The 72089-nt window shown below is 43.7% G+C and overlaps 1 protein-coding gene and 1 long non-coding RNA gene across 3 annotated transcripts; one reads left to right on the plus strand and one right to left on the minus strand.

The window, feature by feature from the left end:
• Positions 1-2594: 2594 nt before the first annotated feature.
• Positions 2595-41713, minus strand: LOC115089544. The gene is made up of 6 exons (XR_003856154.1): positions 41249-41713; positions 41009-41135; positions 39406-39434; positions 3942-4069; positions 3722-3784; positions 2595-3577 (listed from the first exon to the last, which is right to left on the minus strand). It is a non-coding gene; the product is annotated as an uncharacterized LOC115089544 (long non-coding RNA).
• A 214-nt stretch (positions 41714-41927) lies between these two features.
• Positions 41928-58217, plus strand: KBTBD8 (kelch repeat and BTB domain containing 8). 2 transcript variants are annotated; one of them, XM_029601052.1, is made up of 4 exons: positions 41928-42021; positions 48600-48807; positions 50158-51272; positions 53736-58217. In XM_029601052.1, exons 1-4 carry the CDS (start codon positions 42006-42008, stop codon positions 54197-54199), a joined length of 1803 nt encoding a protein of 600 aa, XP_029456912.1. In that variant the 5' UTR covers positions 41928-42005; the 3' UTR covers positions 54200-58217. The 2 variants fall into 2 exon arrangements, with proteins under 2 accessions (XP_029456912.1, XP_029456911.1); XM_029601051.1 differs by lacking the exon at positions 41928-42021 and adding an exon at positions 42059-42144.
• Positions 58218-72089: the final 13872 nt, after the last annotated feature.

The following is a 72089-nucleotide window of genomic DNA, read 5'->3' on the forward strand; positions in this document are numbered from 1 at the left end:
TTACATTGTAAGAGTATGCTCTGCCATATGTGGGTAGCTAGGAGAAAGGAAGCATGGCATCACTAGAAATAGCTGGCAGAGCCAAGTTGTGATGTTATGAGTACTAGGGATGTGAATCGGTACCAGACTCATTTCCGGTATTGGGTTCGGGTAAAAACCACGGGAAATCTTCGTTCCCGCGGTTTTTACCCATTTAAATCGGTTGTGTCGTACCGAAAAAAATAAAAACACCCCGACCGTTTAAATTTAATTCTTTCTAATCCCCCACCCTCCCGACCCCCCAAAAAACGTTTTTAAAGTAGCTGGTGGTCCAGCAGGGGTCCCAGGAGCGATCTCCCGCTCTCGGGCCGTTGGCTGCCACTAATCAAAATGGCGCCAATGGCCCTTTGCCCTTAGCATGTGACAAGGGTATCCGTGCCATTGGCCGGCCCCTGTCACATGATAGGAGTAATGGATGTCCGGCGCCATCTTTAAAGGGCCGTTGGCACCATTTTGATTAGTGGCAGCCGACGGCCTGAGAGTGGGAGATCGCTCCCGGGACCCCTGCTGGACCACCAGATACTTTAAAAAAGTTTGGGGGTGGGGTCGGGAGGGTGGCGGATTAGAAAGAATTAAATTTAAATGGTCGGGGTGGGTTTGGGGGTTATTTTTAAGTGCCCTTTCTTCCCGCTCCCCCCCCCCAAAATGATAAGAGAACCCCACAAAATTCGTGGGGTTTTCCTATCAGGTTCGGGGCCCCCCCCCCCCCCCGAATTCTGACGAGTTTGAAAATATCTTCCGATATTTTCAATCGTCCCTAATGAGTACTATGATAACAGTCAAACTTCTTGTTTTACTAAACTGCCTCTTCTGTGAATGGCTGATGCCCATGACATCTTGAATCAGATGTTTTTCATATAGAGTTGCCAGCTGGCTCCATTTTTGCAGCATAGTCTGATCCATTCCTGGTTTTACCCCTTTTCATGCATGGACTTATTTTGCTTTTCTTAAGAAAATCAACAGGGAAATCAGAAATAGGTATGCAGAAGGGTAAAATTAGGACTGGCTCAGTCTATCCTAAAAAACCCCCAAAATAAAACACCAAAGGAGCGAGTTGACAATCCTATTTTCATACTGAGAAATCACCAGAGTGCTTTGAAAGAAGAGCTGAAATGTCTGAATTGATTCCCCCCATTCCTGAGGTTCTGAAGCTGGCTAGATTTTATAGACCAAACAGTTCTTAACATATTGGCAAACAAGCAATCTTGCTTGTGTTCATTGCCACTGTGCGAAACTCCCTTAATCTTTGTTTTACAACAGAATTGCAGAGAAGTAGTAACTGATGAGATACATTAATAGTCAAATGCCTGCTTGTAAAGCTCCTGCTGCATCTTATTAAGAGAGAACATCAATTTACTTTTGTTTGGACTGTGAAATTATGTGTTGTAATCAATCAAAGAAGTAGAGCAAACCAGGTGCTATTTAGCTTTGGATTCCAATCCTTCCTTTTGCCTAAAATTTTATTACAAGAAGACAGACTTGAACAAGTTTCCACTTTTCTTTACATGTATAAACAATTGTTCAACCAATCTGATGATCTCCCTTCCCAAAGCTATAATAGGAGCTGCAGGTGTCTGATAAGGGATCTTCCAGAGATAATCCTACCTGGGCTGGAGCATATGAAATCAAATGTGCGTGGGTTCAGGGCAGTGAATAAAAATGGTGCAAGTGTGTGTGAGAATTCACCCCCCCCCCCCCCTGTAAGGCACGTCACCAGCAGAGCAGAGAAAATTAATGGAGAATCGATGTTGGCTCTGACTATGCGTCCAGAATTTCTTTTTTTTAGATTCATTCTGAATAATTTTTGGAACATCCTACAAAGCCATTGAATGAACTGTTTAATAACTGTAAAATTCAAATTTATTTTATTTATAGGGTACAAACATTTCCCCCAAAACTCATCCTTCAAAGCATGAGAAAACTGGAGGTGCACCAATCCCTCAGTGAATAGTATGCCTTTGGGACACAATAGAAAAATAGCTATTCTGGGGGTAAATTTTCGGTAAGGCGCACAATTGCAAAGTTATAGGTGTTCTTGAAAGCACACCACAGAACCAGGCAATTTTCAAACACAAAAATACATTGCCTCCTATCCCATGACATTTTAGTTTTCTTAGAAGCCTCTCATGAGGGATTTTGTCAAATGCCTTCTGAAAATCAAAATACACTAGCGGCATTTATCCACATGTTTATTAACCCGTTCAAAAAAAGTAACAGATTTGTGAGGCAAGACTTCCCTTGGGTAAATCCATGCTGGCTGTGTCCCATTGAGCCTTAGAATGCTTTCCACTTACATGCAAATGGTGTACCAGGGACAGTTTTTAAAGTTGGACTTTATGTTACTATGACATTAGATTTAATTATTATATTTGCTAATGACCATTTTGGTCACTTGTGCATTCCGGTCTTTAAAGCACCAAAGCTCTGAAATTTTCCTCTGAACAGAAAGCAGATTCGTGGCCATAGTCGTGCTACTGCAAATCTCATGGCTTATTACCATAAAACATATGCACATGAAAGCATGGGAAAGCATTTTCTGCTACATAATATGAATGAATGCCCAAAACAAGTTCAAGGACTTCTTTAGAAAAATCTCTGTTTCAGGCTTTAAGACGCTGCTGCTAGTATTCAAATTGTTAAAGTGAGCCTTCGTGAGACGATGAATGTCTCAGCCTGCTGAATCTGTGCTGTACGCATGTTAGAAAGAAAGATTATAGGAGAAAAGAAAGAAGGAACACCATCTCCTTATTTTATCAACATTTAATCTTCAGCAGTAGTGGAAAGGTGGATGAGAAATTTAAATAAAAAAATAAATTCTTATAACTAAAGATCCAAAGCCTTGTACTAACTTTTATATACATGATAAACATAGGGCCATTTTATTAGCTTTACTAGCAAAGTGGTTGTGACATGCAAGATTACAGCAATTAAGGAAAGCATTCCTAAAATATTCCAAAAACATTCAGCAGTGAAGAGAGACAGCTGTTAAAAATGAATTATATTACTGCCTTTATAGTGGCTGATATCAATAAGTAGCCATTTAGGAGGCAAATGTATTATTATTATTATTATTATTATTATTATTATTAATAATAATAATAATAATAATAATAATAATAAAATTGTTATACTATTTAACACAAGTACTTTGTTTTCGAATTTGATCGCATTGGGACAAAGTATGTGGGTCCTGCTTTTTGGGTGGAAACTTTTTTTCCCATAGTAAAGACCAAATACACTTTTTAGCTGCGGCTTTGCACCAATTTTCAAAGCAAAAGTACGTGTATACTTTTTCTTTGGACATTGTCTCGGGTGCTAAGTATACACTGTCATGTTGCACCTGCTTTTTCAGCGGGTAGAATTTTCCTGGAAAAGTATGTGTGATAATTTGAAAATGTCATCCATGTGCAAACCTTTCCTTCACTAACTGAAGTACAGCTCCAGGAATGTCTCCTCCCAATGCAGCTAAAATTATGCGCAGAGTGCAAGAATGCACAGACTTGTGGACACATTGAGGGAGGTCAGTTTTGGGATACACCTGTAAAAAAGAACATCCAAGATGTAATTATCTGACTGGGATTAAATAAAGTATTTTTCAAAGAAAATAATCCCCAAACAATCATTAAATAAATACATCAAAATAAATCAACACACAGCCACAACAAGAGATGCAAAAAAATACCAGCAAGAAGGAAGAAGAGCAATGTGCACCAGGAATGGAATTGGATGGGTTGCAGATGCAGAACTACAGATACAAGACGAGAAAGAAATAATAAGATATCATTAGGAACATTAGAAAATTCACATATTTACAATATAATCTCATTTCTGACATATTGTCAAAACTGAATGCTAGGCTCATGGGCAATTTGGATCTTGGTAAAGAAATGTATTAGTCTTACAGTCAGTTGAGGTGGCTTGATGCAATCAGTCTGTCAGTGGATCTCACTGGCAGCCACTACAATTTGGAGCTTTGACTTCCTGGGTGAGATGGAATCCACAAGTGTGTCCACAGTGGGGCAGTGTTGATCTGCAAAGAAAACCAAAACTGAGCACAGATTTTAGTACAGGGAAATTAGATAACACTGCAAATTAAGTTTCACTCTTGGAAAACACTGAAATTTGCCCATTTCAATCAGGCAATCCCAACCTTCAGTCTCCCTCAAAACAAAATCTGACTGCCACAGAGAGAAATCTTTTTTTAAACATAATGTTATAAAAAAAAAAAAAAAGACTGATGGATTTCCTCTGTACCACTGTTAAAACACTGGAGCCGATGCAGGTTAAGACTCTGTCACACGTGTGTTAAATAGGCGCTAATCCACCCCCTAATGCAATAGGGGGATTAGCGCCTAAATAACACACATCCGATGAGGAGTGAATGAATTAGTGCTCATCATATGTAAATGCATGTGAATGAGGCTATTACTCATTCACTCCAAATGCAAAAAAATAAATGTGCATCTCAGATGCACATTTATTGCTCAGCTATTCATGCCTGCCTGGAGCAGGCATGAATAGCTGAGCGCACTGAAAAAAAGTACAGAAAAGCAGAAAAAACTGCTTTTCTGTACTTTTTTTAAAGTTAAAAAAAAAGAAAAAAAACCCCTCCGCCGGCCGCTTGAAGACCGACGCCGATATGCTCGGTGTCGGTTTTCATAACTGGCTGACTGCAGTTATGAAAACCAATGCAGAGCTTATCAGCATCGGTGGTCATAACCGCCAGAAACCGCCGGTAACCGCGGGGTCGCATTAGCAAGGAGGCGCTAAGGTCACGCTAGCAACCCTAGCGCCTCCTTGCTAGCGCAACCCCCCTAATTTGTTTCTTGCATAGCGCCCCCCTTGCGGGCGCCATGCGTGCGCTAAGAAAGCGGGCACTGAAAAGTCAGCACCCGCTTTCCGCAAATTTTATTGCAAGCGGCCCCATAGTGAGGCTAATATTCAACAACCAGGAAAAAAGGATAACACATCTGGCTAAAATTAGCTGGATAAGTTATCCATGATATTCCATGGAATAAACATTCCATTGAATATCCCTAATTAAAGTTATCTATCTAATCATAGCTGGATAACTTTAAACATTTCTGGATATTTTTTTGAATATCGCCGTTTAGGTCTAAAATTATCTGGCTATGTTAGCAGGATAGCAGGATAACTTAAGCCTTAACCGACTATATTGAATAGAATATATTTGAGTAAGTGGTGAAGTGCTAGGTTTAAAGAAAAACCCCAAAAGATCGCCGGCCTACTGGCCCTAACACAATCCCTCTCCTCTCCCACCTGTGCTCCAAAGGTTCGGCCCAGTTGGGCCAAACCGGCATCCTCCTCCCTAAAATCTCCTCCATGCCTTTGTTTAAAAAATATAAGCGTTGTGGCCAAAGCCAATGCTGGTCTCTCTCCCTCCTCCCATTCCCCACTCCAGGATCCAATTTTGTAAAAATTAGTACTCTCCAAGGTCCCCTTCCTCCCCTTGCCCTGCCATCCTCCCGGTACCTTTATTTCAGTTTAAATCTTCAGCCCAGATCATGAAAGCAGCCTACTGTGATCTGGGCTCAGTGCTTCTACTGTGGTCTAAATGGTTTTGACTATGGACCTCTGTATATAAAAGCTAAAAGGACCACATTCAAAGGGGTTTGTCCAGCTAAGTTTGGGATTAACTGGATAAACCCCAAGTTTTGAATTTCCTGCCTTGCCAGACAGGTAAATTTTAGTCAGTAAAGTCATTATTCAGCTAAAATTTATCTGGATAAAAAAAGAGGCATTTTGGGGATGGGTTTAACTTTAGCCAGGTAACGCTGATATTCAGTTGAGTCAATTAAGCCTGGTAATGGTGCAGAATAACTTTAGTCAAGCTTGTTTGCCCCTGAATATCTCTGCCAAAGTTAGAAAGGTTAAGTTGGAAAAAAAAGTTGCGGGCTAGAGTGGCCGATCTCCTAAACCCATTTTTTTAAAAAATGTTGCTGCAGTAGTGGTCCAATTCCCCTTCCCATTCTTAAAAAAGTGGGGCACATGCCTTGTAAACACTCACAAACAACTGCCAACTAGCCGAACTACATAGTGGCTGAATATGGACCTCGAAGAGTTTGTGTGAGTTGGGGGCAGCTAGCTGGTTGCTGGATTAAAATGAGAAATGACTACTTACCTGACAATTTCCTTTTCTTTAGGACAGTCAGATGAATCCAGAACAAGTGGGTTATGCACCTCTAGCAACAGATGGAGACGGAGAAAACTGACATCACAGTACATATACCCCTGCAGTAACATCAGCCTGCCAGTATTTTCTTCAAAATCAAACTGTGGACAGACTAGCAAAAAGCTTGATTAAAAACAGATAACCATGTCAATACTCAGCCAAAAGGAAGCACTGAAGGAACGTATTAACACTAGTCTAGGGACTGTTGCACCGGAGGTGGTCCCTTGGGCCGAGGTGGGGTTGACGCTACCCATAGGAGGGATCCTACGGGTCCTCACCGTCGGCAGGCAGAGAGGGCTTATGGAAGGAGGCCGGCTGGCGCTTCACCAATATCAACCCTCGTTCCCTGCAGGTTGAGCCTTTGGGTGCCGGGGCCAGCTGGACTTAGGTGACCTCTGTCAGAGGTCGTCAATGGATGGATCGAGGTCAGCCCAGAGGCAGCAACCAGTATAGGTATCAGTCTATACTGGACGAGGCGGAGTCCTGGGGACCCGGGCACCAATAGGAACACAGTCTGACAGAGGGCGCCTAAGCAAGAGCAGGCCGAAGCCTGAAAGAACCATGTCCAGGACAAAGGCTGAAGAGGTGTCTGTAAGCAAGCTGAGTTCAGGGCTGGAGGCAGTCTGGAAGCAGTAGCAAGCAAGGCTGAGGTCTAAATGAGGAGAGTCAAGGATGGTCAGACGAAGCAGAAGTCCAAAGCTGGAGAGAAGCAACGGAGTAGTCAGGCGATGCAGAGGTCCAGAGTTGGAGAGAGGCAACGGAGTAGTCAGGCAATGCAGAGGTCCGGGCCTGGAGAGAGGCAACGAAGTAGTCAGGAGATGCAGAGGTCCGGGGCTGGAGAGAGGCAATGGAATAGTCAGGCAATGCAGAGGTCAAACCAGGTAAGCAATCCAATGGAGAGATGAGGGAACAGGAACACAGGAACAAGGAAGCAGGAACGAAGGCAATCAGGATTGGGAACCAGGAACTGAAGCGGCAACGAGTACTCGACTAGCGAGGGGACCTGTTGCAATGGCAATCTAAGAAAGTGGAGCCCGGGCTTATATACCGAGCTCTGCCGACATCATCATCTGGGGTGGCGGCCAGGTTCCTGCCGTGGGCTCTATGTAAGGCTAGTTGTGCACGCGTGCCTAGGGAGGGGCGCAGCACTGGTCAGAATGGTATCTCTCCGTGGGCCACTTGGAGCGGCCCAACGCGGAACATCAGGAACTGCAGCAGAGCAGGAGGCCCCAGCGGCGGCCTGAGGACGGAACCGGCGGCCTACAGCCGCCAGAGACGAGGGACCAGTTGCTGGATCACTTAGAAAGAGGTGAGGGGGCCGAGCCATGGGTCTGCTGCGGCCGGCTTGCGTAACAGCCTGACTTCAGTGCCAGGAAAAATAGTGGAAAGTGTTCTAAATATCAAAATCACAGAACATATGGAAAGACATGGGTTAATGGAACAAAGTCAGCATGGCTTTACACAAGGCAAGTCTTGCCTCACAACTCTGCTTCACTTTTTTGAAGGAGTTAATAAACATGTGGATAAAGGTGAAACGGTAGATGTAGTATATTTGGATTTTCAGAAGGCGTTTGACAAAGTTCCTCATCAGAGGCTTCCAGGAAAAGTAAAAAGTCATGGGATAGGTGGTGATGTCCTTTTGTGGATTACAAACTGGCTAAAAGACAGGAAACAGAGAGTAGGATTAAATGGACAATTTTCTCATTGGAAGGGAGTGGGCAGTCAAGTACCTCAAGGATCTCTATTGGGACCTGTACTTTTCAATATATTTATAAATGATCTGGAAAGAAATATGAGTGAGGTAATCAAATTTACAGATGATATAAAATTGTTCAGAGTAGTTAAATCACAAGCAGATTGTGATAAATTGCAGAAAGACCTTGTGAGACTGGAAAATTGGGCATCCAAATGGCAGATGAAATTTAATGTGGATAAGTGCAAGGTGATGCATATAGGGAAAAATAACCCATGCTATAGTTACACAATGTTAGGTTCCATATTAGGTGCTACAACCCAAGAAAAAGATCTAGGCGTCATAGTGGATAACACATTGAAATCGTCGGTTCAGTGTGCTGCGGCAGTCAAAAAAGCAAACAGAATGTTGGGAATTATTAGAAAGGGAATGGTGAATAAAACGGAAAATGTCATAATGCCTCTGTATCACTCCATGGTGAGACCGCACTTTGAATACTGTGTACAATTCTGGACGCCGCATCTCAAAAAAGATATAGTTGCGATGGAAAAGGTACAGAGAAGGGCGACCAAAATGATAAAGGGAATTTGACAGCTCCCCTATGAGGAAAGACTAAAGAGGTTAGGACTTTTCAGCTTGGAGAAGAGATGGCTGACGGGGGATTTGACAGAGATGTTTAAAATCATGAGAGGTCTTGAACGGGTAAATATGAATTGGTTATTTACTCTTTCGGATAATAGAAAGACTAGGGAGCACTTCATAAAGTTAGCATGTGGCACATTTAAACTAATCGGAAAAAGTTCTTTTTCACTCAACGCACAATTAAACTTTGGAATTTGTTGCCAGAGGATGTGGTTAGTGCAGTTAGTGTAGCTGTGTTTAAAAAGGATTGATAAGTTCTTGGAGGAGAAGTCCATTATCTGCTATTAATTAAGTTGGCTTGGCAAATGGCCACTGCTATTTCTGGCAACAGTAGCATGGAATAGACTTGGGGTAGATCTTCAAAGGCTACGCGCATAACCCGAGAAAACCTGCCCCTCCGCGCACTGAGCCTATTTTGCACAGGTTCGGTGGCATGAGCAAGCCCCAGGATGCGCGTATATCCGGGGCATTCGAAAATGGGTGGATCGGGGGCAGGGCCGGGAGAATGACGGCGGCCTGGGGCCGGGCCTGGGGCATGGCGGCGGTCTGGGGGTGGGGCCAGTTCCAAGTCCTCCGGCACAGCGGCCATGGCTGAGGTTCGCGCGCCAGCAGAGGCAGGCATAACTCCATCAAATAAGGTAGGGGGGATTTAGGTAGGGCCGGGGGTGAGTTGGAACGGCCTTGGAGGGAACGGGGAAAGCCATCGGGGCTCCCCTTGGGCTCGGCACTCGCAAGGTGCACAAGTGTGCACTAGGGGTGTGCATTCGTTTTGAACTTAAATGTAAAACGCAACTTTTTTTTTTTTTTAACTTAAAAAAGTGATGAGGCGAAAACGATCGGATTTCCAACTTATTCAACATAGCTATGTTGAATACGTTGGAAATCGCGATTGTTGATCCAAAATAAAAATTTAAACCCCTCACCCTCCTTAATCCCCCCCCCAAGACTTACCACAACTCCCTGGTGATCCAGCGGGGAGTCAGGATGCCATTCCTGAACTCCTTTGCGAGGAGCACGTGACGTCGGCGCCACGTCGGAGTGACGCGGCGTCACGTGAGTCCCCGCGGGTTCCCTCCGGGACCCTCGTTAGGCCCAAAAAGAACTTTTGGCCAGCTTGGGGGGGGGTCAGGAGGCCCCCCCAAGCTGGCCAAAAGTTCCTTTTGGCCAGCTTGGGGGGGCCAGCTTGGGGGCCAGCTTGGGCTGGCCCCCAAGCTGGCACGTCACGTCACGTCACGTCACGTGCTCCTCGCAAAGGAGTTCAGGAATGGCGTCCTGACTCCCCGCTGGATCACTAGGGAGTTGTGGTAAGTCTTGGGGGGGGGGGGGATTAAGGAGGGTGAGGGGTTTAAATTTTTATTTGCACGTATGGACATAGACTCAACTTATGGAATTCTCCATATGTCCATATTGACCGCAAATGGGACCCCCTTTCGACTTATGGACTTATGAACTTAAACTTTTGCTCTGCACATCCCTAGTGTGCACTCCCTTGTGCGCGCCAAGCCAGGATTTTATAACATGCGCACGGCTGCGTGCGCATGTTATAAAATTGGGCATAGATTTGTGCACACCATGTTGCGCGCATAAATCTACACCCGCGCATAAGTTTTAAAATCTGGCCCTTAGTTTTTGGGTACTTGCCAGGTTCTTATGGCCTGGATTGGCCACTGTTGGAGGTGGAATGCTGGGCTTGATGGACCCTTGGTCTGACCCAGTATTGCATTTTCTTATGTTCTTAGTATTGCCGGGAAGGACAAACAGATGATCCATTTTCCGTAAAGGCTCAGTAACCTCCAGATACTGGATGATATGTCTCTTGACATCCAAGGGTTGTAACAGATGATACTCCCCTACGTCGCTCTCTCTCTCTCTCTCTCTCTCTCTCTCTCTCTGTCCAGAATGAATCTGAAGTATCGCAGAACTTTCACACTGCGAGAAGTTGACAGCAGGTCTAGGAACGGGAGACCCCAGCGATCCAGAATCAGCTGAAATGCCACATCTTAGAAGGCCCATTCTCCTGGGTCCAGACTCTCCCTGCTGAGAAAGTCTGCTCTTACATTGTCTTTTCCTGCTATGTGTGAGGCTGAGATCATCTCGAGATGCCCTTCTGCCCATACCATAAGCTGATCTATTTCCTGCGACACTTGCTGGCTCTTGGTTCCTCCCTGCCAATTGTTGTAAGCCACAGTCGTTGCATTGTCCAACATTATCTGGACTGATTGAACCTGCAGCCTGTTGCTGAACTGCAAACATGCCAACCAGACTATTCTGATTTCCAATCAATTGATCTTCCAGAGAGACTCTTTTGCATTCCAGCACCCTTGCACTGTCAGCTCAAGACAGTGAGCTCCCAAACCAAGGAGGCTCACATCTACTGTCAGTGCTAGCCAGTCCAGTGGTGCCAGGGAAACTCCATTCCTTAGATGATCCGCCTGCAGCCACCACTGCAGTTGGGAGGAGCCAAGTCAAATAGTCCTGAGACTACGGGTTCCACCTTGACAGCAGGGAGTGCTGAAGAGGACGCATATGTGCCCTCACCCACAGTACCACTTCCAGGGTCGCCGCCATTAAGCCAAGTACTAGCAGGTAGGACCATACAGTCAGGCGCAGTGTGTTCAATAACAGACAAAGCTGAGTCATCATCTTCTGAATGTGTGCTTCCAGTAGGAAAGCTTTGCCCTGCTTCATGTCGAACCAAACCCTGATGAATTCCAATGACAGGGTGAAGACTACTCTTGGCCAGCTTCACCACCCAGCCGAGCTTCTGCAACAGAGAGATCAGCTTGTGGGTCACTCTGCCACTCTCTTCCAGTGACTTGGCTCAAATCAGTCAGTTGTCAAAATATGTGTGTACGGGATTCCCATCTTTTCTCAATTCTGCCGCCACCACCACCATTACCTTGGAAAAAGACCTTGAGACGGTGGCCAGACCAAAGGACAGGGCTCAAAACTGATAATGGCATCCCAGAACTGCGAACCGCAGAAAGCATTGATGTGTTAGTCGAATAGGAATATGAAGATATGCCTCGGACAGATCCAAAGAGGTCAGAAATTCAGCCATTATTACCGAGCACAATGTTTCCATGCAAAAATGCATCACCGCAGATGATAGTTGACATCTTTGAGACCCAGGATGGGACGAAAGGAGCCCTCCTTCTTGGGCACAATGAAATAAATGGAATATCAATTGTATTTTCATGAAATGTGGGTACTGGAACCACAGCCTTCAGACTAAGGAGCCTTGCCAATATAGTTTCCACTGCCTGCTTCTTCTGTGGTAAGTGGCAGGGAGATACCATGAACACATCCGGAGGAACACTGCAAAACTCCAGTGCATATCCTTCTCATATCACCTCCAGGACTGATTGATCCGATGTGATCTCGACCCACTTCTCACAGAAAAGAGAGGTGCCCCCCTATCTCCTGTTTCTGGGGGAGGGGAGGGGTAGGTCGGCAAACCTTCATTGGGAGGGTCGGGAGGTTCCACTACCCAAACCCGCACTCCTTCTTGGCTGTCAGGGACGAAAGGACTGAGACTTGCCAAAAAGTCAAGTTCTCTGAATGGTCGTTCCTCTATAAAGATGAAAATGCCTGTATCCTCTAGTACGACCTCTCATGTTAAAAGAGCATGGTGTCTGCTTCTTATCCTCTGCAAATGAGGAACTGGAGATTTGCCCCACTTACTGGCCAGTTTTTCCAACTCGCTCCCAAATAACAGTGAGCCTTTAAAGGGCAATTTAGTAAGGTTAGACTTGGAGGTCACATCAGCTGACAAATTTCTCAGCCACAACTGACACCTGGCTGCTACTATGGAAGTCACTCCTCTGGCTGAAGAGCGGACCAAATCACAGCCCGCATCTGCCAAAAAATCAGCAGCTGGTTCCATAACTGCCCTGGAGTTCATCCCCGTCATCAACCTCATGGGAGAGAAGGAAATAAGATCGAACCACCACAGAACAACAAGAAGTGATCTACAAGCTCATTGCCATTGCATCAAACGCTTGCTTAACGATAGTCTCAATCCTTCTATCATGATCATCCTTCAAAGCTGCTCCTCCATCCACGGGAATAGTGGTACGCTTGGAGACTGCACACACAAGTGCATCTACCTTCAGAAAACATAAATGCTCTCTTGCCACTGGATCCGAGGTTATAGGCCTTCCAAAACCTGACCCCCTTTGAAATTAGCCTCTGGGCACCCCACTCAAAATCAATTAATTCTTGAATGGCTTCCATCACAGAGAAAAAGCAAAGTAAAGAAATCAAAATGGGATTTTTTCTTCGGCTCAGTCACAGGGTCTGCCCCAGGAACTTTGAGAATTTTCAAGGTCTGGGAAATCAGAGCTGGCAGTTCATCTTTATGAAAAGACCATAGCATAGTTCCATATGGTTCTAATCCTGGTGGAATTTCAGCATCCTCAAGGAAGTCAGGATTGATGTCATCATCCGGACCTCCATCAGGAAGTCCTGCTGCCGCTCTAGCAGTACTCCGGCACTTAACAGTAGGTCCCAGCAAGGTTCCTACCTGCGACTCTTCACTGGGAGTATTAGAGAGGGCCGAAGATTGTGCCTGGAGAAAGGATTGAAATCCCTGGAAAAAATCTACCCACAAAAAGGTAAAAATATCCAATGCAAGAGGTACTTGAGGCATACTCATTGAGCTACCATCACCTATTGAGAAACCAGTTAGGGGAGTTCCAAAATCATGTGCCCCACCTGAGCCATCTGCACTCAGGCCTATATCTGGCTAGGAAGAGCCAGGTTTAGTGAAATCAGAGGAAGGCAATTCTCCCTGAGCCTCCAAACAGTGCTGACACAAGTTAGCGGGCATACCTGGCTGAGATGCCCAAATATGTCAAGCAGTGCAAAGAGAAAGGCACTTCGGTTTCTTAGGAATAGGCGCCATTATGGCCGACAGTGCGCTTGAGCGACGGCTGGAGGCATGCTTCTAGCTTTTCTTTTTTATGTCCAAAAATATTAGGTGTCCAAAAATTAGGCGTCCAACACTTATGCGTCTCACACCTGGGCGTCCCAATGCCTAGGCATCCAAAACTTAGGTGTCCCAAAAATAAGCGCCATAAAACAATTTAAGTGCACAATAAAATTTATGAGCACAGGTAGGCGTGCGGCCACTAAAGGCACCACTTAACATAGATGCACAGAATACAAGGCCCAACTAAGCATCTAAAAACTGGATGCACAACCTGGATGCACATTTAAACGCATATGCTGAACCAACAATCTTGTAGAGGGCAGTCTTAGAAGGCGTGCAAAATGCCGTTGCAGCTTACTACGCAGCATGCAGCGAAAAAGTCTCAGAGCAGGACCTAGCCTACTGAAGCTGCTCAATACACCAGGCTGCCCACATCCCTCAACCTCCCATGGAGCTGGACAAATGTTGGAACAGCTTGCCGAGCACGGAGACCGGGAAAAAGGAGACAGCCCTATGCACAAAAGCCTCCTTTTATGTCTCTGTAAATATTTATATATATATATATATATATATATATATATATATATTTTAAAACTTATCTGAGCTCAGTCTTACCTGTCTTAGTACAGAGATGGCCTCCGGCTGCAGTGGAAGAGGGCATTTGCCATCACTGCTCTCTGCTTCCTGCACCTACTGCCTTTCAGCCGCTTAAGCAGCTAAGTCCACACCTGCTGAAAAACCAGCTACCAGACCAAGGCACCCATCTGAGGGAGCATGCAAATCACCTCAGGAATTCTCAACTGTGGGAGGGACCTTTTGGAATCACCACAGGAGAGCAGGGTGAATGTAATATCCTTAATTCTCCTTTTTCAAAATGAAACAGCCCCCAGTAGGGAGATTCACGTCCACCATCTGCTGGAGCCAAAGAATACTGGCAGGCTGATGTCACTGCAGGGGTATATGTACTGTGACATCAGCTTTGCTCCATCTCCATCTGCTGGTAGAGGTGCATAACCCACTTTTTCTGGATTCATCTGACTGGATGCTAAGAAAATGAGATTTTGTGTGAACAGTAATACAAGATCATAGAGAACCCCTAAAGACAAAAACTGACTTGGATAAGGGGTTATATCTACAAAGGACAAGCTTCAATGGCTGGATGCTGGGATGCATCTTTGCAGTGCAGATAGGAATAACTGGGCAAACTGGATGAGCCAACTGGTCTTTTTCTACTGTCATCTACTATGTTAGTAAAGAACATTTGGTATTTGTCTACAAGATGAATGCTTGTCACATCCCAAAAAATATACCATATCACAGATTCATGAATGTATATGGTAGTTTATGTTGAAAATATGTACAATAGTGTGGCAAGGTCTCTAAATTGGATCTTAACTGCTCTAAAAGCTAGAAGGTAATGTTGCCTGGAGCTCTTTTTCTTTTAATGATTTATACTATTAGTGGGAGGAGTCAGAAAGACCCAGTGAATTAGTATTCTGATTTTTGAAGGGAATAAGTGAGTTCTTGTTGAAGAGCCATTCAGGGAGTCAGACCCAAAAAGAGTACTGCTGCTTAACAGGTGTAAGAGTGAAGTTAGTCCTTAGGAGAGTCCTACTGTGCTACAATTGTTAGAAGCTACTGTCAGTTCTTGTTGGAGATTTGCCACAGGGTGAATTGTGGCATGATCCCAAACTGTTGCTGGAATCAATTAGCTGGCAAAGGGAGATTATTTCTGTACTCTTGATAAGGTTAACTTTTTCTAGCCATCTTCTGGGATGAAACAAGCCTGGAAGTTGTTTCTCCTTGTTTTTACCATCTATTTATCAGCTGGGACTGAATATGATCAGACTCATCTGGAATGAAAAGAGAACCCTAGAATCCTGCAGGAGTTGGACATAGCTATAACCTAATGTTAATTGAGTGAATTAAGAGACTGCTGGAGAATGCGTATTCAACGCTGGGTCTGATATTCCTATAATGTGGAGAAGACATCAATGTAATTTTGGAAGTTTAATGCTGCTGCCTTCTTAAACAGAATGGGACTCAGCCATTTGCATTTTGTTTGTACTATCTGGAATCTGCAATTGCAAACTTGACTATAGTAATCCTGATACTATAGAGACTGCAGTGTGTTTGAAATGATTCCTACCTTGACTACTACCTCAAAAATAAAGTAAGCCTCATAGGAGGCAGCCAGCTATATTGTGTGAACATTCAATTCATCTTCAGTTGAAACTACCTGATGTCCTTCACAGGGGAAGGGGGCGGAGGGGGATGTCACAAGATTAAAATTAGTGGGGGTAATTTTTGAAAGGATTTAATGAGTATAAGTAGCATATATCATAGCAATTTTCAAAAGTCCATTTATGAGCATAAACCCGGTTTTAAGCACATAAATCCTTTTTGAAAATTATCCCATATGGGGTGAATTTTAAGAGTTGCTTGCGTTAAAAGGCCCATATATAAGAGTATCTGGGCCAAGCATCAACAACCCACATTTTAAAACAGTCCAATTTCATGCATGTGTATGCGAGCAACCCAACATGAGGAAAAAAGGGGGTGGAGTTAGAACATATCAGGGGCATTCCGGGGCAAGGCCAATATTATGTGCAAAGATAAGAATTTTAAATCCCACGCCTGCAGCACATTTCGGTCTGTTTCCATGCTTATTTACTTCTACTCTTGATGAGGTGTAAGTCTGAAGAAAACTCTTTTTAGACCTAAAATGCCTGGGTGAGGAGTCTGGTCACACTGGGGGAGTGCAGACTGAAGAACCAGAGGGGTCTGGATGACCTAGAGACAGGCTGGACAAACTGGTAGGCTAAGTGGTCAAACTATTTTTTTCACGCACGCATGTTTTAAAATCTGCTTATCTGGGTGGGTTAAAGTTGACAAGAAGATAAGTGAATAATGTTTGCTCGTGTAACCACTTAAAAATAGGAACACACATACATGCACTAGGTGTATTTTACATAGTACACACGCACTTGCGCGGAAGATGTAAAATTCCTGCGTTTGTGCGCTCGCATGCTCTTAAGTGTGTATGTGGGTGCACGTGTGCTCGTTTCAAAGTTACCACCCTTGTGTTGAAGTAAACTGTATGTACCCCTTGTAAGTTTTGAATATGGCCTAGGAAAAGCAGGACTACATTTGTTACAAAATAATTGCTTGCTCTGTGCCATAAATACACTACCATAACATGGACTATACAGTTAAAAACAATCTAGTAGATAAAATCAGTTTTCATGCTTTTGCTCTTGAGATTGGATTAATAAAGCAGGGTTTGCTTAAGGTCTGAGAAGGAATTAAGTATATTTTTTTAACTATCTTAATAAAGGTTTAGGTACTTTTATTTCTGTCTGAAACAACATAGGCTTTCAGCACAGCTGTTCCTGCTGCAAAAGAGGCATCACAATGTCCTACGAGCAGAGCCTTGGCCCTTCAGGATTCTCGTTTCAACTGGCTTGACACAGCAGGACCAAATCCACCATACAGCATGAAGTAATCATAAAATGCACACCAGTATCTGCCCCATTAATTGCCCCCCTGCTAGGAATTGCTCTATTCTAGTGTAATGCTCACTGTGCTCAATATGATTAAATTAATCTGCTTTCAAGGGCAGCATCCCAATGAACTTGCATCCTCAGTGTAACATACAATAAAATATACATATTTTTTTATTCCTTGAGCAGTGCAGGTTAATTCTTTACTAATGCTATGTGAATGTAATGAGCTAAATAAATCCCTCTATCAAATATGTTAAATGATTGCAGTGCAGCTAAGTGAATATATTTCCTTTGTGGAACAAAATATACCTTCTTAATAAGAAGTAGAGCCTACAGTCCTTCTAAACATTCTTTAAGATGAATTATATTTTATAAAAATGTGATTCTTTAAAGGACTGATACTTTTTGTTTGGGTTTCTTAGAGCAAATAGCTTGCTTTCTTGATTAATCAATGTTTTTTTACATTAACAAATAAAACTATACAGAGTGTACATGTAGCTAATTCTTTGACCTGAAATTGTACCAGGATAATATTGATGCCTCAACTTTATTTTTTTTTTTTCCTTGGCAGCTAACTCCTGCTCCTTTTGGTTTTCAGCTCAATTGGAATTATTCCCTACATGCATTAGAGTGCTATCAGTTTTCATCCAGGTACCCTGTATTTTGAACCAATTTTTCTCTCCCATTTGCAGGCCGATGCAATACATATGCGCAGAAAATGGGCACTGAAGAGTCAGCGCCCGCTTTCTTAACGTGCTCCCCTGGTGGCACCATGCAATATTTAAATTAGGAGATCCCGATTGCCGTCGGCCACCCGTCAGTTAGGAAAATCGATGCTGAGTTTATTGGCATCGGTTTTCCTAAACGCCATACAGCCAGGGGGTTCAGGAAATGGACACTTGTCAGCTGAGCATCCATTTCCTGCACCAGACAGCAGGCTGTTTTTTTTAAACTTTATTTAGTTTTGTTTTTCCTCCTACTTAATATTGCAACAATATTAAATAGAAGGCAGTAGAGAAAAGGAGTTTTTTCTGCTTTTCTGTACTAGTTTTAAGAGCACTCAGCTATTAACATCTGCTCCACGCAGGTATTAATTTCTGATCACTAAATGTGCATCCTAGATGTACATTTTTTTTTTTTTGCATCGGGAGTGAATACCTAATAGCCTCATTCACATGCATCTGCATGTGATGAGCGCTAATAGATTCAGTCCGTGTTGGACGTGCGTTGTAGAGGGGATTAGTTAGTGCCTATACAACCCGAGCCCAACTGCGAGTTATACCGTGAGCTCGGCTGAGCACACTGTATTGCACTGGCCCCCTAGTGTACTCACTGCAGTCAAAATCTTTTACTAGGGACCAATAGACTGCTGCTCCCTCTAGGACATACATCCCAAACTGGGCAGATGCTATCCCTGTTGCAGGACAGCTGAGACTTTTACTTGAGCACTGAGAACATTGCCGCTGCAGCTAGGCTCATCACTGGGTCAACCAACAATCCAGGCGGTCCCAGAGTGGTCCCTTCCAAAGTTCTGGGTGGCCATGAGGAAAGACTTTCTTAGATGACATGGCTGCAAACTAGTGGCCAAGTGAGAGCTCAGAAGAGTTCCTGCCACTTCTGTAACAGCAGTGGTTGCATGGAGAACTCGCATCATGCACCCTAAGAATGTGTTGGTGCCCTAGGTAGTCACCTGTCTTGCCCATCCCTTCTGACAGCCCTGACTGCAGTATTCCCAAGTCCTGCAGGCCTGAGAAACAGGAGCTTGACTTAGGAACTGAACCCTGGTCTCCTCCAGTGCAGAGCCCTGATATTTTGCACTGGCCAAACTTGATAATTCTTTGTCCAGTTCGTTGTGTTGCCAAGCCAGATATCTGTCTGCTCTTATGGCTAAACACAAAACTGCATGTCCTCTGAAAACTCAGTAAACAATATATATTGAATCAGAGATCCTTAGGCAATTATAGATTATTTTCAACAATCTGTTTACACCAATATTTTACACAAATGCTCTATTACATGGACCACTCCCCTATATCACCTGTACTAATTACATCCTATTACTAAAAATATTGTCTCATATCACCCAGTCTTGCTTTACCCTTCAATCACTTCAGTCATACCATACATATATCCCTCACATCCATTCACTCATCCTTCACATAAAACCATCTATAAATTGCCTAAGGACCTCTGATTCAATATATATTGTTTACTGAGTTTTCAGAGGACATGCAGTTTTGTGTTTACCTTATGAGGTTATCCCATTTGTGCATGAGGTAGATATACATATTGGGCCAGATATTCACACCTACCCGTGGGCGGATTTGTGCACACAACCCGGTGCGCACAAATCTACGCCCGATTTTATAACATGCGCACGCAACCACACGCATGTTATAAAATCTGGGGTCGGCATGCGCAAGGGGGTGCACACTTGTGCTCCTTGTGCACGCCGAGCCCTTAGGGAGCCCCGATGGCTTTCCCTGTTCATTCCGAGGGAACTTTCCTTCCGCTCCCCCCCCACCTTCCCCGTCCTTCCCCTATCTAACCCACCCCCCAGCCCTACCTAAATCCCCCCTACCTTTGTTTCCGAATTTACACCTGCCTCTGGGCAGGTGTAACTTGCGCGCACCGGCCAGCTGCCGGCGCGCAAACCTCCGGCACGGCCGCTGTGCCGGAGGCCTTGGTCCCACCCCCGGACCAGCACCCAACCCATGCCCACGCCCCCTTCCCGCCCCCAGACCGGCGCTCCGCCTATGATCCTGCCCCCTTCCTTACCCTTTTTCAAAGCCCTGGGACACACGCGCGTCCCGGGGCTTGCACACGCCGCCAAGCCTATGCAAAATAGGCTCGGCACGTGCAGGGGCAGGTTTTTGGGGTTTCGCGCTTAACCCTTTGAAAGTCTACCCCATTATATATATTAATGAAAAGTATAGAGTGATTGTTAATGGAATAAGGTAATGATTAGTGAATATTAGTAGCTGTAATTATGTTTATTGTATTGTAGATATTGAAATGATAATAACACAATACGGCGGACGTGTTAGGCTCTATAACTAAGGCAACAAATTAAGATATGTATGGAAATTTAAAAGGGTGATGTCCCTGAAGAAGCCCTAAGTATCAGGGTGAAACAAGGCTCTTGTTGGACAAAGACAACAGGAATATATGAGGCAGTACAATACAATTATAGGAGTATATGAAAATAATGGAATATAATGACACTAGCTTGAATTATAATTTTTGCCTGAGAGCATGAAGAAATTTTCTGTAAAAACATTATTACAGTTTGAAGAAATATATAGTGTGTCATAAGTATATTGAGATAACCATTACTGTACATGTGCAAAGTAAGTTTTAGTAATAACATGTGAAAGATGACTGAATGGATGTGAGGATGGTATGACTGAAGTGAATGGAGGATAAAGCAAGACTGGGTGATATGAGACAATATTTTTAGTAATAGGATGTAATTAGTACAGGTGATATAGGGGAGTGGTCCATGTATGTAAATAGATCATTTGTGTAAAATATTGGTGTAAACAGATTGTTGAAAATAAAAAGATAGTGTGGCATCTATAATTGCCTAAGGACCTCTGATTCAATATATATTGCTCTTATGGCTAGTCACATTTGGGAGTCCTGCGGAAGTTATGCTATAACTTTTCTCAGGCATTTATGGTGGAGAGAGAGACAGGTTTCACTCAGGACAATTTCTCCAAATGTTTTGCATATAGTATGACAGGAATAAACCTCATTATAAAGACAAGGTATTTCAGGCTTTCAAAACTACTGCCAATGCTCTATTTAATTACTACATTGTAGGGGTATTCATAGAAAATTAATTTTGTTAAGGCATTTTTTTGTTTAATTTATTTTGTTCTAGAGCATACTAAAATAATTTGGTGAATGCTTGCCATTAAGTTCGATTGTACCTGTGCTTTCCCAACAAAAAGGGTGGAGGAGAATTGGATGACATCGTGGAGTTGCCACTCTGCACTGGTCTCAGGTGATCATGGCCACCATTCAAAGCCTCCAAGTCCTGGCCTCTGCAGCATCTGGTCAACCTGGAGAGCCAAAGACCTGAGCCAGAAAGCAAATCCAGATTCCTCTACATGGCAATGCACAGCCCGGCCAAGGAACTTTTGAAAATTACCTTAATGAATCAAAGTCATTTTAAATAGTGCAGGTGCCAAGTTCATTCTCCTCCTTCCAAGTTTGGATCTGATGAATTTTCACAGAAGTTATTGAGGCTCTGAATGGACAGACTGAATCAATCCCAAAGAGCTTTTAAAAAAAAAAAAAATGTATATGTGTTGAAAAATAATACATTAATGTAAATTAATATTAGTAGAACAAATTGAGCATAGGCAAGCCAGTTACAGGTACTGGGGATTTTGTGGTTAGTGAGACCAAAAGCCCGGTGTACTGATGAACAAGATACCAATTGTCAGCACAATTAAGACATTATTGCATATGGATTTTTTAATTTAAAAAAAAATAAATATTTTTTTAATTAAATTTTTTTTTTTTTAATTAAAAAAAAAAATCTGCAAGCATCTCTCCCTCTCCATCTATCTTTTCTCCACATGCAATAATATTGTATGCTTGGATGCTTCTTGGGTTTGCTCTGTGGTGATCCACCCCAATTTACATGGTTTTTTTCCCCATATGATAGTCTTTCAGCTCCTCACAATAATCAAGCGCAATATCCACTTCAGAGTTCATGAGCGTGATTACCATTTAGCACTGATGTCACAATATGCTGTGACATCAGCAGTGAACTGGAACAAATCCGTACTCTGCATTTTCAGGGAAGTTACAGCCATGCAGCAACTGAAATAAATGTTTAGAATTGTTTCAGGGTGGGAAAGCAAAGCTGCTTGCTGAGATTCCAGATTTTCAAGATGGTCTTCAATGGAAAGAATATAAGTATTTGGAAATTAAGGGGTAGATTTTAATACATGTGTGTGCGCGTCCATGTGCGTACTCTTCCCGGCGCGCACATGGAGGTGCCGATTTTATAACATGTGCACACCGGCGTGCGCATGTTATAAAATCAGTGGGCAGCGTGCACATGTGTGCTGGATTTTATAATCCATGTGTGCAGCGCGCACAAGGAGGGGTTGAAATATACAATTTTCGAGCAGTGACACATCATGGCCTTCCCCAGTTCCCTCCCAGTTCACTGCAATTAAGGAGCGGACTGGGAGGGATCTTTCCTTCTCCCTACCCTAACCTCCCTTCCCCTCTCCTCCCCCTATCCCTATCCTATGTACCCGTTTTTGGGGTTTTTTTTAAACTTTTGCTCAACCCCACCCTTCCCCACCCACCAGACCGCCCCTTTTCTTAGTCCGGCACTTCTGCATGTAACGGGCCCCTTCTAAAATGTGCGCGGCACGTGCAAGGCCCAGCTGTGCGCTTTATCCCCGGATTTTACGCATGCGACGGATTAAAAATTTGCCCTTAAGGGAGCAATTTTCAAAACTGGACCCAATGAAGCAAAGTCCATGAGTACCTTCACCCGTAGGGACTGCACCAGTTCTCAAAGGGAAAATATGAGTATACATTTCCGTTGAAACTCCCCCTCTCCCCTGGAAAAAGTACTTGCAATGATTTGCACCTGCTTTTTCTGCAGCCACCTTTTGCCTTGAAAATAACATACATAGATTTATTTATTTTGATTTAAAAATATATCCTACATATGTTATTTCCCTTTCTTCTCCCCAATCTAAACACGTCCTGTGCCCACCTACTTTTTACCTGACTGAAAGTACATGCATTGTGGATCCCTGCATGTACTTTTATCCAGGTAAGTACTGGACCATTTTTCAAACAGCCAATTTACCTGGTAAATCTGTATTTACCCCGATAAATGGCCCACTAAACTGTGAATGCATCACATGCTAGCATGCATTTGGAACCACGTTCGTGGATTATCTGTGGCTGGTACTTTTGACAGCTTTCTCTATATGATCCTGTCACATTCCCGTTACGTCATGGTAGATCTGTATTAAAAACCCCATTGGCTGCATTATTCCATTTTGTACACTAATCTGACCACTCAAATGGGCTTCAGCGGGCAAAATGACACATTGAGATGGATGAGACAGCTAGGATCTGCAGTCTTTGAAGGATAAATATATGAAGGTGTCATTTACTAAAAGGCTGGGAGCCCTGGTTATTCTCCCTCCACTTTCATTTTATATAACTTTGGTCAATTTCACAGCTCATACCAGCACTGAATGGGGAAATTGGAAAACTGCAGAATCGATTTACAGAAGCGAAGTTCTATTTTCTTTTACACCTCTTTCATCAGAGTTCCTATCACTCCTGTGTTGTGCAGTATTATTATCGACAGAGGCCTGGGCACTGCTCATAATTGCTAACGGAGGCAAAAGTCATTCCCTTAACGTGGAAGCAAAAAGGACTGATACAGACAGGTGATATGCTCAACTTCCAATTATGCTTCTTCTAGGACTCCAATAATGTGTCCTAAAAGTTTCAATACGGTGAAGATCTGAAGATAAAGCCTTTGTTTTCGAAAATCTAATTCCAGTTCATTTGATTTGTTTCCACCTCCCTCTGTTTTAGCAGAAATAAAATTAAAACGCTTTCAGATGAAACTTCTGATCTGACATGGCCTGACCTGACCCTACCCTCCTGTATAGGGAAGAGAAAACAAAAATCCCAGTGGATGACTTCCTCTCTCATGGTTTAGTACTGAACAGCATGTTCATTGGCTCCAGCTCGAACTGCTGTGCTGGGATACAAAAGTGACACACACCACACCTGCTTGGTGATGCAGACCAAGGCAAGTTATCCTGAAAGCAGTCCACATTTTGCCGGTCTTAGCTGCGGCCAATGGAAGCAAAGCAATCATTTGTCTATTAAATTAGACTTTGTTGCCTCTGTACCTGCTCTTAACTGAAAATCCAAATCACAATACGATTGTGATTCTTCATGGAATATAAACTGACATCCCACGTGCACTGAGAAATTAGCCCAGCAGCACAGATTTCCCTCCTTGTCCGTTCCAATTTTTTTTTTTTAAATATAGTATTCCAAATGCGAATCTTATCTGCTTTATTATTTATTTATTTCCAGTTTCTGCACACTTCCTGCCCTCCCCAGCTACACTTCGGTCTGGATCACCACTTTGAAGGATAAAAAAAAAGTAATGCAGTTGTGAAACTTTGCTCAACCAGTTCTTCTAACATTCATTTTTAAATCAAAGGAGTACACTTTCCTTTTTTCTTTTATTTTAAGGGGGCAGTAGGGGTGGTATGGCTCATCTTCCCCCACACCCAAGGTTCCAGCTTGGTCCTGCCTCAGCCTCACCAGTCGCTGCTATTAAATATGAGGAAGAACATGCAGGTCTGAAGCTGAGGCACCACAGGCACCCTGATTGGGCCTCGCCCTCCTCTCACTGTCACCCAGCTATCACAGAAACAGTTGTCAACAGGAAGCCACTGACCAGACAAAACATTCAGAACCGGGTACATAAAGTGTACATGTTGGAACTTTGAAAAGAAAGTGCATATTCCAATTTTTTTAAATCGTAAACGCATATACTATGCACCAAGCCAATAACAGGGATTTTAGCCGTGGCTCTTCTGGCCTCATAAAAAATTAGCTTTGACAAGAATGCATAGCATCAGAATGTACTGCAGCACCACGTATGCCTGCAAGCAAAAAGTACGTGTTTAATTTATACTTATCATTGTAAATGCCTTAATCCCTAGCTTCTGGCTAGTTACTACGTCCATTTTACAAAAAAGAAAAAAAAACCTCAACTTTAGTTCTCAGCAACTGAGTTCTCTCCATGAATAAGATCATTTTTAAACTCAAGTACTTAAGGTCTCTACAGTACTTATACTGAATTTTGCTAGCAGCAGAACTTATATCAATAGATCTGGGGATTGATACTCAGCAGTGGCAGGGTGCGCAAGTTAACCAGTTTATTTTGTCCACACTTAAGCAGTTAACTGTGTGGTTTAATATCTGGCTATATCTAACCAAAGCTGGAGATAGGGGACGGGGGAGAGAATGCCTGGTATGTGTGTGTGTGTGTGGGTGGGTGGGTGGGAGGGGCGAGTACATGAGTGAGCACAAGAACAGAGAGCTGGGGAAAGTGCCTGGAAGGTGGGAGACCAATGAAAAGGGAAAAAGGAATACAAAATAGACCTATGGAAACCCCCCCTCCCCCCCCCTTGGGATGTGAAAGCATGCTGGTTGAACTTGGTAATCATAATAAGAGGAAAACAACACTCTATAAACTACTTTGGGGTTTTAACATGGGGAGAAAACAGGAGATTTCTGGAGCCCTCTGTTCCATATAAACCAGGAAGGATGATATACATTGGCCCCAGTGTCCCCATTCCTTTAGTCAGTAGTCAATAAACCCACAAATTCACAGCTCAAGTCAAAACTTTACTCCAAGAGGTATACAGAGGAGACCTTCAAGGACATGAGCAGTTCCATTTCCAGTCTGCCGGTGCCTGTGCTGCTTTGGAGCATTAAGGTCACCTAGATTAAGGCCATCTAGAAGATTAAGGTCACCTTGGAATGGCAGGAAGTAATCCTGTAGTTAGGCCTTACCTTCCAGGTGATGCTTTATCTACAAGCACCAAGGATGTGTCTCCAGGGGTGTATGCCCAGGAGAGGAGGGCTAGGCCTTCCATTACAGATGATGTTTCAATCATTAGGAATGTAGATAGTGGGGTGGCTGGTGGGTGTGAGGATCACTTGGAAACTTGCCTGTCTAGTGTGAAGATAGCAGACCTCCTGTGTTACCCAGAAAGGATTTTAGAGAGCGCTGGAGAGGAGCCAGATGTCATGATACATGTGGGTACCAATGATATAGGAAGGTGCAAGAGGAAAGTTCTGGAAGCCAAATGTATGCTTTTAGGTAGGAAACTGAAATCCAGAACCTCCAGGGTTGTACACCCAGCAATTCTCCCCATTTCATGTGCAGAACCCCAGAGGCAGGCTGAGTTCTGGAGTCTCAATGTGTGGATGAGATGATTGTGCAGAGAAGAGGGTTCTAGATTTGTCAGGAACTAGGCAACATTTTAGGGAAGAGGGAGCTTATTCTGATGGGATGAGCTCCATCTTAACCAGTGTGGAACCCAGCTGCTGGCTACTACAAGGAGAAAGAACAGCTTTTAAACTAGATCATGGGAGAAAGTCGATAGTCAGGAGCACAAAGTTAGAATGATCTTCAAAGGTTACTGAAGTAACCCAGGTGGAATTTAATAAAGAGCAGACAAATATGAAGGATTCCAAATTACCTATCTCAACTGCTGATAAGCAGGTTGTGAACACAAATACAGATAAAGGTACAAGTAAAAGGCATTCTCTAAATTGTATGTGAACATCAGAAGTCTAAAAAATAAGATCAGAAAATTAGAATGTATGGCATTAAAATAAGATATAGACATAATAGGTATCTCAGAGACCTGGCTGAAAAAGCACAATATATGGGACACGTTGATACCAAGCTATAAATGTTATCGCTATGATAGGGAAGATCAAACAAGTGGAGGGGAAGGCACTATATGTTAAGGCAGGAATAGAGTCAAGCAGGATAAAAGTCATGTAGGAATCAAAATGCACTGTGGAATCTTTTTTGGATAGAAATTATATGGGTGACAGGGAAGACTATACGGCAGTGGGTGCAGTATTACACATAATACTGTCCACCTGGCCAAGGTGCAGAATCAGAGAATGAAATTCTTACAGAAACTTGGGAGATTTCAGTTTACCCCAGTATTAATTGGGCAAATGGATACGCTATGGAGATAAGCTCTATAAGATACCTAAAATGATTGTTTCATGGAGCAACTGGTCCTGGATGATGAGACAAGAAGCTTTTTAAGATCTAGTCCTCAGTGAAATGCAGGACCTGGTGCAAAAGGTAACAATGGTGGGGTTGCTTAGCAACAGTGCGTACACAGGCAGTGGCATATCCAACAGGGAAAAGGAGGGATAATACCTCTGTATGAATCACTGGTGACATCCCGTCTGGAGGCTGTATCTCTGACAGATAGCACAGAAATAGTCATGAGACAGGAAAAGAGGGTCCTTAGTACCAGGAAAATCATCCCTAAACATAGATTACTAATTATGGTGAATTCAGTGAAAAAAGTGAATTTTGAAGATTTTTTGCTTGTTTCATCAAAATATTCTCATTGCTTTCTAAAGTGGGAAAATTCATAGACACAGACAAGTCTTGCAGAATTGTTGGCAAAGGCAAAATATCTATTTAGATATTTTTGCCTTCACTGCAAATATTTTTGGCAGATCTCTACTGCCTAGACACAGGGTCCCTGGTTTCCTGTGTCTTCATGACCATGGAAAGGGATACAAATCGCAACCCTTTGCAGAATTGCCCAGTCTCTTGTAATCATGGGAAACCAGAGATGGGTAGCTGAATAGAAGTGCAGGGGCCCTACCTCCCTCCTTCGTCTGCCAATCCTTGCCACTCTGCTGATCCCCTGCCCCCCTGAGTTGGCAAGAAAGAGACAGAGAGAGAGAGAGAGAGATAGCACCTCAGGCTATGTCTTCCTCTTCTGCTGCCCAGAGCCAAAGTCATGGTTTCAATCATGCGGCACTGAGATGTTCCTCGAGGTTCAAACTGCGAGTCTGGTCCCAGGTGACAGAGGAGAATGCGGCCTGAGATGCTGCTGCTCTCCTCTACTTGCCATCCGGGGAATTGTTGGAGAAATTGATCTGGGGGAACTGACTGGGAATGGAAGAACTGGCTGGGGTAAAGGGTGAGAGGGGTCTGCAGAGAAAAGAGATATTATTATTATTATTTATTATATTTGGTATAAGAACATAAGAACATAAGAAATTGCCATGCTGGGTCAGACCAAGGGTCCATCAAGCCCAGCATCCTGTTTCCAACAGAGGCCAATCCAGGCCACAAGAACCTGGCAATTACCCAAACACTAAGAAGATTCCATGCTACTGATGCAATTAATAGCAGTTGGTATTCCCTAACAGGCCGATTCAGTAAAGTCCGCTAGAGAGTAGGGATGTGAATCGTTTTCCATATCGTCTTAACGATAGAAATCGTGTGGCAGGGCAAGAAAATCGTCTTAGGCACGATTTTTTAGTTAAAAAATCGTTAAAAATCGTTTTTTCCGATTAGTGCGCACTAACTCGAGTTAGTGCGCACTAACGGGAGTTAGTGCGCACTAACTGAAAATGATACAATTTGACACTTTTCAGGTCAGTTAAGGTCAGTTTAGGAATGAATATGTATTCCTATTGGCTGCCCTCTTATTTATTCATGTTACCAAGTTTCCTACTGACAGTATATGGGGGATGGGAAATGGAAACAGTTGGTAGCTTGACAAAACAAGTAATGTGATCAGTCAATGTGACTAGAACTTGTGCCCTAACCCTGATACCAGGGGTATTGTGATCTTCCTGCACACAGTGCCCTATCCCTATTAATACCAGGAGTGTTGTGATCTTCCTGCACACAGTGCCCTATCCCTAATACCAGGGGTGTTGTGATCTTCCTGCACACAGTGCCCTATTCCTGATACTGGGGGTGTTGTGATCTTCCTGCACACAGTGCCCTATTCCTGATACCGGGGGTGTTGTGATCTTCTTGCACACATCCCGGTATCAGGGATAGGGCACTGCATGCAGGAAGATCACAACACTCCTGGTATTAATAGGGATAGGGCACTGCATGCAGGAAGATCACAACACTCCTGGTATTAATAAGGATAGGGCACTGCATGCAGGAAGATCACAACACCCCTGGTATCAGGGATAGGGCACTGTGTGCAGGAAGATCACAATACCCCGGAGGAGTGAGGGTCAGGCAGCTCCCCCCTGTCTGTGAAGCCAGCCTCTCACTAGTAATGCAGGGAGGGAGCTGTCTCAGACTTCACCATCCACCCCCCCCCCCCCCCCCCTTACCCACACACCATTCACTAGCTGGGACATGGGGGAAGTCAGGAGTGAGGGTCAGGCAGCTCCCCCCTGTCTGTGAAGCCAGCCTCTCACTAGTAATGCAGGGAGGGAGCTGTCTCAGACTTCACCATCCACCCCCCCCCCCTCACCCACACACCATTCACTAGCTGGGACATGGGGGAAGTCAGGAGTGAGGGACAGGCAGCTCCCCCCTGTCTGTGAAGCCAGCCTCTCACTAGTAATGCAGGGAGGGAGCTGTCTCAGACTTCACCATCCTCCCCCCCCCCTCACCCACACACCATTCACTAGCTGGGACATGGGGGAAGTCAGGAGTGAGGGTCAGGCAGCTCCCCCCTGTCTGTGAAGCCAGCCTCTCACTAGTAATGCAGGGAGGGAGCTGTCTCAGACTTCACCATCCTCCCCCCCCCCCCCTCACCCACACACCATTCACTAGCTGGGACATGGGGGAAGTCAGGAGTGAGGGTCAGGCAGCTCCCCCCTGTCTGCGAAGCCAGCCTCTCACTAGTAATGCAGGGAGGGAGCTGTCTCAGACTTCACCATCCTCCCCCCCCCCTCACCCACACACCATTCACTAGCTGGGACATGGGGGAAGTCAGGAGTGAGGGTCAGGCAGCTCCCCCCTGTCTGTGAAGCCAGCCTCTCACTAGTAATGCAGGGAGGGAGCTGTCTCAGACTTCACCATCCTCCCCCCCCCCCTCACCCACACACCATTCACTAGCTGGGACATGGGGGAAGTCAGGAGTGAGGGTCAGGCAGCTCCCCCCTGTCTGTGAAGCCAGCCTCTCACTAGTAATGCAGGGAGGGAGCTGTCTCAGACTTCACCATCCTCCCCCCCCCCTCACCCACACACCATTCACTAGCTGGGACATGGGGGAAGTCAGGAGTGAGGGTCAGGCAGCTCCCCCCTGTCTGTGAAGCCAGCCTCTCACTAGTAATGCAGGGAGGGAGCTGTCTCAGACTTCACCATCCTCCCCCCCCCCCCTCACCCACACACCATTCACTAGCTGGGACATGGGGGAAGTCAGGAGTGAGGGTCAGGCAGCTCCCCCCTGTCTGTGAAGCCAGCCTCTCACTAGTAATGCAGGGAGGGAGCTGTCTCAGACTTCACCATCCTCCCCCCCCCCCTCACCCACACACCATTCACTAGCTGGGACATGGGGGAAGTCAGGAGTGAGGGTCAGGCAGCTCCCCCCTGTCTGTGAAGCCAGCCTCTCACTAGTAATGCAGGGAGGGAGCTGTCTCAGACTTCACCATCCTCCCCCCCCCTCACCCACACACCATTCACTAGCTGGGACATGGGGGAAGTCAGGAGTGAGGGTCAGGCAGCTCCCCCCTGTCTGTGAAGCCAGCCTCTCACTAGTAATGCAGGGAGGGAGCTGTCTCAGACTTCACCATCCTCCCCCCCCCCCCCCTCCCCCACACACCATTCACTAGCTGGGACATGGGGGAAGTCAGGAGTGAGGGTCAGGCAGCTCCCCCCTGTCTGCGAAGCCAGCCTCTCACTAGTAATGCAGGGAGGGAGCTGTCTCAGACTTCACCATCCTCCCCCCCCCCCCTCACCCACACACCATTCACTAGCTGGGACATGGGGGAAGTCAGGAGTGAGGGTCAGGCAGCTCCCCCCTGTCTGTGAAGCCAGCCTCTCACTAGTAATGCAGGGAGGGCGCTGTCTCAGACTTCACCATCCTCCCCCCCCCCCTCACCCACACACCATTCACTAGCTGGGACATGGGGGAAGTCAGGAGTGAGGGTCAGGCAGCTCCCCCCTGTCTGCGAAGCCAGCCTCTCACTAGTAATGCAGGGAGGGAGCTGTCTCAGACTTCACCATCCTCCCCCCCCCTCACCCACACACCATTCACTAGCTGGGACATGGGGGAAGTCAGGAGTGAGGGTCAGGCAGCTCCCCCCTGTCTGTGAAGCCAGCCTCTCACTAGTAATGCAGGGAGGGAGCTGTCTCAGACTTCACCATCCTCCCCCCCCCCCTCACCCACACACCATTCACTAGCTGGGACATGGGGGAAGTCAGGAGTGAGGGTCAGGCAGCTCGTCCCTGTCTGTGAAGCCAGCCGCTCACTAGTAATGCAGGGAGGGAGCTGTCTCAGACTTCACCATCCTCCCCCCCCCCCCTCACCCACACACCATTCACTAGCTGGGACATGGGGGAAGTCAGGAGTGAAGGTCAGGCAGCTCCCCCCTGTCTGTGAAGCCAGCCTCTCACTAGTAATGCAGGGAGGGAGCTGTCTCAGACTGGTATCAGGGTTAGGGCACTGTGTGCAGGAAGATCACAACACTCCTGGTATTAATAGGGATAGGGCACTGTAAGAGATGACTGTAGTAGATTGAATAAAGATCTGATGTTTCTGCTCTCCTCACACCAAACAAAAACAACACACAAGCAGAGAAGCCCTTCTTACAAAGCTGAGCTAGTGAGTTAAGTAGGAGGAAAAGTAAACATACTGGTGCCAGTGTGGCTACTTAAAAAATACACTTACCAACAATCAATTACATATATTTGAACTGTGTACAGTTCCAGCCAGGACCACCTTTCTAAAATGCACAGTGATTGGCAAATTCAACATGCACTAGCATTTCAGGTGCCTGCTAACAAAAATAATAAACAAACAAGTTCTAGTCAGGTGAGTGCTGATCATTACATTACTTTTTTTGTCAAGCTTCCAACTGTTTCCATTTCACATCCCCCCAACCATATTGGTAACATCAATAGATAAGAGCACAGCCAGCCAATAGGAATACATACATACATATTCATTCCTAAGTGACCTTTACTGACCTGGGAAGTGTGAACACTTTGTTTCATTTTCTGTTGGTGTTCGTTAGTTTCCAGTTCCATTTCCCATCCCCCCAACCATCACCTCAGTGGTAACATCAATAGATAAGAGGGCAGCCAGCCAATAGGAACACATATTCATTCCTAACTGACCTTCAGTGACCTGGAAAGTGTTTATTTGTATCATTTTCAGTTAGTGCGCACTAAATCGAGTTAGTGCGCACTAACGGGGAGTTAGTGCGCACTAACTCGAGTTAGTGCGCACTAACACGATTTAACGATTTTTAACGATAAATCGTTAGAATTTCTATTGTATTGTGTTCTATAACGATTTAAGACGATATAAACATTATCGGACGATAATTTTAATCGTTGAAAAACGATTCACATCCCTACTAGAGAGCTTTTTACTGCTTTTCTGTGCACTTGTAGAAACTTGTAGAAAGCACTTGTAGAAACTTGTAGAAAGCTTCATCCAGGTGTTTTACATTACATAATTAAAATGCAAAACTTTGCAATCTAAACATGATGTGACAGATTGATGCAAAGACCAATTTAACATCTAGACTATTTAAACAAAAAACGTAATGAATTAATACCAAATATTCAACCATAAAACACACAGTCCGATTAAACAGATCAACAGAGGAAGTATACTAACAAAAATTCCTCCTTGAACAATGTACTACTTGAATCAAGATCCTAATTCAGCATCATAAAAACAAAGAGACCCAAGTATTTATCTTTAACCCAAGTGACCAAGGAGTGCTGATAGCTCCTATTAGTTAATGTCTGGTTAAAAAGCCATGCCTTTATCAACTTTCTGAATATAAGATAGTTCAGTTCTAAGCGAATAACAAGTGGTAAGGCATTTGATACAAAACAGGCATGGTAATTAAAAGAAGTATGATGGGGTTAACACCATCCCAATGGGTGAAAGTAGAGGAATCACCAACAGTTCTTGTTGAGAGGCGCACAAGACTCTCCCAGGACAGTAAGGGCCGGATTTTTAAAAGGTTACGCATGCCGGGCCTATTTTAAAAAGGCCCGGCAACGCACGTAAAGCCCCGGGATGTGTGTAAGTCCCGGGGCTTTACTAAAGGGGCGGTCCGGGGTCAGAGGCCTCCGACCACAGCGGCCATTGCCGCTGTGTCGGAGGATCACGTGCTGGCAGGCTGCCAGGCACGCAATTTGCGCCTGCCCAGAGGCAGACGCAAAAGGTAAGACAAAGGTTGGGGGAGTTAGAGTAGGGCTGGGGGGGGGAAAGGTTAGGGATAGGGGTGGGAAGGTCAGGCTGGGGGAAGGGAACGGGGGAAGGCAGCGCGGCTTGGCGCAAGCAAGGTGCACAATTGTGCACCCCTTTGCGCGCGCCGACCCCATATTTTATAACATTTGCGCGCATGTTATAAAATCGGGCGTACATGTGTGCGCGCCGGGTAGCTCACACACATGTACGCCTGTGTGCAACCTTTTAAAATCTACCCCTAAGAAACTACAAAGGTTGGCCAGAGAACTCAGGGGACCCCACACAGAGCTTGAAAAGTCAAAGAACTTTTAGCTTGCTTCTCCAAAGGATAGGGAAGCCAAAAGAACTCCTGCAGCGCAGCAGATACATGGTCAAATATTCTTAGCTGTAAATCAGCCTTGCTGCAGTATTCTGCCTAAGTTTCATTTGGTCTGAATAACTGAAAGGTCCTCATATAATGAGTTACAGTGGTGTAGTCAAGATAAGATTTGAAAATGAATTAATGTCTGCAAATCCCTTTTCTCTAAAAAGGGTAATAAATGTTGAATGTAAATTTAAAAAAAGGAAATTTGAACTAGGAAAGAAATCTGTGGAACCACATCGAGTTTAGAATCAAGTTTAATTCTCAGGGCTGGAACTACCTCCCTGAAAGGAATCTGGGTGTTCACCACAGTCAATGTCCTTGAAGGAGAACGAATGTTTGCTCACCTGGACAGTTTTCAACTTAGCAGGATTAACCTTCAATCTAGGAACGGACAACCAACTGGCAACACTATCCATGCAGCTACTGAACCTCAACATCTCTTCAGGACTGTGGGAATGGGCAGTGATTCCCACAGGCCTAGAGACAAACTAAACTGACTCCAGCACAGCCATAGACTGTCTTCTCCTCAGACAGTGTACACTCTTTACTTACAGTATGTTGCTTCATCTCAGCTCAAGGTTTGGACAATGTTATGCACAGGAGCTGCCTTCCTCCCAGAGACCTGGCCTAGTCTTGGAGGAGAAGTCCATTACCTGCTATTAATTAAGTTGACTTAGAAAACAGCCACTGCTATTACTAGCAACAGTAACATGGGATAGACTTGGTTTTTTGGGAACTTGCCAGGTTCTTATGGCCCGGATTGGAGACAGGATGCTGGGCTTGATGTATCCTTGGTCTGACCCAGTATGGCATGTTCTTATGTTCTTATCCCCCACCTGGATCCCAGCTCTTATTCCCCAGTCTCTGGCTACGTCCTCTGAGCCTGCTCATAGGGGCGGATTTTAAAAGGAGCGCGAATAGGCCTACTTTTGTTTGCGCTCAGGCGCAAACAAAAGTACGCTGGATTTTAGTAGATACGCGCGGAGCCGCGCGTATCTACTAAAAAACCTGGATCGGCGCGCGCAAGGCTATGGATTTTGTATAGCCGGCGTGCGCCGAGCCGCGCAGCCTACCCCCGTTCCCTCCGAGGCCGCTCCGAAATCAGAGCGGCCTCGGAGGGAATCCTCTAACACCCTCCCCTCACCTTCCCCTCCCTTCCTCTACCTAACCCACCCGCCCGGCCCTGTCTATACCCCCCCTTACCTTTGTTGGGGGATTTACGCCTCCTGGAGGGAGGCGTAAATCCCCGCGCGCCAGCGGGCCTCCTGCGCGCCGGGCCGCGACCTGGGGGCGGGTACGGAGGGCGCGGCCACGCCCCCGGACCGCAGCCACGCCCCCGTACCCGCCCCCAAAACGCTGCCGACACGCCCCGAAAACGCCGCGACGACCGGGACCGCCCCCGACACGCCCCCTCCGAAAACCCCGGGACTTACGCGAGTCCCGGGGCTCTGCGCGCGCCGGTAGGCCTATGTAAAATAGGCTTACCGGCGAGCAGGGCTCTGAAAATCCGCCCCATAGAGCATACTCTTCTTAAGGCATTTAAGGTGGACCAAGCGTCTAGCCTAATTCTGCACACATAAATAGGGGAACACAAAGGGTACTGCCTTACATACTCCTCCCCTCAGCTTGGACTCATAGGAGCAAGCATCCCTACTCTCACATTGATTCCATCCAGGAGAGTCCAAGACCTCCGAATCCCCTTAAGAACATAAGAACATAAATTGCCATGCTGGGTCAGACCAAGGGTCCATCAAGCCCAGCATCCTGTTTCCAACAGAGGCTAAAACCAGGCTACAAGAACCTGGCAATTACCCAAACACTAAGAAGATCCCATGCTACTGATGCAATTAATAGCAGTGGCTATTCCCTAAGTAAAATTGATTAATAGCCATTAATGGACTTCTCCTCCAAGAACTTATCCAAACCTTTTTTGAACCCAGCTACACTAACTGCACTAACATTCTCTGTGTCGACTCCCTCCGGGTCTGATGGATGGCTGGCTGCCGCGGCATCTCTATGCTGTCTCCCTCTGGCGTCCCTGGACCGGCTTGATGTTGCAGATCCGCCATGTTGCCATGTGCCTTGATTGTGTCATGACCACCACCTAGTGTGCCATTTGCACAATGTACATCCCCAGTCCTCCAATTAAGACCTTTGTTGGCTCTGGGTTTGAATTCCACCCAGATGGAGCTGGTGATAGAGGAACCACCAGGGCTGGTTCCTCTATCACCAGCTGTGCCCACTTCTTGGTTTCTGGTATAGAGCCCCTCCCTGGCTTCTCTGTATCCTCTATCAATGGAGTCTCCACAGTGCCATCCTCTGGGCTCTCTGTGGACTCTTTCTCCAGGTTCTCTGCAATGTCCTCCTCTGGGTTCTCCAATGTCTCCTCTTCTGTACACTCTGATCACTTGCCCACACCAGTCGCTAGCTCCTCTGCAGTCTTACTCACTGGGGTGTCCTCAGTGCCACCCTCTGGGCTCTCCGTGGCATCTCTTGCTTTCCTTTCCGTGCCCTCTCTCGGGGCTTCTCACATAACTTATCTCCGGACTCCCAGAAGTGTTTGGGCACCCTACAGGGTCTTCATCTGGACCGCCTGTAGCACCAACTTCTCGCTAGGGTTCTCTTTGAGAACTCTCCCAGAGTTCTTCACAGCCCCCTTCTCTGCACTTCTCACAGGAGGAGTCTCTTGTCTCCCGGTAGGGTTTGGGCACCCTACAGTGTCTTCCTTGCAACCATCTGTAGTGCCAACCCCCATCTTCTCGCTACTGCCTCCTCCTGGCAGTCTGTGTTGCTCTCTTCGGTGCTCTCTGTGTCTTCTCTCTCAGGGCTCTTCACAACCTCCTCCAAGCTTCTCACAGGAGTTATTTCTGGACTCCCTGTAGTGTTTGGGCACCCTCCTTTCTCTTCATCAGGACCCCCTGTAGTGCCAATCTCCAGTCTTGCTTCCGGCAGGCTAGGAAGTTTTCTCGACTTATTCACTAGCCTAGCATTCTCTCTGGCAACTCGCTTCCAGTTCTCCTCCCACTGGGTCATTTCTGCTGAAATTTCTTGTAGTTGAGCGACCAACTGCTGCCATTTGGTAGTGTCCCCTCCTGGGCCCTCTGCATCACCACTTCTTGACAAGGCTACGAGACCCCACTCCACATAAACGTTGATGATGGCCCTGGTCTGCTGACTACTTGCCAGGCTTTTTTTGTAACCTTTTATCTCCCTCCTGGAGAGTCTGGATCCAGGCTTCCATCATGCTCTCTGACTGCTGCATCCTGGCTACTCCATTCCAGGTTTTCATTCTGGCTGCACACTTAGCAGCGCAGAGTAGCTTGCTTCCTTCCTTAGGGACACACTCTTCCCCCACACACAACACTCTCAGCCAACTCTAGCAGCTTCCCAGGGCCACACCCTGCTCAGCACAGCCTTGCTGCACCAGTGTTTCTTTCACTTTTCTTTTCAAGGCAAAAAAGCCTGCTTGACCAGCGATAATTTTCTGTTAAATCCCTATCTCCCAACAGGGCTTCTCCAGTTAATCCTAAAACTTTCTGGTTGTCTCTGCAATCAGGCCCACACACTGTTTCCTCTCTACCTGAAACTTTTCTCTTCGGTGCAGCTTCTGCCACACCCTTTCCCAAACCACAATGCTCTGTGCACTCCTGTGTTCTGTATTTTGTTTAAATGCCACAGGCCCCCTGGGTTCTGTACAGCATTTAGAACCACAACTCTCTGCATGCCACACAGACACTTTCTTGGAGGCTGGGTTTTTTTTCTCTGTGTACTGATTAGAAAAAAAACCTACTTTTGACACCATATGTGGGAACAAGCAATGATTCCCACAGGCCTGGAGACAAACTAAACTGACTCCAGCTCTCTTAAAACAGTAACTCTTTATTATAACTTCACACATGGACAGCTATAGACTGTCTTCTCCTCAGACAGTGTACACTCTTTACTTACAGTGTGTTGCTTCATCTCAGCTCAAGGTTTGGACAATGTTATGCACAGGAGCTACCTTCCTCCCAGAGACCTGGCCTGGTTATCATCACCTGGATCCCAGCTTTTATTCTCCAGTCTCTGGTTGTGCCCTCTGAGCCCCATCTGCCCTGCAGGATCCCACCCATACAGCATACTCTCCTTAAGGCATTTAAGGTGGGCCAAGTGTCTAGCCTGATCCTGCACACATCAACAGGGGTACACTAAGGGCACTACCTCACAAGGACATTGTAAATCAAGGTATGCAAGCAATAACCTGGATAACATCTGCATAAAAAAGACAGCTGTAACTATAATCCTGAATCAAGGTCACCAGTGGGGCTAAAAACAAATTTAAAAGCAACGGAGACAAAACAGATAAGAGGTAAGTTCAGTGTGTGTGGTGGTGAGTATTTGTGTGGAGAGGAAATAGGGGATGTGTATAAGAGAAAGAATTCAGGGAGTAAGAGAGAAAGAAGAAGGAAATGGCGTGTGTACATGTCTGTCTGTTTATGTGTATATGAGAGAAAAAGAAAGGATCTGCACTGGGTTGAGGGGAAGAAAGAAGAAGAGGGTGAACATGTGAAAAAGGTGGTCTGTGCCAGATGGAGTGGGATGGGGTATCTTGCCCTTTTTTCATCCTTGATCTTTCCCCACTCTGTTCCTCAATAGTGAAATACAAATTAACAAGGGGAACGCCCTTCTGGTGTTCTAGTTACAGAAAGATAACATGGAGTACTCTGGAAAGCTACTCAGTGATACCTGCTTTTTTTTCTCGCCAACATAATAAGTACGGCAAACGTTTTCAAAATTAAAAACTACAGGCAATGAGTACACCCGTTTTCCACCAGATTATATAATCTATTCCAACAGTCGTTTGTCTGTTCTTCTGTAGACTTGTAGAGGTCCATATTTAAATGGTATGCCTGGCTAATTCCCATTTCATCACCCCTGACTCATGTAGCTAAGGAGTTTGCTGGCTAAAATCTTAGCTGGATAAGTCAGGGGAAGCCTGTTTTTAACCCAGTCAGTCATTCTAGGCATTCAATTTATTTACGTCTCCTATGCGGAACAATGTCAAAGGCCTTACTGAAATCCAAGTACACTATATCTAGCACTCTCCCTTGATCCAGCTCTCTGGTCACCCAATCAAAGAAATTGATCAGATTCATCTGACAAGATTTACCTCTGGTAAAACTATGCTGCCTCAGGTCTTGCAATCCATTGGATTCCAAAAACTGCACTATCCTCTGTTTTAGCAGTGACTCCATTAATTTGCTCACCACAGAGGTCAGATTAACTGCTCTGTAGTTCCCAGCCTCCTCCTTACTTCCACATTTATGAATAGGAACTACATCTGCTTGTCTCCAGTCCTCCGGGACTACTCCAAACTCTAAAGAAGCATTGAAAAGGTCAGCCAGCAGAGCTGCCAGGTCATATTTAAGTTCCCTTAGTACCTTTGGAACCGATGCAATAAATTTTGCAAAAAGCGGGCAATGACTTTTGAGCGCCTGCTTTCTTAGGGCACGCATCACGCCCGCAAGGGGGGGTGCCATGTAATATGCAAATTAGGGGGTCGTGCTAGCAAGGAGGCGTTAGGGTCGCTTGCGCGACTTTAGTGCCTCCTTGCTAACACGACCTCGCGCCGGCTGCTGGTTATGAAGACCGACGTCGGTAAACTCGGCATCGGTTTTCATAACCGGCCGTCTGCCAGTAATGAAAATGAATGCCGAGTTAATATCTGAGCGATAAATGTGCGTCTGAGACGCACATTTATTTTTTTGAATGCGGAGTGAATGAGTAATAGCCTCATTCACATGCATTTGCATGTGATGAGCACTAACTCATTCGCTCCATGTCGGACGCGTGTTAAATAGGCGCTAATTCCCCTATTGCATTAGGGGTGGATTAGCACCTATTTAACTCGCATCTGACAGCAGGTTAAACAGTATGCACGTGTGAGCGCACTGTGTTGCATCGGCTCCTTTGGATGTATCTCATCCAGTCCCATTACCTTACCTACTTTAAGTGTAGTTAACTCCTCACCAACGCACTGTTCCGAAAATTGATTGAGGTTTACCTTATGTGGTCCTGCTCCAGGCCCTTCCACTGTGAACATTGAACAGAAATATTTGTTATGCAATTTTGGTTTTTCCTCATCAGACTCTACATATTCCTCCCTTTCACCTTTGAATCTCACAATGCCACTTTTACACTTCCCTCTATCACTAACATATCTATTTTTCCATATTTGCTACTTTTTCTTCTACTTGAATTTTTGCATTTTGACTACTTTCCTAGCTTCTCTTACTTTTCCAGATACTGTCGCCTGTCTTCTTCTTTTTGCAATCTCTTGTAGTTTATGAACGCTCACCTTTTCTCCCTTACGTTTTCAGCTACTTCTTTAGAAAACCATAGTGGCCTCTTTTTCCTCTTTCCTTTATTTACTTTCCTAACAAAACGATTAGTTGCCCTTATGATATCTCCTTTTAGTTTTGCCCACTGCTCTTTTACTTCCTCTAGATTTTTCTATCCAGATAATAATTCTTTGAGGTACTCTACCATTTTAAGAAAGTTTTCCTAAAGTCACCTTCGAGTGAACCTTCATCTCTTATGCCCTAATACTGAACCACACTCTTGGATCATTACTGGATCCTAGATGATCATCCACTACACCATCAGAAAAACTGTCCTCGTTGGTAAGCACCCTCCCATGTGGGTTCTGTTACCAGTTGGCAGAACAGTTCTCCTTGCAGAGAATCCGGGATCTCCCTGCTTCTAGAAGATACTGCAGCGGAGTTGTCCCAATCAACATTGAAATCCATGTGTGAAATCCCTTAGCAATTGCACCTACTCTTTCATAGCAATTCTTTGAATATGCTCCATTAAATTTCTATGAATTTCTTCTGTCTCTGATGGAAGTCAGTATATTACACCAATATAAACAGATGTTCCATTCCTGCTTTCAGATTACAGTACCTCCTCCTTACCGCCTAAGCCCTTCAATGCTGTTGCTTTAATATATTTTTTAAATATATTATGCCACGCTTCCTCTCTTCCTTCCTGTCTAGTCCTTCCTGAATCAATTGTAGTGCAGTATAACTATATTCCAGTCATAGTTTTCATGTACCAGTTCTCCATGACAGTTACTATATCTAAATCTTCCATGACTGCCTCTAGATCTGGGATTTTATTCACTATACATATGAACATTAGTGTACATTGCTTTCCAAATACTGCTCCCATTCTATATGATACAGACCTTCAGTACTTGAAAGGTTTTAATGATCCATGGTAGTCAACAAACCTTTTCCATTGGAAACAATTTAGTAGAATTAGGGGTCATGATTTGAAACTCCAGGGAGGAAGACTTAGAACCAATGTCAAGAAATATTTCTTCACTGAGAGGGTGGTGGATGCCTGGAATGCCCTTCCGGAGGAAGTGGTGAAGACTAAAACTGTGAAGGATTTCAAAGGGGCATGGGATAAATACTGTGGATCCCTAAAAGGCTAGAGGATGGGAATAAATAAAAAATCTAAACTGGCACATGGGGGTAACCTGCACGGAGTAGCAGTTACTACCTTGGGAAGCTTGCTGGGCAGAATAGGTGGACCATTGTGGTCTTTTTCTGCCGTCGTTATTATGTTACTATGTTACTATGAGTATTTAATATTTTACTTACCTTTGTCCACCCATCCCTGATGATTCTAGTTTAAAACCCTCCTCAGTAGGTTTGCCATTATGTTTTGAAAGATGCTATGCCCTGATTTATATTCCGCCTTACAGGCACTTCAAAGCAGATTACATTCCTAGACAAAACAAAAGTTATCTGTCTAAATTAGCCAAAAAACACCGATATTCAATGTTATCCAGTAAACTGGCCAGCCTCAGAGCAGTCTAAAGTTAGCCAGATAAGTAGTACCTGTTTGCTCAGGATAATTTAGTTGGCTGAATATTGATTCCCGTAGTGTTTGCTAGTCAGTCTTTGTTTTCCATGAAAATATCCCAGCTGGGAGGAAAAGAGTAAAAAGCTTGGTGCGAAATTGAGTGAGCCATCCTAGGGCTAGGGTTCCCACTTGAGCCAGATCAATCCTGACAGACTGATCCAACTTTGGTTTTACCCTATTGCATCAAAGGCATGCAGTTCCAATGACTCTGGGCAAGGCAAGTCGATAGATGCAAAGAAGAAAAAGTAGAAGTGGATCAGCCTGTCAGAAATGACCTGTCTCAGTCTCCAGTCCTGTCTCCTTCATATTTTCTACAAAAGGTGAGTTTTCTCTTCTTCGTCTTCTGTCTCTTCCTCCGTTCTTCTCCAACTCTCTTGTCACTTACCCAGAAAATCTCTCCCTTCAGAGCAGAAGCTGAGATGCGTGTCGGCTTATGGTTCCGAAAGAAAACTACAACTCCCAGCATACGCATTACCACGGAGAGTGACGAGAAGCTAGGAGCTACCAAACTAGAGGTTTATTCTTTATTAGCTCTCTTGCCGCACAAGCCCATAACAATAAAACTACCAATCCCGATCGGCATTGCGAATCTTCGCGCCCTCCCACCAATAAGAACCGAAAACATTACGCGCCCGCTCGGTTTCTGGAACGCGATTGGCCGCACTGAATATCCGGTGTCCAAAAAGGCGAGCGCGTAGCGTTTCCGGTCCAACCTTGAGCCGGAGATTGAGAATGGCAGCGCCGGGAGGTCGGTACTGTTTGGGCATAGACATTGCCGGGGTGGGGGGGAATGTGGCGCTTTTGTTTGTGGTCTTTCTTCGGAAAGTGAAGATGGGCAGGACGAGATGGTTGGTGGGTTATGCGGACGGTGGTATGTGCCGGGTTTGTTTCCTCCCCTATAGCCTGTCTTTGGTGCTGAGTACTTTGGGCACGGTTGGGTCCGGCGTTCGGCACTGACCCGGCTGGCGTCTCGGCTACTGTTTTTGTTTCACTCTGGAGCCGCTGATGCTGGCCCCGACACCTGAACAGCGCTCCTAACATTCGCCGCCGGGAAAGGCTTGTGGGGTTTGGGTTTGGTCTTTGGCCACCATGCTCACGGTTTTCTTTGTTTGGTCATTATAAGTTCAGGCCGTTTTCCTGACCACCTGTGTTTAGTTTTTCTTTAGTGTTTTAGTTAGCGTGGGATTTTTTTTTTTGTACGTTGCTACAGTAAGCGGTTGTTTTTTTGACAGATTGTGTGAACTTTTAAGTGAGATTCACTTGGTCTGTCCTCATAGTTAGTTTGTAAATCAAGTTTCAACATTAAGAGTTGGGCAGTATGGTAAACAACGTGTTACTTGCAGCAAGCTGCAGGTGTAGTTCTAGCTGAATGGTTTTCAAGCACATATTTCCTTAAAATATTAGCTTGGTATAATTTTTTTGTTTTTAATTGTATTTTTGCACTTCCTTCTTTGTTCTAACTTAAAACAACATTTACACCTTTTTCTTGGAGACAAATTAGTTCAAAAAGCCCTCTTTTGCACTATTCCTCAAATAAGTGTTCTGATTTATATGTGGCACTATATCTGCTTGGGGTTCTGTTAAGGAACAGAACCTCGTCCTTAATTAAACATTTAACTAAGAGGAGATTTCAGACACTAAAATATATAGAAAAGATGGATAGTGGCAAAACCCCCTGTTGTACTGAATACATTGTGGGGAAGCTCAGTTTATTTTAATCACGTTTCAGTACAGCTGTATGTATAATTGTTTATCTTTACAAAAGTAGCACTTACTACAAATAAAAAAATGTTTTCAGTCTGAACAAAAAGTACTAGCTTAATATTGCCCTTGTAAGTGTATAGTGCTATACTCTGTTAGGAAGTAGAAGAACGTTATTTGCCTCTCTAGAATCCTTTAATAACATTTCAAATATAGAAGGAAAATAACATGAGCATTCTATCCCCTCTTCCCCCCCCGCCCCCAATCCAGGGTGACTAGCTAACTTTCAGATCTTTGTAGGAATATCGCATCAGCATTTTGTTTCCTATAATTTATAAATGAAAAAACTTCACAATTTTGAAGTGACAGGGTGGAAATGATTATAAATCTGTTATTCAGCACTTCAGGGGCATAGTATGTCTTATTTATAATGCAGATTAAGGATGCAATTATTCCTGATACTCTGAACTTTATTAATGAATAATAGTGGCATCAGTACAGAATACACACCAGACAAAAATAAGAGGCCTATACTTTGGAACTCTTTGCCTGAGACTCTACATCTGACAGCTGAAACAAAGAAATTCAAGCGGGACCTTAAAACGTGGTTATTTCAAAATGCATATAACCTGACTTAACCTTTTCTTAAATCTATACTTTTCCTACATGGACAAATTCATTATGAACCTAACTAAAGAACTCATTACCACTTTACTTTCCAGCCCGCCTAAAATAAATATTTCCAAAACCTCTTCTCTCAGCCCCTTTCCTATTATTCCTTCTGTTACCTCATCCCTGTATATCTCACCACCCCACTCAATGTATGTGTATTGCTAAAATGTATGATATATGAACACATCAAGTGAATGTAATTGGCTACCTATAATATTTTTGTCATGATGTAAACCATTGTGATCACTTGGAACGACTGTATATAAAATGGCTAATATATAAATGAATAGCTGTTCAATTTGTTGCTGTTCGTTTTCAGTTCAAATTTTTTTATTAAAAATGGTTTGTAGTATAACTAGTTACAAAAGTATCTGAAATGTTAGTTGAGTGTTACACATCTTAAATTTCTTTCAGATCAATAATTTACTATCCATATGGATAGTTTATGGCTTTTTCTTTTTGTTGTATATAATTGAATGGTAAAGAATATTCACACATTTAGTCTTAAACCACTACACTAACAATATTCCTCACATGGGCAACACATCTCTAAATGGTGCAAAACATTTTTGGGCAAAAATGGATCTTCATGTGACTATCTGCAAATTATTTAGGGCTATCATTAGTAATAGGGGATGGATTTACTTTTTGGGTACTTGCCAAGTATTTGTAATCTGGATTGGCCACAGTTGGAAACAGGATGCTGGGCTTGATGGACCCTTGGTCTAACCCAGTATGTCAATTCTTATGTCTTTATGTACAAGAGTGCTTTTTATCCAAAATGGAGCCAGGCATGTTCCAGATAAGTTTACTGCTACAGATGTCAGATAATTTAAAGCTTTTTGGCTAATGATTCCTAGACTTCAGTTGTATTCTTTTTTTTTTTTTTGGATAAAGGAACTTAGATCCAGGGTGCCCTATTGTATTAAAATTGTGAATACAGATTACCCTCAGTCAGAATGGCTTCATCATCCCAGGTACAACAAAATTAGGAAAGACAAAGTGAAATGAATAAAGTAAAAAGCTCAACATCAGTCCAGTTACTTCTGGAACATTATTAAAATGAGGTTTGGATATTTTTGGATTAATATTTAGCTTTATTCAAACTTATTTCTGACAATGTTTTCACTGAGCATGACCATAGATCCATTTTATTTTACTTTCATTTGCATTTCTATCTTAAAACGTTTAGGTAATTAGGTGGTTGGACTTGATATCAAGATCTGTTGCACTTTTAAGATTTTAAAACATTTTAGAGAAATTTAAATTCTGATACTATCGCTATCTCAAAAACTAATGTCTAATTTTTACAAGTAGTGTTGCTATTGGAATTCTGGTATTTAGAACCAAAGATTCTAAGTAAATATAGCAGTTTGGGATTAACTGCTAGTCCTTCAATAGAACAATTAATTCAGCTCACATTGAAACCCCAGTCCCCTGCCCTCCCCCCCCCCCCCCCAAAAAAAAAAAAAAATATCTTCCTGGTTTCACAAAGATCTTCTCCTACTCAAGCAACAATCGCTGCAACTCGAGCAGAAATAGAGGAAATGAAGAACCTATATCAATCTGCAAAAGTATAAGGAACGCTCCAAGAAATATAAAGCAGTGATCCAGCAAGCAAAGAGACCACATTAGCAATTGAAATATCCAAAAATCATCCAACAAAGCTTTCAGCTAGTGTGAAAATTTTTGAATCCCAAACACCATCTCCTGCCCCTAACGACCTATCAGCAGATGACTTTGCTGAATTCTTCCTCAAATTCAAACTGTCCACTATGTCCACCTCTAGCCCAACTGATTCCTTTATCCCTAACGCCCCCTCCTAGGCCGTCCATCGCTCAGCCTCTACCAAATCAATTTGGCCCATTGGCTGAATTCAAACATCTTCCCCAGTGAAGTAGAAAATAAATCATCCAAAAGATTGGGCACTCCCCATCAGACTAATACTGTCCAAATGCATCCGTAACATAAAACAAAACCTATCCCCATGGTTTGACACCATCATAAATGCTATACTAACCCAAGGCTGGCTACCTCCCTCACTTAAAAAAATAAAACAAAAAGGCCATAATCAAACCAATCTTGAAAAAACTGGACTCTAACCCCAAAATAGTTGACAGCTATGTACCTGTCTCCACCCTCCCCTTTCTGTCTAAAATAGTGGAAAAATCAATCTACTTACTATTTGACTACTTGGAAGATTGAAAAGCTTTCGTACTTCCCAGTCAGGTTTATGAAAAGACCATGGAACAGAATATGTTCTAGCCATTATAAACAGCTTCCACATGAATGCCAACTAAGGTGCTGATTCCCTTCTAGTCCTACTGAATTTCTCCCCTGCCTTCAGTGTAGTTGATCACCATCTCCTGCTGCAACATCTAAAGGATATTGGCATTGAAGACACAGTCCTGAAATGATTTTAATCTTTCCTTGACAACTGAACACAAAAGGGTGCATTTTAAAAGACAGCGCGCACGCATCAGGCGTGAACAAAAGTATGCTGGATTTTATAAGATATGTGCGTAGCCGCGTGTATCTTATAAAATCCGGGGTCGGCGCGCGCAAGGGGGTGCACATTTGTGCAACTTGAGCGCACTGCCTGTTCACTCCGAGGCAGCTCCGAAATCGGAATGTCGGGGCACTCGGCCACGCCCCCGATCCGAAACCACGCTCCCTGGCCATGCCCCGACCGCCCCTTTTTGCAAACCCCGGGACTTATGCGCGTCCCGGGGCTTGCGTGCGCCGCCAAGCCTATACAAAATAGGCTCGTCGCGCGCAGGGGGGTTTTAAAAGGGTTACGTGCATACCTTATGTGCGTAACCCTTTTAAAGTCCGGCCCATAGTGTATCTTGGGCAAACAGAACATCTTCATCCAAATCCTAGTGCTTTGCCTGTCCTCCTCAAAATTTACATCTGCATGATCTGCGACCTCTCCAATCCTTTAATGTTGAATGCCACCTATACGCTGATGATACCCTGCTCTGTATCAAAATAAGATCAGACCAAACTTCCTCCATCCTCAACCACTGTCTTACAGCAGTAGCACAGTGCATCCACAATTTGAACTTCCAACTCATCCCATCCAAATTGGAGCTACTATGTCTAAGCTGAGAAGGACACTCCTTAATATCCCTGCTTTCCTTATCAGGTAGTCCTAAGTAAGAAGTTTGGGAGCTCAACCTGATCATAATCTTACAATGGAAGCTCATTGTAAAGGTGGTAAGGACCTCCTTTATGCACCTCGCCAGATCAGTCAACTTCATAACTACTTCAACAAAGACAGTTTTGCTGTTGTGATCCATATGTTTATAAACAGCAGCTTGGACTATTGTAACGTCCATTTCCGGAACCCCTCACATTAGTCCGATGCCTCCAACCCTTACAAGGTATAGCTGCAAGATTTTTTGTTAGGGCCAAAGCAACCAAGCACATAATAACATTCTTGAAACAATTGCGCTGGCTCCCAGTTGAATATCAGATACAAAGCAGAGAGCTTTGAGTTGTCTACAAATTTGTAAATAACATGGCCTTGGGAGTACCTCTCCCAATTTCTGCTGTTTTACACCCCCTCAAGAAAACTTTGTTCCTCACAATTGGCCCTCCTTTCCTCCCCTCCCATGACTTCTGCAAATTGTCTTGCATTAGACTCTCTGTTCTTCTGCTTTTGTTTCAAAATTTTGCAGTAAGATATCAGTATCTCTCTATCTTGTGACGTCTTATGCTTTCAGAAAGAAAGCCAAGGTTTGGCTATTTAACCAAGCCTTTCCTTGACTGCAATGACTCTGACTACTGGGTCCAGAAAAGAGGCTTGGTTGTGACTTTATTACTGAACTAGTCCTCTCAGTTGTGCCATTCATGCTTGGACTATCCCCCTCCTTCTTTAAACTTTTCCTTGCACCAAATGCTTCCTTTTCACTCTTGCACTCTTTCTAGTGTATCTTCCATCTCCCTGCTCACAAGTCACCTAGCTGTCCTGACTACTACCTTGCCTGGTGTCCCCCTTTAACCTCTCCATACCTCTTAAAACCTCTACCTCTCTCTTAAATCTTTCCTATACTTAGCACTCCCTCTCATGCTTCCCAAAATTTTCTTATGCTTAATATAAACGTAAGAACTAATGTATAAGAATTTTTATAATCTGCCTTGAAACTAGCTTGGTTAAGGCAGAATTTCAAATGTTTATAAATGTTATTTACATTGATGAAGATAATTTACTTGGATACAATATACCACCAAGAGAATGTATATGTTTTTGCACAGGAAGGTAACATAACCTGCTAAATCATTAAAAATGTAAGACACAGGGATCAGATGAGGTCCTTAAGCTCTGAAATGATATTTCTTCCATTGTTTTGGAATAACAAAATCAGTGGCAGTGTCATTTGTTTTGTTTTTTTAAATTAAAAACCCAGAAATTTATGTAGAAGTTTTGACCAATACCTAGACCAGTTTACTAATTTCTTTTATGCTAGTAAGATCTTTCATAAAATCTGGTTGGTTGTTTGGTTTTCTGAGTAACCAGTATACAACTGCATATGTAATAGCTGTGTTTTATTTAATTTTCCCTTAAATAGCAGCTGATGGTTTTTGTCTAAATATATATAATATCACTCATCTTTGCAGCATAAACACACCAACCATACACAAAGATTTGCCTTTAGCTATTCATTACATTTAGACAAAAACCATAAATAAAACACAGCTATTACATTTGTAGTTGTATACTGGTTACTCAGAAAACCAAACAACCAACCAGATTTTATGAAGATCTTACTAGCATAAAGGAAATTAGTAAACTGGTCTAGGTACTGGTCAAAACTCCTGCATAAATTTCTGGGTTTTTAATTGAAAAAAACAAAACAAATGACACTGCCACTGATACATAGTCACTCATCTTTGCAGCATATATATATTTTACTTTCTCTCTCTTTTTATTTTTTTTTTTAAATAAAGAGTTAGGCAAATTGATACACACACAAAATGGAGTGCCATCAAGTACTGTCAGCGGTGGGATGGACCCCTTCCATGCTTGCAGTATTCTCCAACAGCTTAAGACTATGTATGATGAAGGACAGCTGACGGATATAGTTGTGCAAGTGGATAATGGGAAAACCTTTTCCTGTCATAGAAATGTTCTTGCTGCAATCAGTCCTTATTTCAGGTAAGATTGGCTCTTAATCTTATGTTTTGTGCATCACTTAAAGCTTGTGTAGAAATGAGGTGATTCATAAATTTCATTAAACATACATTTTAGGAATATACAAACTCATTGTTTCAAGTTAACCCAGCTTCTGAAATTTAAAAATATCAGGAGTTCATTTGTTTTGTAAGCAATATTCTTTATGGAGTGCTGTGCTTTCTTCTGCGCCTACTTGGGTAGAGGAATTCTGACAGGCTTTTAGGTGCTTATTAATCTTGAAAAGACTTAAGATGCTGAAGCATGTAAATAGTAATTAATGAAATAATCCTTCCTAAAGTAGCTACAAATCCTTTTTTTTTTTAGTCTCTGGAAGGATACGCTGGGCTGCTTTTTTTTGTTTGGTATATATTCCAGCTTTTTTTGTGATATTAAGTCTTTAAGTAAGAACATTCATGTGACTTAATATTTGGCATTAAGTCATTGTAAAATCTGCTTGTGCATATTTCAAGACTCCATAAAAATCTATGGAATTGCCTCACTGATGGCCAAGTGATCGGATGCATTTTGACTGGCATACATAATCCTTGCCCAGTTTGCATCATAGCAGTGCTGCTGTAGCTGAGGATGCTATTATAACTCCCAGATTTGCTTTCGAGTTATGTAACCCATTTATTTTGTAACTACCAAAACAACATTATTGCCAGTTTGAAAATCATTATTGGTTTAAAGCAGCAGTACTTATTGGTATCTGGTAGATATACACAGATTACTGTTTCTTTTTGATAAATCTGGTCATTAGTATAACGCTTGTTGGTGCCCATGTTGCAATATGATATCTAATTTGTTTAAATTACATTTTAAACAATTAGAACCCTCTTTTTCTTTTTGGAAGGTGAAGCTGCCTTAATTTTTGATTTAATGGATTGTATATGCCAGCCTTCTCAAATCTGGTGACCCCCCACAGCCATTTGATTTTTCAGGATATGCACAGTGACTATGGATAAGATAAATTTGCATATACAGAGTCTCCAGTGTATGCAAACTTTATATCCTGTATATTTATTGTAGATAAACTAGCTGTGGGGTCAACAGGACAAGTTTGGGAAGTCCTGGTATAAGCTTTAAAATCTGAATGGAATTTTTTATTTAAATGAATGTCAGTTTGTATCTTTTATTTCATGCTTTAATAAATATAACTCATTACACCAACAGTTGGTATACCTCCGAACTGCCCATAAAAATTTCATAGAAAGTGTTAGTACCAGTTTTGTTTTTAAAGTGTGTTCTATTGATTCTACCAAATTCTGGGGTACCTTACTACGTTCTATTTCTGCCCTTTGATTTTGTGATATTTCAACCTTTCTTTTATAGATCTATGTTCACTAGTGGCCTTACAGAGAGCACCCAGAAAGAAGTTCAACTAGTTGGTGTTGAAGCAGAGTCGATGCATTTAGTGCTGAACTATGCATATACCTCCAGAGTTGTGCTGACTGAGGTTAACGTCCAAGCTTTGTTCACTGCAGCTAGCATCTTCCAAATCCCCTCCTTACAGGACCAGTGTGCTTTGTTCATGATTAGTCGCTTAGATCCACAGAACTGCACTGGAGTTTTTATATTTGCTGATCATTATGGGCATCAGGAACTGAAAGATCGATCCCAGGACTACATTCGTAAAAAATTTCTGTGTGTCACCAAAGAGCAAGAGTTTTTGCAGCTAACAAAAGACCAACTTATGAGTATTCTGGACAGCGATGATCTAAACGTTGACAGAGAAGAATATGTTTATGATGGTATTGTAAGGTGGTTTGAATATGACCGAAAGGAGAGAGAAATGCACCTTCCAGAAATATTTGCCAAATGTATTCGTATGCCTCTGATGGATGAGTCTTTTTTGGAGAAAATTCCTCCCGCGTTTGCACAGGCTATGGACAAAAATTGTGTACAGAAAGGAAAAAATAGTGCCAATGGCTGCACACAGCGGCTTGGAATGACTGCTTCAGAAATGATCATATGCTTTGAAGCGGCCCACAAACACTCAGGGAAGAAGCAAACTGTGCCTTGTTTGGATATTGTCACAGGAAGAGTGTTTAAACTATGCAAACCACCAAATGACTTGAGAGAAGTTGGTATTCTTGTGACACCTGATAATGATATCTACATTGCAGGAGGCTGCAGGCCAAGTAACAGTGATGTCTGCATAGACCACAAAGCAGAGAGTGATTTCTGGATGTATGATCATTCTAACAATAGGTGGTTGCCTAGAGCTCCCTTGCTGCGAGCCAGAATAGGCTGCAAATTGGTTCACTGCTGTGCTAAACTTTATGCAATTGGTGGTCGTGTTTATGAAGGAGATGGAAGAAATCCACTAAAATCTGTTGAGTGCTATGACACCAGAGACAACTGTTGGACAGCTGTAAGCCTAATGCCTACTGCAATGGAGTTTCATAGTGCTGTAGAATATAAGGATAAAATCTATATTTTACAGGGTAAGCCTATTCAGCTATATAAAATAAGATATTTATCCCCTTTCTAGTCTACTATATTCTTAAGTATTGGGTTTCTAGCTCAGTTGGAAAGGCAGTGTGCAGCATGTTTACCAGCTCATCTATATAACGTATAATGTCCCATTTAAACAAAAAATTTTTAATAGAAAACATGATAGTAGGACCATAAATCCCATCTGGTCTATCTATAATCTTTCCTGTTGCAATATAATAAACCCCAGGTAATATCTGGGTTTATGTTCACCTCTTCTCAGCTAAGATTCTGTTTATCCCATGCTTTCATATTAAATTCTAATGCCTCTTCAAACATGTCACTGTGTAAACACAAGTACTCAATGTGCATTTTAGTTTCTGTATTTTACTTATTTGCTCACATTTGACTTATGACATAGTTTGCTCCAAGAGGATTTTAGTATGCTTTACATGAGAAGTTATTGCTGTGTGCAAATTAGGTGGGGAGGACCTTACTGCCTTATCCATCTCTTGTGTGTGACCATGTTCAAGTTATTAGGTGTAACATTTTACCTTACAACTCCTTTTAAACCAGTTTTTGGATCTCATGTAAGTATGGCTATATTATCTAATATGTTAGGCAAAGGTACATTTTAGCACAGCTAGCTGAAGCTTGCTCTCTAAAAATAACATGCCATACTGGGTCAGACCAAGGGTCCATCAAACTCAGCATCCTGTTTCCAACAGTGGCCAATTCAGGCCGCAAGTACCCAAAAACTAAGTCTATTTCATGCTACTGTTGCTTCTACTAGCAGTGGCTATTTTCCAAGTCAACTTAATAGCAGGTAATGGACTTCTCCTCCAAGAACTTATCCAATCCTTTTTTAAACACAGCTACATTAACTGCACTAACCACATCCTCTGGCAACAAATTCCAGAGTTTAATTGTGCGCTGAGTGAAAAAGAACTTTCTCGGATTAGTTTTCAATGTGCCACATGCTAACTTCATGGAGTGCCCCCTAGTCTTTCTAGTATCCGAAAGAGTAAATAACTGATTCACATTAACCCGTTCTAGACATCTCATGATTTTAAACACCTCTATCATATCCCCCCTGAGCCGTCTCTTCTCAAAGCTGAAAAGTCCTAACCTCTTTAGTCTTTCCTCATAGGGGAGCTGTTCCATTCCCCTTTATCATTTTGGTTGCCCTTCTCTATACCTTCTCCATCGCAACTATATCTTTTTTGAGATGCGGCGACCAGAATTGTACACAGTATTCAAGGTGCGGTCTCACCATGGAGCAATACAGAGGCATTATGACATTTTCTGTTTTATTCACCATTCCCTTTCTAATAATTCCCAACATTGTTTGTTTGCTTTTTTGACTGCCGCAGCACACTGAACCAATAATTTCAATGTGTTATCCACTGACGCCTAGATCTTTCTTGGGTGATAGCTCCTAATATGGAACCTAACATTGTGTAACTATAGCATGGCTTATTTTTCCCTATATGCATCACCTTGCACTTATCCACATTAAATTTCATCTGCCATTTGGATGCCCAATTTTCCAGTCTCACAAGGTCTTCCTGCAATTTATCACAATCTGCTTGTGATTTAACTACTCTGAACAATTTTGTATCTGCAAATTTGACTACCTCACTTGTCGTATTTCTTTCCAGATCATTTATAAATATTGAAAAGTACAGGTCCCAATATAGATCCTTGAGGCACTCCACTGCCCACTCCCACTGAGAAAATTGTCCATTTAACCTTTTAGATCCTGCTCATTGAAGGAATTATTTCCTGATGCCCCTTTTTACATATCTTAGTTAACTAGACCCAAATATGGTATAAAAAAAATTTGCAAGTAACTAAAAGTATATGAAAAAATGTTCCACTTGTGGAACATTGGTACCTAAAAGGTTTTTTAATCCTACTGTTTCCTGTCTTTTAACCAGTTTGTAATCCACGAAAGGACATCGCTATCTATCCCATGACTTTTTACTTTTCCTAGAAGCCTCTCATGAGGAACTTTGTCAAATGCCTTCTGAAAATCCAAATATACTACATCTACTGGTTCACCTTTATCTACGTGTTTATTAGCTCCTTCAAAAAAGTGAAGCAGATTTGTGAGGCAAGACTTGCCTTGGGTAAAGCCATGCTGACTGTTCCATTAAACCATGTCTTTTATATGTTCTGTGATTTTGATATTTAGAACACTTTCCACTATTTTTCCTGGCACTAAAGTCAGGCTAACTGGTCTGTAGTTTCCCGGATCACAGTTTTGTATACTTTGATATAGTCTTTCAATATCCAGATATAATCTGCTGATTGGCCAGTTTGGTATGGAATATTTTTTTATCCAAATGAAATTTGAGAATGCAGGCTTGACTTGTTAAAGCTAATGCAATCAATTACTGTTGGGTATAGAATACATTTTAAATACCTAAAACTTAATATATATATATATTTTTTTTTTTACTTCATTTTAGGAGAAGTTTTTCTTTGCTATGATCCTCAGCAGGACTACTGGGGTTATTTAACGCCAATGACTGTACCTAGAATCCAAGGCTTGGGAGCCGTGTACAAAGACTCAATCTATTATATAGCTGGAACGTGTGGAAACCATCAGCGTGTGCTTACCGTAGAGGCCTATAACATTGAACAAAACAAGTGGACTCAAAAGAGAGATCTTCCATGTGAACAGTCCTCAAATCCATATATCAAGCTTTTGCTTCTCAAGAACAAACTTCATTTGTTTGTTAGAGCTACCCAAGTCAGCGTGGAAGAACATGTTTTCCGAACCAGCAGGAAGAATTCACTCTACCAGTATGATGAGGTTTCTGACCAATGGAAGAAAGTCTATGAGACGCCAGATAAGCTCTGGGACCTTGGTCGGCATTTTGAATGTGCAGTTGCTAAATTATATCCACAGTGTCTCCTAAGAGTTCTTTGAGTTCTGTTCTTTTGCTTTGTTGATGGTACCTGATGGAGAGGAGTAAAACAAATTCAGTATATATATATATTTTATTTGAGCTGGACATGCATATGTGTGGATGGGTGCTTTTAAAGGTTGCAGTATTGGGGAGGGATTTATGTGTTCATTTTATCACTTACTGATGATGGAGTTAGGGGTTTACAAAGTGCAATTATCAGCAGTTTTTCACAGATGTGCATTTAATCATGTCATTCTGCAGTTTTTAGGTAGGGATAAAAATAAATTAAGACTAAAAGAGCCAAGATTACTATGCACTATGAGAATCTAGCATTTAACAGGGCAAAAATGTAAAAGTACCTAGTTTGTATAAAGGTGTTTAATACGGGTAAAATCTGTGGCAGTATCACTAGGTCTTAAGGTTTCTAGAAAGATTACATAGAGCAACTCTAGATTCTGGCTTGTTTTGGGGTTTTTTTTAATATGCTTTTGTTTCCTATGCTGTTGGTGTTTCTTATAATCCTGTCTTTATGTAGCCTCTATTCCAATGGCTACTCTGACATGGGCTCTTTTGGGAGTGCTGGGGCTAAGCTCCTGCATTTTTCCAGATGGAGGGAGGGAAAAATCTTTTAAGGCCCTTAAATTGTTGGGAGGTCTTCAGATATCTTCCACTAGGAATAACACTGCCATATAGCCTGCTGTTCAAAATAATTTGTCTACATCATCAATACGCTTTTACTGGAGTATTGATGTAGATGAATTAATTTTAGTAAAGGGTATATTTGAACATTTAAGTCAAACAGAAATCAAAATCTGGTTATGCTGTCCTGGAATTCAGTTAGTGCACAGTTTTCACACTAAGGGTTTCTTCTACCACCACTCCCTAATCTGGGTACTATTTGGAGATGGACCCTTCCTTAGCTTTCCCCTTCTTGGTACCTCCTTGCTGTGTGCACTCCAAGCAGTATCTCTGAAGTAGAGGCTCCAGTCCTTACTGTCTCCGCTTTCAGACATTCAAGGAAAATCTGCAGTGAAATGTAAAGTATAGGTCTAACTTCTTTTTACCACTCTTTGATTCTCTCAATCTTGGGATCCTTCTTGGACCCGTAAGAAATCTCGGTTCTCCTGAAAGTCCTAAGGGCTCTGACCTTGAATATCTGCTTCCTTCCCAGGATGGAAGATAGGATGGATGAACCTGACTGAAAGTGGGCTCATGAGTTATATGAAACAATTCTTTACATCTCACACTGTCATATCAGGAAACACTACACACTTACTCTGACCTTACACAGCCAGCATTTTTCACTCCATAATAAGGGACACACTGACCCCCTGTACATTTGGTTGCTCATATCCTAGCTTTTGTTTTCCAAGCTGTTAGGATTCAACCAAGTGTTCTGTTTTCAAAATGAATATATATTAATAGTACATGACATTTGGTTTTGTTTAGTAAAGCTTTTTTTCTTTCAAAACAGTTTGCCTGGAAAGCTCATAATATGGACTTTTTTAATATTAGTAAATGAGTAGTTTCCAATACTTATATCTGTGCTTTAAAAAAGTCAAACATCAATATAAGAGACATGGTATGGTGATAATTGTATATTTGTATTCCGAAATGACTTGTCTAAATTTCACCATCCATGGATATCCCAGGATCTAATGTGTTTTGACTTTCTCAGTTATTCCTGGAATCTTTAATTCTATTTTCCTTTTTTCAGTAGGTTCTCTTTGAATATTTCATGCAGCATCCACCATTCTGAACATAACTGGTGGTGGTGGTGTTTTTTTTTTTTTTTTTTTGTTTTAGTGAGGACAAACAAGCTAATTAGGAAACAATTCAAAATGTAGCAGTTCATCTGTGAGGCTAGGAAGGCAAGGCTTGACCAAGACACAAGTTTTGTATGTGTGTTGGGGGATGGAGGTGCCCTAAAACTCCTTGCATGTCGAGTGTTTTGCTGATTTTGGATTTTAAACACAAGGCTTACTGCTTACACTGACATTTCCTAACCTCTTGATTTCATTTTTTTCATGGGTAATATGTTACAAGCATTTGTACTTTTATTTTCCAGAAACGTACAAAATGGCCAAGGGAACCTGATCAGTTCTTCCAGTGAATAAAGCCCTGACACGTGCATACTAATAGTGTAAAGTATGTGTTTACTCTCAGTGAGTAGACCCCCTAGTTATCGGATGTAGTGGTGGAAGGTTTTGCCACATAAGTGAAAAGTTCTAAGAAGTTCATGTTTTGAATTGACTTCAAATGCACTCCAAAGTGAGCTACATGGAATTTTATTTTGCTCCAGTATATAATATGAGCCAGTCACTACAGAAACTATACTACTCCATAACCAAGTACTGTATATTTTGCTGTTTACCTTTTATAATTGCTGGACTGAGGTTACAGATCAAAACCTTAGAAAAAGGCGCCCCAGCAATATAGTTCTTTTGAAAAGCAATAACGAGTAACAGCATTAGCATTATTGAGATGAACAGATGTTTTGTGATATGTTGTTTAACACTGGCAGGAGCATTGGATCATTTTAATCTTGAAGTAGTTTTTCAAAAGATGTGCTTTTACAGTAAGTGACTTATTTTTTTATGCCTCTTGCACAAAATAGATGATACTGTGAAACTAAAGAAACCTGGCTACATCACATACCTCATCCAAGACTCACTTTAGTTTTTAAACGGGGGAAGCTACAACTTCTCTGAGCAGGTTTCAGCATTGAAATATGATTGCTTTGAATTACTTTGGGATGCATATTTTTCTCATCCTGTTTACCTTAAATAATTTCATGCCTAATACTGTTGCAATTTTACAGCCAACAATGAAACAGCAATTTTATTGTTTTAATCTGTTTTATAAAGTGATGTGGAAGCCAATGCTTCAGTTCTCAGTTTCATCTGTCATTTATATACATCTTTCTGTAATTTTGTAGGGCTCTACAGCTGCAAACTTTGAAGCACCCTTCCTTTATACAGTGTTGTGTTTTAATATGTAAGAATTATTTTTCACTGTTTTTTTTTTTTTTCTTGTGTGTTAAAAGCTTGGTTGAATATTTTACCAGAATTTCTTGCTTTCTGACAATCTTTTTCTATTTATTTAGTAGGATAGATCTTCAGTAATATTACTTGAAAACATGAGCTAGAACGTTGAATTAGTAATTGACAGGTGATGTGTTGTGTAAAAGTAGAAACATGCTGTAGGTAGTTCTGCAGTAAATTTGTTCACTTATCTGCACTAAAGTATGAGCTGTCTGTTTTGTTAAGTCACTTGAGCTGAGCGTGATGCACATCTCTAGTATTTTTGAAAGGGAAAGCCTGCTCTTAGTGGTAGGAGTAGAATATACTGAATCTTATGCACAAATAACTTTGAACAGTAATAAAGCTGGAACTTTTTGCCACTTTTTAAATATTTTTTAAGTGAAAAATAGAGATTTGGGGAGTGTTGCACTTGTCTCAAATCTTTAAAAGTGAAGTTGCACAATGTGAAACATGTGACTGCACCAAAGGTACAACTTTTTTGTGATTAATTCACAGAAATCTATTTTCTATCTCAAAACCATGGTGAAACTTAAGAGCATGGGTTTGGCCTGCATCAGAACATTACCCAAGGAGCAGTATAGGTGGAAGGATTTCATTTTGGAGGTGATGAAATGTAATTCCCTTTTAAAATGTAATTGTTTTCCTAGCTAGGTTATATCTGATAAAATTGCTGAAATAAGGCTCTAATCTTTGGAGTGTTGATACATTCATCTGCATATTTAGTGTGCCCTATGTCTTATGGCTGTTAAATGGCATTAAATGTTCAGTGCTCAGGTATGTTAGTAAGAAGTACTGTAGTCCTATGAGGGCAGATATGTGGATTTTTTTTTTTTTTACATTTTGCCATAATTGCACAATTTTGCATTTTTACTTGATGTCATGTTTGGTATAATAAAGTGAACCTGTTTTGTTGAAACACTTTCTGATTACACAGCTAAGTTTCTTCTACAGTGAAATGCCATCTTGTGAGATTAAAGCATATTAGCTTAATTTGCAGAAGGCACATTGTTTTGTGTACTAAACATTAAGTAGATTTTTGAGCATTGCAGGTGAGTAATATGTACTATTTCATAAAACTTATAGCTGTCAAAATTCCATATCTAGTTAGTACTGTTACTTGTGTAGAAATCTACATTCTTCCTTTCTTTTTTTTCATGAATATACACATCTTTTTCTGCATTATCTTCATTGCTCACCCCTAAAAAAGTAATCTGAATAACGTAATTTCTAATACATAGAATACTGCTTTGGTTAGTTGTATAATTTTTGTACTCTTATTGAATATTTTAGCAAGCACCTTAGGATATTGTCTGAGCACTGACAGGATTCTTCAGTCAAAGCATAAAACACTGAGTTTTGCATTAGGCAAAAATGGGAAATATATTACTAGAGACTCATTGAAGCAGGTTTTAGTTACACTGATTATAGCATAGAATATTTTTGCTATCTTGTCTTTGTCCATCAGCAGGTATTGAGGGCCTTTCCCGTGAAATAATTTTGGCTAAAATATGGTAGGTTTGAACATTACTGCCATGCTTCAAACAGATCTATCCACACAACTCCACAGAAAGGGCCCTGATGGTTGTAGTGGGAACTAGCTCTTAACATACACAAAGACAACACAATATACTACCTCTTGTATTGTCAAGGTGTATATTTTTTTTAACTTCAAGAAGGAAAGCTATAATAAATTTTATGTTTATTGCCAGTCATACCTGAGGAAAACCACACTATCTGTCCCATTAAAAATCATTCTGTAAAAGCTTGCAAAAAAATTATCAGTTCAGTCTATAATTGTGTGTAGCATAAATAACTGTAATCAAATAAGATCCTGAAATTGGAAAACTAATACCAGTTTTTTTCAGCTCTGGTCCCTTTGAGGTATTATATGGTCTAGTTTTCAGGATCACCATGAGTATGCATGAGATGTATTTACATACATTTTGTTTTTGAAGCAGAATTATGGGGAGATGCAGAGAAAGTGTAACCCTGTTAACATGGAAAAGGCATTAAATTGTTACTGATTCTATGCATTTTCATTTTAATATAAATTGCAGTATTTCCATCTATCTTATTTTCACTTATCTATGTGTAGTCAGATCACAGCAGTAGTTCAGGCTTTATTTATACTTTATAAGTTACGATGAGGGAGGTCAAGGAAATAGCAGTGGATTGTGAGATACTGCTTGGGATCTTATGTGATTAGTATTCTAGCTGTCTGAATGGCAGGTTACACCCATGCCTTCTGTTAAGCAGTAAGCAGAATCAGTTACTACCCTAAAAATAAAAAATGCTTGCTGGGCAGACTGGATGGACCATTGGGCCTTTTTCCACTGTCATTTACTACATTAATGGAATTTTTTTTTTAAAGATGTACATAACAGAAATATAATCCTTGGTACTCCATGCTGGGGTCTGTAGTGGGAATTTCCACCAAGGAAAAGGACCTTGGTGTCCTTGCGGGTAATGCATCCTTAACATCCAATCAGATGAATCTAGAACAAGTGGGTTATGCACTTTTACCAGCAGATGGAGCAAACTGACATCACAGTATATATACTCCTGCAGTGACAGCCTGCCAGTATTCTCCGACTCTAGCAGATGGTGGATGTGCATCTCCCCACTGGGGATTGCTTCGATTTGAAAGGAAGAAATAAGGAAAATAAATTCACCCTGCTCTCTTGTGGTGATAGCAAATGGTCCCTCCGACAGTTCAGAATTCCTGAGATGATTTCTGTGGTCCCTCAAAGATATACCTTGGTCTGGCAGCTGATTTTCGGTCAGCATAGATTTAGCTGTTTAAACAGCTGAAAAGCAGTGGGTGCTGGAAGCCGAGCGTGGCAGTGATGGCACATGCTTTATTCCCCTGCAGCCGGAGACTGTCTCTGTACGCAGCCAGGTAAGGCTAAGCTCAGGTAAGTTTATAAACAACAACAAAAAAAATTGGAGACAGAAGAAGGGTTTTTTTTGTGTAGGACTTCCTCTTTCTGCTTGGCATGCTGTTCTGACTTTTGTCCCACTCCATGATGGGAGGTCAAGGACTGTGGGCAGCCTGGTGGGTTGAGCAGCTCTGTAGGCTAGGCCCTGCTCTGAGGCTTTGTCACTGCATGTGGTGTGGTAGGCCTCATTGGCATTTTGTGCGCTTTGTTATAGGTTGCCCTCTACAGGATTGTCTATTTGGTGTGTGCACCTAGCAGTGCATTCAGGTTGTGGGCCTAGTGGTCTGTATGTCCAAGTTAAGCGCCGCCTTTAGTGGCCACATGCTTACCTGTGCGCACAAGTTGAGATTACTGTGCGCTTAAGCTTGTTATGGCACCTGTCCTTGAGTGCCTAAGTCTTGGATGCCTGGGTGTGGGATGCCTAGAGTTTTTTTGGACTTTAAAAAAAAAAAAAAATCACACGTTTCCTAGCGTGTAGCAGATGGACTCAGGACCAATGGGTATAGTGTACTCCTGATAGCAGTTGGAGATGGATCAGATTTCAATCTGACGTCAGCCCTAGTACATATACCCCTGCAGGAAGTGCAGCTCTTCAGAATTTTCCGTCTCCATAGCTGTTAGGGAATCTATGCACGCTAGCACAGTGTTAGAGTAAATTTACCAAAGAGAACCAAATTAAGAAGAAATCTTACCTCTACAGATGAGTCCCGCTCTCCTGCAGTGACACCCGTTGGGTCCCTTCCGCAGTTGGGATTCCCAAGGTGATTTCCGTGATCCCTCAGAGGTAAGCCTCGGCCTGGCGGCCGACCCTCGGCGGGGACCTAACCCAGACATCGGGTGAGGCTGAAAGGCAGCGGGTGCAACCTCGAGTGCGGTGGTGAAGGTATTTTCCCTCTCCCCCCGCAGCTGGAGACCGCCCGGAACGAAACCGGGAAGCGCTGAGACAAGGTAGAAATTTAAGTCTCCTGTCTGCGAAGCTCGAGGAGACGCACAGGTCGCCATCCGGGACCAGTGCCACCAGGTTGATCTGCCCTAGCAGGGCTAGACCCTGGTCAGATAGGAGGATCCTCCCACATGGAGACCCTCCGAGGTGGTCGCCATATTGTCCGTGTGGTCTCAGTCACCATTTTGGCCCTGTTCACTGCCCTGTCCACCATCTTGATCCGTGCGCACAGAGGCGAGCCGTGCTCACAACGTCGCACCCACAAGTACTGGGCGCACAAGCGAAGCGCATAGCCACGCGCTTACTGTGCCGGGTGCATAATTTCGACCCATGCGCACAACAGCATGCACCTCTCTGCACGCGCGCAACTTCGCACACCGGTGCGCCACAACTGTATTGTACGCACACAAGCCATGGCACCACCTGAAAATTAGCTCAAAGCTCAGGGCCTTTGCCCAGCATGCCACATTGGAGATGCACAGCATGAGGAGGCCATGGCCCTGTGTATACAGTGCAAAGAGGCCCTAGGGGACCCAACTCATGGCCCTCCCGAGCCGGTACTGGACCCCAGCCTCTCAAGCAGTACACCGGACCTAGCATCACACAGCAGAACCCCCCCTCAAACGGGGCTACCCAGGGACACTGCGCCCCCTAGTCTAGACCCAGCTTCTATCTCCTGGGTGGAAGTTTTCAAAGGTCTGCATACCTTTGTCCACATGCAACCGGGGCCTCCTATAATGCGGCCACAGGTTCCACCAGAGGACCTTAATAGGCCGGGACCCTCTATGCCCAGGGAAGTGATCCCACCTTCGGGGACACGAACATCTCAGATGAGGAGTCGGAACCCCTTGAGGAAGGGGAACTTCCTCCGGGGACAGAACCCCATCAAACCATGAGATGCTTCTTCACCAAGGACGAGCTCCCAGACCTGGTCACACACAGCTTAAAAGAGCTTGCCATCCCGGGCACAAGTGCCTCAGGGGAACCTAAGACGAACCCACTATTAGAGGGACTCCGTCATGCCTCCCACCATTTTCCACTATTACAAGCCGTCCAGCAACTAATTGACCTGAAATGGGATGCCCCAGAAACTACATTCAAAGGGGCCGGGCTCTGGCAGCCATGATGTACCCTCGGGACCCAGCCGCCAAAGATCTCCTTGCATGTCCAAAAGTGGATGCCGTGGTCTCGAAGTGCAGTACTATCCCGGTGGAGGGAGGAGCAGCATTCAAGGATGCTCAAGACAGATGTCTGGAATCTATCCTCAAACAGTCCTTTGATGTCTCTGCTATGTCTTTACAGATCACGGCCTGCTGTGCCGTGGTGACACACGCCTGCTTAGCACAGACCAGGAACAACACTCCTGGGGAGGCCCTGGAACCAGCTGTATCATTCTTCGTGGATGCCGCTTTGGATCTGGTACACACAGCAGCCAGAAGACAAATCTGGCTCCGAAACAGGTCAGCCGACGCATCCTCCAAAATGATACTCATGAGGTTGCCTTTCAAGGGAACACTCCTGTTCGGAAGCGAACTAGAGAAACTAGCCAACAAATGGGGTGAGTCCCCATTGCTGCGGCTACCGGAGGACAGGAATAAGAGAAACCAGCGATCCTTCCCCCGGACCTCCAGGGGCAGAGGATCACAACGCTTCAACCCATATAGAAGCTCATATCAAGCGGCCCGCCCTGCAGGCTGGAGCCAGTCCATTCGGAACAAGCACAATAAAAGGGGAGCCAGCTCGGGCCCAGGCTTCAGCCGCACCCCACAATGAAATTCAGCCGACCCATCCAAAAGAAGCAGCCATAGGGGGCAGACTTGCCCTATTCTACCAAAGATGGGTCGAACTTCGGACAAGTGGGTCCTATCCATCATTCGAGAGGGATATTACCTGGATTTCCACCACTTCCCTCAAGACAATTTTGTGGAATCTCCCTGCCACGACCCTTCCAAAAGGATGGCAGTGGAAGCTGACCAGATTACTAGCCTTAGAGGCTATAACACCAGTGCCTCCACCACATATAAATACTGGCCATTATTCCATCTATTTTATCTTCCCCAAGAAAGAAGGAACATTCAGACCTATCCTGGACCTCAAGGCGGTCAACAGTCACCTGAAGATTCCTCGCTTCCGCATGGAAACCCTACGCTTGGTAATAAGGGCAATACAACCGAGAGAGTTTCTTACCTCCCTGGATCTGTCAGAAGCCTACCTACACATTCCGATACATCAAGAGCATCAGCATTTTCTACGCTTCTCGATCCTGGATCATCACTACCAGTTCTGAGCACTACCTTTCGGGTTAGCCACTGCACCCCAGACGTTCACCAAGATCATAGTGGTGGTGGCAGCAACACTGAGGAAGGAAGGAATCCGCAAGCACCCTTATCTAGATAATTGGCTGATCAGAGCGAAATCCCTAGAGGAAAGCCACCAGGCAACCAACAGAGTCAAAACTCTATTGCAGAGCCTCGGGTGGGTGGTCAACACAAACAAGAGCTGCCTTCAGCCCTCCCAATCTCTAGAATACTTGGGAGTCTGGTTTGACACCAAACAAGACAAGGTCATCCTGACACCAACAAGGAGATCAAAATTGATGACCCAGTTACGAACCCTGTTGAGCGAACTTCGCCCCAAGCATGGGATTACCTACAAGTTCTCGGCCTCATGGCATCCACACTAGAAGTGGTCCCATGGGCACAAGCTCACATGAGACCCCCTACAACGCTCACTACTATCACGATGGAATCCACTGTCCCAGAACTACACTGTACGGCTTCAACTCCCGGACAGATTTTGGGCCCAACTACGATGGTGGCTACAAGAAGCCCATCTGAGCCAGGGAATGAGACTATCCTCACCAACCTGGATCCTACTCACCACGGATGCCAGCCTATGAGGATGGGGAGCACACTGCCAGGAGCTAACCACCCAAGGGCAATGGAATGAAGAAGAGTTGGGATGGAACATCAATCGCCTAGAAGCCTGGGCAGTCAGACTAGCCTGTAATGTCGGACAACGCTACAACTGTGGCCTACATCAATCGTCAGGGAGGAACCAGAAGCCAACAGGTGTCTCTGGAAATAGACCTCCTAATGACATGGGCGAAGTGAATCTTCAAGAGATCTTGGCCGTCCACATTGCCGGGAAAGACAACGTCGTGGCGGACTACCTCAGCAGAGAAAGTCGAGATCCAGGAGAAAGGAAGCTGTTGACCACAGCATTCCAATTGATAGTAAACTGTTGGGGAACACCAACCATGGACCTCCTGGCAAACCAGTCCAACGCTTAAGTACCCAGTTTCTTCATCCGCAGGCAGGAACCCCAGTCTCAGGGAATCGGTACCCTGGTACAGATCTGGCCACAGGAGACTGTTATACTCCTTCCCGCCGTGGCCCCTATTGGGCGCAATCATCCACAAGATAGAACACCACAGGGGCCCAATACGTCTAGTGGCCCCGGACTGGCCAATAAGACCATGGTACGGAGACATGCGAGGACTGCTGACAGGGTACCCCCTGCCGCTACCTCCAGACAGAAACCTGCTCCAACAGGGACCGATCCTCCATGAGGTTCCAGCTCTATTCTCTCTTATGGTCTGGCCATTGAGAGGACTCGCCTAAGGAGGAGAGGATACTCGGGGCCAGTAATTGACACCCTATTCAGAGCACGCAAGTTCTCCACATCCCTAACATACATAAGGATTTGGAGGGTATTCGACTCCTGGTGCGAGGACCATGACATCATACTGCGCTCAGTCAAAATTCCTGCAGAACGGTCTTCAGAAGGGATTGTCCCTCAACTCCATCAAGGTACAGGTGGCTGCCTTGTCATTTTATGGAACCAAGAGCGAGAGTGGCAGCATAGCCTCTCACCTGGATGTCTCCCGCTTCCTGAAAGGAGTCAAGCACATCTGACCACCCCTAAAGTGGCCGGTGCCTCTTTGGAATATCAACCTAGTCCTAGATTTTCTAGCAGGAACCTCCTTCAGACTTCTCCGCGGCCTGTCTCTGACTATTAACATCGAAGACAGCCTTCCTGCTGGCAGTCTGTTCAGCCTGTCATATATCCGAGCTACAAGCACTGTCCTGTTGAGTCATTCCTCAGACTCACCCTGGGAACCATCCAGTTATGCACAATTCCATCGGTCCTCCCCAAAGTGGTGTCTCACTTTCATCTCATCCAAACCATTGCCAGATGAGCATAAGAATTCAGAAGAGCTTCGAAGTCTAGGCCATCTCAATGTCGGCAGACTCCTAGTCGATACCTGGAAAGGTCGGAATCCGTACGAAAGACGGACCATCTATTCGTCCTTCACAGCAGCAAGAAGCAGGGGGGAAGCGGCCTTGCGAGCAACCATAGCCTGCTGGATCAAAGAAGTCATCAAGGCGGCCTACATGGAAGCAGGCAAGCCACTGCCTTTACAAGTCAAGGCCCATTCTACTAGAGCCCAGGCAGTGTCCTGGGCGGAAACCAAGATGCTGTCACCCGCCGAGATCTGCAGGGCGGCAACATGGTCCTCATCCACACCTTCTCCAGGCTTTACCGCCTGGATGTTCAGGCTCGGAAGGATACAGCATTTGCAAGGGCAGTACTAAGTGGGTCATGGGCAGCCTCCCACCCGGTTCGGGAGTAGCTTTTATATATCCCATTGGTCCTGAGTCCATCTGCTACATGTTAGGAAATGGAGAAATTACTTGCCTGATAATTTCGTTTTCCTTAGTGTAGACAGATGGACTCAGCATCCCACCCACGGCTGCCGTTACTCATGGAATTCTCGGGGCACATCCCTGGGAGCGAGTGATTCACGGGTAAGCCATGCTTTCCTTAATCTATGACACCCATCCTACCGGGTGTCAATGTTTCTCAGTTGAGGACACTGGTGGTCTCCAGCTATAGCCAATTCAACCAGTTCAAATTAATCAAGTTAACCAAGTTATAAAGTTAATCAAGTTATTCAAATTATTCAGTCATACATATATCCACAATGCTTTTCGAGGAGAATACTGAAGAGCTGCACTTTCTGCAGGGGTATATGTACTAGGGCTGACGTCAGATTGAAATCTGATCCGTCTCCAACTGCTATCAGGAGTACACTATACCCATTGGTCCTGAGTCCATCTGTCTGCACTAAGGAAAACAAAATTATCAGGTAAGTAATTTCTCCATTTCCAGCTGCCACTCAACGCTCTGTCAGCCTGATGGCACCTATCCCTAAGAAACCTAAGCACCTTTTTCTTTGCACTTCCTGTCATTTTCAGGCATCTCAGCCAGGAATGCCCACTAACTTGTACCAGGGCAGTTTGGAGGCTCAGGAAGAACTATCTTCCTCTGATTTCACTAAGCCTAGTTCTTCCCAGCCAAATGTAGGTCTGGGTAGAGATGATTCAGGTGGGGCACCTGATTTTGGAACTCCCCCTAACTGGTTCCTCAGCAGGGGAAGGTAGCTAAGTGCGTACACACCTGGTACCTCCAGTATGGATACGTTTACATTTTTCGTTGGTAAAATTTTTCCAGGGACAGCCGTCTTTTCTTCAAGTGCAGTCCTCAGCCCTATCCAATATTCTCAGGGCAGAGTCGCAAATAGGAACTTTGCCTGAACCTGTTGTTAAGTGCCGGAGTACTCCTAGAGTGGCAGCAGGACTGCCCGATAGAGATCCATATAGTACAGATGATGCCTATCCTGACTTCGAGAATGGTGAAATTCCTCCTGGGCTAAACCATATAGGACTATGTTACGGTTCTTTCATAGATATGAACTGCTAGCTCTGATTTCCCAGACCTTGAAAATGCTCAGGGTTCCTGGAGCAGATTCCGTGTTTGAGGCAAAGAAAAATCCCATTTTGGTTTCCTTAGGACACAAGAACATAAGAAATTGCCATGCTGGGTCAGACCAAGGGTCCATCAAGTCCAGCATCCCGTTTCCAACAGAAGCCAAATCAGGCCACAAGAACCTGGCAATTACCCAAACACTAAGAAGATCCCATGCTACTGACGCAATTAATAGCAGTGGCTATTCTCTAAGTAAACTTGATTAATAGCAGTTAATGGACTTCTCCTCCAAGAACTTATCCAAACCTTTTTTTGAACCCAGCTATGCTAACTGCACTAACCACATCCTCTGGCAACAAATTCCAGAGCTTTATTGTGTGTTGAGTGAGAGAATTTTCTCCGATTAGTCTTAAATGTGCTACTTGCTAACTTCATGGAATGCCCCCTAGTCCTTCTATTATTCGAAAGTGTAAATAACTGATTCACATCTACTCATTCAAGACCTCATGATCTTAGGTTAAAGCCTCTTGTTTTTTTCCTGTAATGGAGACCATTCAAGAATTGATTGATCTTGAGTTGGGCACTCCAGAGGCTGGTTTCAAAGGAGTTCAGGTTTTGGAAGGCCTGTACCCTCTGGATCCAGTGGTAAGAGCATTTATGTTTTCTGAAGTAGGTGTGTGTGTGGGGGGGGGGGGGGGGTGTGTCTCCAAGCAGACCACTATTCCTGTAGGAGGAGGAGCAGCCTTCAAGGATGGTCATGATAGAAGGATTGAGACTATCCTTAAGCAAGCATTTGAAGCAATGTCAATGACCTTGCAGATCACTTCTTACCTGGTGGATCACTCTTGTTTGACTCGGGGGGTGAACTCCAGGGCAATTATAGAACCAGCTGCTGCCGCCTTGGCAGATGCAGGCTGTGACTTGGTCCGCATTTTGGCCAGAGGGTGGCTTCGATAGTAGTGGCTAGGTGTCTGTTATGGCTGAGAAATTGGTCAACCGATGTGACCTCCAAGGCTAAACTCACCAAATTGCCCTTTAAAGGCTCGTCTTATTTGGGAACGAGTTGGGGAAATTGGCCAGTAATTGGGGCGAATCACTGGTTCCTCATTTTGCCAGTGGATAAGAAGCAGACACCATGCTCCTTTAACACAAGAAGTCCTGCTAGAGGATTCAAGTGTTTTTGACCCTATAGAGGAGCGAACTTTCAGTGGACAACTCTTTGGTAAGTCTCAGTCCTTTTGTCCCAGACAACCCAGAATGAGGTGCAGGATCAGGTAGTTGAACATCACGATCCTCCCAATGACTGTTTGCCGACCCACCCCCAGGAACAGGAGCTAAGAGGACCCTCTCTCTTATCAGAATCACATAGGATCAATGGCTGCTGGAGGTGATACGAGAAGGATATGCATATGCAATAGAGTTTTGCAGTATTCTTCTGCGGGGAGTGATAGGGAGACTCCATGAAGCAAGCAGTGGAGGGTACACTGGCAAGTCTCCTCAGTCTGATGGCTGTAGTTCCAGTGTCCATGTCTCAAGAAAATACGGGTTGATATTCCATTTATTTGTTGTGCACAAGAAGAAGGGCTCCTTTTGTCCCATCCTGGATCTCAAAGGTGTTGACAGTCTACGAGTGAAGCATTTTGCATGGAAACTTTACGCTTGGTGATAATGGCCATACAGTCGGGGTAATTTCTGACCTCTTTGGATCTGTCTGAGGCATATCTTCACATTCCCATCTGATTAGCACATGAACTCTTTCTGCAGTTTGCAGTTCTGGGACCCCATTTTCAGTTTCTTGTGCTGCCCTTTGGTCTGGCCACTGCTCCCAGGATCTTTTCCAAGGTTATGGTGGTAGTTGTGGTAGAGTTGAGTGAGGATGAGATCTTAGTATACCCATATTTGGACTACTGGCTGATTCTAGCCAAGTTGCTGGAAGAGAGCCATCTGTTGACTCTCAAGATGATTTCCCTGTTGCAAGAGCTTGGCTGGGTGGTGAACCTGTCCAAGAGCAGTCTTCAGCCTGCTCAGTCATTGGAATACTTTGGGGTTTGGTTCAGCATGAAGCAGGGCAAGGTTTTCCTGATGGAAGCTCAAATTCAGAAGTTGCTGGCACAGCTCCGCCAGTACTTTGCTTAATGGTGGCAACCCTGGAAGTGATCCTGTGGGTGAGAGCGCATGAGTTCTCTTCAGTGTTCCCTGTTGTCTTGGTGGAACCCGCAGTCTCAGGATTATTCAATTCGTCTCCACCTGCCAATGGAGGTCTCCTTCCAAATGCAGTAGTGGCTGCAGTTCATCTAAGGAAGGGAATTTCCCTAGCACTACAAGACTGGCTAGCACTAGCAACAGATGTGAGCCTCTTTGGTTGGGGAGCCCACTGTCAGGAGCTGATGGTACAAGGGCACTGGAATGCAGAAGATTTCCTCTAGAACATCAATCGACTGGAAGCCAGGGCAGTCTGCTTGTCATGTTTGCAGATCAGCTGCAGGGTCGATCAGTTCGGATTATGTTGGACAATGCAACGACTGTGGCTTACATCAATTGGCAGGGAGGAACCAAGAGCCAATAAGTATTGCAGGAAATAGGCATTTCAGCTGATTCTGGATTGCTGGAGTCTCTCATTCTAGACCTGCTGGCAACATATTTATTTTATTTATTTAACATTTTTATATACCAAAATTCATGTAGCAAAGTTACATATCAATTCGGTTTACATTATAACATTAAACAGGCATGACCGAATGCAATTACATCGAACAGGTGGATAAACTTGGATCAAGTAAACTGGGGATTAAAGAACAAAGAATACAATAAAGAATGAGGTTCTAGGAAGGACCTGGCTAAAAATAAAGGAGTCACGGTACAAGGTGCACATATTTGGAAAGATTGAGCGGAAAATTATTGTTATGGATAGAAAGCTTGTTCAAATAGCCAAGTTTTGAGTCTCTTTTTAAAGGCGATAGGGCAAGGTTCTTTCCGGAGATATGGTGGTAGAGTTCCATAGCATGGGGCCTGCTGTGGATAGAGTACGTTTATTTAATGAGGTTTTGATGGTTGGGGCAAGGAGAGTATCCCTATAGGCTGTTCTCACCTGTCTGGAGGGTATATGTGGCTGAAGAGGGATATTGAGTTCCAGTGGAATGAGCTTGTGTATAGATTTGTGTATGATTGTTAGTACTTTGTAAGAGATTCTAAACTTGATTGGGAGCCAGTGTAGGTTTTTCAAAATGGGGGGTAATATGATTTATTTTGTTAGACTTAGTCAGAATCCTGGCTGCAGCGTTTTGAAGCATTTGTAATGATTTTATGGTGTTGGTTGGGAGGCCCAGTAGGAGGGAGTTACAATAGTCAATTTTTGAAAAGATGATTGCTTGGAGAACAGCCCGGTAGTCTTGGAAATGGAGGAGCGGTCTGAGTCGTTTCAGGACTTGCAATTTATAGAAGCCGTCCTTAGTGGTATTATTAATGAATCTCTTAAGGTTTAGTTGATTGTCCATGACGACTCCGAGGTTTCTAACTTGCGAGGAGAAGGATAGTTGACTAGTAAAGGGGGTATGTTAGCTGGTGCATAGTTACATTCCTGTGTGACGAGGAGTAATTCAGTTTTATTGGAATTAAGGATCAGGTTAAGGCTCATGAGTAGGTTGTTGATGGCTTGGAGGCAGATGTTCCAGAATTCTAGTGTTTTTTTTGTAGTGATTCCGTAACCGGGATGAACATTTATTTTCTGAAGTAAGGCCAATCGTGGAACTTCTTGCAATGCAAAAGTTGCTGTACGTCTTTCCTCCATGGTCCATGTTTGGCAGATTAGTCCAAAGGATTGAGCGCCACACAGGAATTGTGCTCCAAATTGACCCAGGAAACTGTGGTATGCAGATCTGTGGCTGCTCCTGGTGGAATCGCCCCTTCGACTTCCGACGTACAGGGATCTGTTGTGGCGCATTCTTCATGAAGATCTGACTCTATTTTGTCTTATGGTATGGCCTTTGAAAGGGCTCGCTTGATGAAGTATCAATACTCTGTGGCAGTGATTTCCACCTTGCTAAGAGCTAGAAAGTTCTCCACTTCCTTGGCCTATGTGGGGGTTTGGCAAGTGTTTTGAGACCTGGTGTGAAGATAAAGGTACTCTTCCTTGTTCAGTCAAGATCCTGCTCATTTTGGAATTTTTGCAGGATGGCTTGAATAAAGGCTTGGCCCTCAATTCCTTAAAGGTACAAGTAGCAGCTCTCGCCTGTTTCAGTGGTTAAGTGAATGGTGGTTCCTTGTTGGCTAATCCTGATCTGGCCTCTTTCTTGAAAGGCATGAAACATCTTCATCCTTTATGGTTTGTGGTCTGGCCTTAATTTGGTGTTTGGAATTTTTAGTGAGCCCTACATTTAGCCCAATGCATAACCTGACCTTGCAAATAGTCTTGTGGAAATTTTTGTTCTGCATGTAGAGTTTCTGAGCTGTAGGTCTTGTCTTGGTGGGAGCCATTTCTCTGGGTGAGTCTGGGGCCAGTACAGCTGTGTACTGTTCTTTTTTTTATCGAATGTGGTCACTGACTTTCACTTGAATCAGTCTATCTGCCTGCTATCTCTCTCGACAGCGATGTAGAGGAGTATTGTCTGTTGCAATCTTTGAATATCCAGAGACATGTCGGGTATCTGGAGGTTACTAAGCATTACAGAAGATGGATAGACTACACTAGCTCGCTGGATTAAGGAGGTAGTCATGGCTGCATACACTGATGCTGGGAAGCCATTAACCTGGTCAGGGCTCAGGCAGTCTCATGGGTGGAAGTGAAATTGTTTCCTGTCGACACTTGCCGAGCTGCACCACGGTCCTCTTTACACACTTTTTTTCCCCAGGTATTCTCATCTGGATGTGCAAGCCCAGGAGAACACAGCCTTTGCACGTGCGGTTTTGACTGGACCATGGGCAGCCTCCTGCCCTTTTTGGGAGTAGCTTGGGTACATCCCACTTGTTCCGGATTCATCTGACTGGATGCTAAGAAATGAGAAATTACTACTTACCTGATAACTTCCTTTTCTTTAGGACAGTCAGATGAATCCAGCCTCCCTCCTTAGCTGCTGAATGATTGCATTGTGGTCCTGCGAGGCCATGTGTTACAGGGATTTCTGGTGTTAATCCAGTCCCTACCCTAGTGTTAATATATTCTTATCTGAGCTCTATGTTGCCAGTTGACTGAGTATTGAAATGGTTATCTGATTTT

Source organism: Rhinatrema bivittatum, chromosome 4 (assembly GCF_901001135.1).
Source record: "Rhinatrema bivittatum chromosome 4, aRhiBiv1.1, whole genome shotgun sequence".
NCBI classification, from domain to species: domain Eukaryota; kingdom Metazoa; phylum Chordata; class Amphibia; order Gymnophiona; family Rhinatrematidae; genus Rhinatrema; species Rhinatrema bivittatum.

What these genes read in the sequence shown, in the direction of transcription:
- KBTBD8 (XM_029601051.1), top strand. Translation starts at nt 42,105, where the DNA reads ATGGGCAGGACGAGATGGTTGGTGGGTTATGCGGACGGTG. An exon ending in GCAATCAGTCCTTATTTCAG is followed by an intron (nt 48,808 to 50,157) that starts GTAAGATTGGCT and finishes TTTCTTTTATAG; the next exon opens with ATCTATGTTCACTAGTGGCC. An exon ending in TAAAATCTATATTTTACAGG is followed by an intron (nt 51,273 to 53,735) that starts GTAAGCCTATTC and finishes ACTTCATTTTAG; the next exon opens with GAGAAGTTTTTCTTTGCTAT.